The 70679-nt window shown below is 36.3% G+C and overlaps 9 protein-coding genes and 3 non-coding genes across 17 annotated transcripts in view; 3 read left to right on the top strand and 9 right to left on the bottom strand.

Annotated features, from left to right (window-relative positions):
* LOC121786204 (homeobox-leucine zipper protein MERISTEM L1-like) overlaps positions 1-1673 on the bottom strand; it is a 4444-nt gene extending 2771 nt beyond the window's left edge. Inside the window, exons 1-5 of one of the 4 annotated variants that reach the window (XM_042184785.1) lie at positions 1457-1673; positions 1140-1299; positions 516-787; positions 312-429; positions 37-225 (exon numbers count right to left, since the gene is read on the bottom strand). In XM_042184785.1, the coding sequence (XP_042040719.1) occupies positions 37-225; positions 312-429; positions 516-739 (531 nt within the window). In that variant the 5' untranslated portion in view covers positions 740-787; positions 1140-1299; positions 1457-1673. Of the gene's footprint in view, positions 1-36; positions 226-311; positions 430-515; positions 788-1139 lie in introns of all 4 variants that reach the window. The other 3 variants (XM_042184786.1, XM_042184787.1, XM_042184788.1) reach the window with 3 other exon arrangements.
* A 4709-nt stretch (positions 1674-6382) lies between these two features.
* LOC121786270 lies at positions 6383-8037 on the bottom strand. Of its 3 annotated transcripts, none has more exons than XM_042184871.1 (5): positions 7868-8037; positions 7094-7243; positions 6902-6989; positions 6601-6793; positions 6383-6509 (listed from the first exon to the last, which is right to left on the bottom strand). In XM_042184871.1, exons 2-5 carry the CDS (start codon positions 7149-7151, stop codon positions 6507-6509), a joined length of 342 nt encoding a protein of 113 aa, XP_042040805.1. In that variant the 5' UTR covers positions 7152-7243; positions 7868-8037; the 3' UTR covers positions 6383-6506. The 3 variants fall into 3 exon arrangements, 2 of the variants coding, with proteins under 2 accessions (XP_042040805.1, XP_042040804.1); XM_042184870.1 differs by having other exon boundaries at positions 6383-6506; XR_006047134.1 differs by having other exon boundaries at positions 6383-6793; positions 6876-7243.
* An 11101-nt stretch (positions 8038-19138) lies between these two features.
* On the top strand, positions 19139-21352 carry LOC121785845 (cytochrome P450 77A3-like). The gene is made up of 2 exons (XM_042184314.1): positions 19139-20412; positions 20771-21352. Exons 1-2 carry the CDS (start codon positions 19272-19274, stop codon positions 21154-21156), a joined length of 1527 nt encoding a protein of 508 aa, XP_042040248.1. The 5' UTR covers positions 19139-19271; the 3' UTR covers positions 21157-21352.
* Positions 21353-31800: 10448 nt separating this feature from the next.
* Positions 31801-34399, bottom strand: LOC121787356 (probable serine/threonine-protein kinase PBL23). The gene is made up of 5 exons (XM_042186067.1): positions 33393-34399; positions 33019-33197; positions 32760-32949; positions 32301-32674; positions 31801-32209 (listed from the first exon to the last, which is right to left on the bottom strand). The coding sequence occupies exons 1-5, from the start codon at positions 33505-33507 to the stop codon at positions 31982-31984; spliced, it is 1086 nt and encodes a 361-aa protein (XP_042042001.1). The 5' UTR covers positions 33508-34399; the 3' UTR covers positions 31801-31981.
* Positions 34400-34891: 492 nt separating this feature from the next.
* LOC121787355 (pentatricopeptide repeat-containing protein At1g61870, mitochondrial-like) lies at positions 34892-36351 on the bottom strand. The gene has a single exon (XM_042186066.1). It carries the CDS (start codon positions 36302-36304, stop codon positions 35108-35110), a length of 1197 nt encoding a protein of 398 aa, XP_042042000.1. The 5' UTR covers positions 36305-36351; the 3' UTR covers positions 34892-35107.
* A 1661-nt stretch (positions 36352-38012) lies between these two features.
* TRNAW-CCA lies at positions 38013-38084 on the bottom strand. Its single transcript has one exon. It is a non-coding gene; the product is annotated as a tRNA-Trp (tRNA).
* A 302-nt stretch (positions 38085-38386) lies between these two features.
* LOC121787435 (tobamovirus multiplication protein 1-like) lies at positions 38387-43837 on the top strand. The gene is made up of 11 exons (XM_042186153.1): positions 38387-38779; positions 39920-40010; positions 40081-40133; positions 40814-40906; positions 41062-41133; positions 41294-41366; positions 41495-41540; positions 41686-41749; positions 42825-42878; positions 43326-43403; positions 43486-43837. Exons 1-11 carry the CDS (start codon positions 38621-38623, stop codon positions 43576-43578), a joined length of 876 nt encoding a protein of 291 aa, XP_042042087.1. The 5' UTR covers positions 38387-38620; the 3' UTR covers positions 43579-43837.
* Positions 43838-48383: 4546 nt separating this feature from the next.
* LOC121786109 lies at positions 48384-51312 on the bottom strand. The gene is made up of 3 exons (XM_042184645.1): positions 50106-51312; positions 49550-49688; positions 48384-49426 (listed from the first exon to the last, which is right to left on the bottom strand). The coding sequence occupies exons 1-3, from the start codon at positions 51280-51282 to the stop codon at positions 48442-48444; spliced, it is 2301 nt and encodes a 766-aa protein (XP_042040579.1). The 5' UTR covers positions 51283-51312; the 3' UTR covers positions 48384-48441.
* Positions 51313-51389: 77 nt separating this feature from the next.
* Positions 51390-53907, bottom strand: LOC121787916. Its single transcript, XM_042186760.1, has 3 exons — positions 52560-53907; positions 51448-52436; positions 51390-51395 (listed from the first exon to the last, which is right to left on the bottom strand). Exons 1-3 carry the CDS (start codon positions 53905-53907, stop codon positions 51390-51392), a joined length of 2343 nt encoding a protein of 780 aa, XP_042042694.1.
* On the top strand, positions 53414-53520 carry LOC121788119. Its single transcript, XR_006047571.1, has one exon. It is a non-coding gene; the product is annotated as a small nucleolar RNA R71 (small nucleolar RNA).
* A 4246-nt stretch (positions 53908-58153) lies between the features above and the next one.
* On the bottom strand, positions 58154-59158 carry LOC121785716. Its single transcript, XM_042184130.1, has one exon. The coding sequence runs from the start codon at positions 58952-58954 to the stop codon at positions 58334-58336; it is 621 nt and encodes a 206-aa protein (XP_042040064.1). The 5' UTR covers positions 58955-59158; the 3' UTR covers positions 58154-58333.
* Positions 59159-68391: 9233 nt separating this feature from the next.
* On the bottom strand, positions 68392-68464 carry TRNAD-GUC. The gene has a single exon. It is a non-coding gene; the product is annotated as a tRNA-Asp (tRNA).
* Positions 68465-70679: the final 2215 nt, after the last annotated feature.

Genomic DNA, 70679 nt, shown 5'->3' with positions numbered 1-70679 from the left:
CTCCAACGAGAAATGTACTAATTTCCATCAACTCACCTCCTCTCTCAAGCGCACATTCTCGATCCTCAAGTGCTGCTCGTCGAACGACATCTCTCCAACGGATGCGGGCCCCCCACAGCTCGGGCATGCTGCGTTGTGTAGAGCCTCCTTGTACCTAATATTTTCCGCTCTCAGCTTCTCGTTCTCGTTTCTCAGATGCGTGTTCTCGTGCCTCTCGTGCTGTGACTGTGTTTAATAATTCCACACCATTTCAGCCACACACAAACATACACAGAGATAGAGAGAAATAGAGAAATGATAAAGATCATTACCTTCATTTGAGTTCGCTTATTTTGAAACCAAAACTTAACTTGCAATGGCTCTAACCCTAGTCGACGGCCGAGCTCCTTCCGCTGCTTATCATCTGGATGAGGGAACTCCTTGAAAAACCTAGCAACACATCACATACACACAAGAATTAGATACATAAATAAAAAATTTAAAAAAAAAACCTAATTTTTGTAAGAGATACATACGATTCCATTTCCTGGATCTGAAGCTGGGTGTGGCGGTGATAGCGCTTCTTCTTGTTGGGGCGGTCGTTGGGGTCTTCGTCGTCGCCAGAGGCCGCCTCCATGTTGTCGGTGCCGGACTTGCTCTCGTAGCCGTCATCTCGGATGAGGTCCAGCTCATTTTCTGGGGTTCCAATCCCCATTTCCAGTAAATGGTGGTGGCTCTCAAACATATTTGGTTGAAACATCTTTTGCTATATCAAGTTATCAACTAAGCTTACTGAAATTCTTGCTAACTGTGGAAATAATTGAAATTAGAAATTGTATCACAAAAAAGATAGAAATTTTAATTGAAAGATTGATGGAAATGAAATCTGAAGAAATGTTAATAATGTCAGGATCTCAGTATATTTTTTTTCACCGAGGCTAAATTTGCACGATTGTAATTATAATCATATACAACTAGGAAAATAAATGGTTGACCTCTTGAGAGTTTATGGGAGTAAATGATCGGTGAAGTGATGATTTGACAGGGGAATTAATTCGAATTATGGATGCATAAATAAATACTCCCCCATTACTTCGGAATGTGAAGTTGAAGTTTTTTTTTTAACAATGAGAGAAGATGAAGAGAGTTAATTTACCAACCTTGACAACAAATGAAAGGTGTGTTGGTTAATCTTCAACCATGCTCTTCAAAGCTTTAGCAAGGAAAACCCTATGGAGCTTTGTTCCTATCTCTCCCCTCTCTAGATATATAGTGAGATAAGGTCAAATGGGGTTTTGCGTTGAATTAGTAGGATTTTATCTGTCAGTTTCAAGATAACAAAGTGACGGTTGGTTAATTATGTTTGGCTATTGAGATAACATTGACTTTCGTCACTACTCGTTTTTTGGGGTTTCTAACATAACTTTTTGAAGAACAAAAAATTAGAAAAATGGGAAAATTAAGGAGATTGACTTACTGTTTTAAAAGATGTTGATTTTGATAGCAAGAAGTGGTAGCTAGGGTTAAAGGGTGGAGAGAAAAGGAGATGGTTTAAAGGTTTTTGATTGATGGTGGCGCCTTTCTTGTGAATAGAATTTAAGAAGAATAGTTGGGAGAGAGAGAGAGAGAGGTGAAGAGGGAAGGGGACCAAGTGGAGAAGAAATGGCAGCCCAAAGTTATTGCAGAGCGTATAGGCATTAATGGCGGGTAGAGAGATAGATAGAGATATTGAGAGACAATTACATTTTTATTGCTGATGAGAGAGAAGTGAACCGACTTATTATCCCACTCTCTTTAATTCTTTCTTCTCCTGCTGGATAAGTTTTTTTTTCTTACAAAAATGTGAACAAGAAACTCGAGGGTGTGGTCGAGTGGTATGTAACTCGTCCATTCTTAACCAAATGGCCAAGGATCGATTCATGTCTTTGGGTATGGAACAACTTTCCTACATATTAAAATTATAGTCACTGGACCTGCTGATAGATACAATTGATAATTACTATATAAAAAAAAGTGAACAAAGAGATTTCATTAAATTTATACTCTTTTTTCTTGAATTTTTTCCACTAGGGTTTCATACAATACATGTATGCTTTGTTAATTAAACCAGGTTTTTTCCAGTTATCATTCACTGATTTTCTCTGTTTTTACAGCAACATCACAAGAATTATACTAATAATTTGTACTGAAATTGTATGTAAATGATGCATCTCTGTGTGTTCAATGACCAGGTATTACTTAATGGCAACAGGTTTTGTAAATGTCCACAACATGGGGAAATTAAATTTTGGTTATCACCACGTGGGAATACATTAAACCAAAAATTGTAATTCACACACAATAAAGAAACCGGCCATTTGAATGATTCTCATCTGTACATAAATACATGACGAATTATTAATGGTTTTTTAAGGTAATATATCAGTTTATTAATTTAGGCAGAAATGCTTCACAGAGAATGTGATGATCTAAGCACATAGAGCTTCGAATTATTGTATTAAATTGGCATACTAATATCAGCTTAGTATGTTGAAAACCATGGAATTTTTTTTATTCTTAAAGTACTACATTGAAAAGTAAGAATATAATTAATTTAATTTTAGAAATTGATAGCATTTACGTATGAATGATGCAATGAACCATAGGGTCTTGTTAGGTTGAGATTTTTTAGCTTAATTGAGAATTGAGATGCATTTTCAGCCACTCATTTTGAAATGTCAACTACAAGTAGATTATATCAACTAAGGGTATTATCGTCATTTCATTTCAATAGCCAGAATATCAAATGTCAACAACTCGTATTAAAATGTCAACAACTAAAAAAAATTTATTTTTTTATTTTTTTTAAAAAAAATTTAAATTTTTTTTTAATTTTTTTAATTTTCACGCGATGTCAACTACGATGTGTAGCCTGCACATCAAATGTCAATAGCCCTGCACATCAAATGTCAATAGCCCTGCACATCAAATGTCAACAGCTTATAGTTGACATTATATGTGTATAGGTGATATGAATCATATATGTAGTTGACATTATATATGTGCAGTTGACATGAATTGTATATGTAGTTGACATTATATGTGTGTAGTTGACATGAATTGTATATGTAGTTGACAAAAAAAATAAAAATAATAAAAAATAAAAAATTGAAAAAAAAATTTAATTTTTTTTAAAAAAATAAAAAAATATTTATTAAATAAAATGTATGATGAAATTACCATTCTGCCCTTTCACAATTAATTAATGTAAAAATATTTTTCATGTGGTAAATTCTGGACCACTCATTTAATAAAAATGAGTGGCTAATAATGCATCTCAATTCTCAATTAGGCTAAAAAATCTCAATTGATCACAACCCATGAACCATATATAGTATAGGGCTAGACGTTTTAGTAAGACTTGGCGTCTACAAATCATAGTCGTAGATACCCAAATAGGTTTTAATATTTAGGTGAACATACTTACATACCAGTAATTGCACCAATAAGATAGAATATCCAACTAGAAAAAATTAAATCAAGTACTTAAAAATTAATTATATTGTAAAGTTAATAAATTCTTTATAATAAATAATAGTATAAATCTAAAATAACAATCGGAACACATAATTCTCCAAGTCTTTATCTTAATTGCAGTTTTGTACCTCACAATAGTTTTCATATTTAAGGTCCTGGTATAAATTAAATGATAAAACTTCTAACTAAATTTCATACTATATTAAACTCAAATTAATTAAAGGTCGAGATTTTACTAGGCAAGATTAATGATACGAGTAAGACATTTTTAGAAACGAAATCTGATGTTTAAGATGGTCGGTCATTCTTTGCGTAGAAATTAGAATATGATTATCTATCCTCATTAATTATTTAATATTTTATGCAAATACTTTTAGTAGTATGTTTATCAGTTTATACATATGTGAGAATACGAAGGAGTAATATAAGACTGGAATATATCTTATTCTCCCACCTTCTTTTACATCTATTTTGACTTTTGAGTGAATATTTGAAATATTGTTTGATTTTTTGGTACTAGATTTTCAGTCTTGAGGAAGGTATCTTTAACAAATTTGAAAAAATGTTGGTTGATGTAATTTTTCAATCTCAACAACAAACTAAATATTGTTTCAGGTGATGTAGTCATGGACCATGCATTCATTACATACCTAAAATGCTTAATTGGCTGATGTTGACTTTCCCTTTTCTTGTAGGAAAAAATATTAGTTTTGTTTTGAATAGTTAACGGTATATCATTAAATATATGACATTATTTGTTTAATCATATATAGTCAATATTATTAAGGTTAACTTCCTGGTGACCAACACATGTGTGGTCTTGATGACATGTGTGTGGTCTTGCAAACATCATATAATTGTTTTTTCTAATTCCGTAGCATAGCATGAGGCCTTCGATCCTTGTAAAGACGACCAAGTTGATTAGTGCGAAGATATATATGCAACAATATAAATGTGAACTGAATTATCAGTAGATATTAATTTTTGATACATCAGTCTCATTATAAATAAATATATAGGAGACGAAGCGAGAAAAAAAATAGAACATTGGAATCACAAATTCATATGGTCACGTTGGCTATACATGTTTGTTTGATATTATCTGCATGTATTTGTATTTTGGATCATTCTCAAAAAAGTGTCAATGACTCAAAAAGATTCAAATTCATAGAGGATGAGATACACTTATATTGTTTTTAACTTTTCTTGTTTTTGGATATGGTATAAGGTTGCACCCAATTCGTATTTTAAAAGTTATGCAAAATCTTACTATGTGTGTAGTGCTGGTCACACATTATTCTTGATATGTTAAACCAAAATTTATTTAAAAGAAACAACCAAATTTCTTGGATTTCATCGCATGTGGAACTAATTAATTATCATCTAATGGCCTAAACATAAACAATATATGCACTTATTTAAATAAAAATCTCTTTTAAACCACTTCCTCCGACCTTAAATAATGTCTCAAAAAATTGGTACACACAAATTAATCAATTGTTGATTAGGCCATAAATTAAGTAGTGGTATCACACTTATTTAAACTCAATTAAGTAAAGGAAATACATGGGAAAGAAAACAAAAAAAAGGCTTTTACTAATAAATAGTAACTCGCAGATTCATCGATGTACCATTAGGACTCTAATTTTTTTCCTTTTCAGAGAGAGTGTTTTTTTTTTATTGTAGTCGTTATCGTAATGATAAACCTTCAAAAGTACTAAAATAGATTTTTTACGATAACTAGCGAGGTATAAAGTTTGCACAGCACCACATCCCTTTTAATGTGTAACGAACTTAATTAGTAATTCTACTTGGTCAAATCTAGTAAATTAGTATTCCATTTGTCCCAAAAAAATAGGTATATTTGGGACGAAACAAATTTTAATGTACAATTAGTAAGTAAGAAGAGATAGAAAAAAAAATTATAATATTATTAGTGAAGAACGAGGACAACCTTATTAGAGAGAAATAAGTTATCAAAAATAGAAGGGATTACTTTTCTAAGACGGTCCAAAAATAGAACGGGCACCACCTTATAAGAGAGAAATAAAGTTTGCACAACACCACACCCCTTTTAATGTGAAACGAACTTAATTAGTACTTCTACTTGGTCAAATCTCATAATTTAGTACTCCATCCGTCCCCATAAAAATGCATATTTGGGACGAAACATATTTAATGTACAATTAGTAAATAAGATGAGATAGAAATAAAAAGTAATTATAGTATTATTAGTGAAGAACGGGGACCACCTTATTAGAAAGAAATAAGTTATCAAAAATAAAAGGGATTACTTTCATGAGATGATCCAAAAATAGAAAAAAAAATTATATTTTTATGAACAGAGCAGTATGATAATTTCTTACTCATATATTTTTATGTTTTAATGTGCCTTAATTATTTCACTACCTTACTCAATTGTCAATAACTTAATAAGTTCACCATGTCAATATCTAGAGACGTCTAGTACTAATATTTTTAAAGATGGAACGCAGACAATATTAGTGCAATGTTTGAGAACAAAAATATAATTCTCACGAAGAAATAATGCTGCGCACAAAGGATTTCACTGACAGTACGATTTGACTAAATTTCAGTTTTTACTACGATAGAAATTGGTTGAGAAAATATGCACACTTACCAATTTTTCGGAATTTACCCTACTCCACTAGTAAATTTTGTGGCATTGTTATCTCATCGTAACAATGACCTATTTTCACTGCTATTTCATATCTCCATTTCACATTAATATTTTACCCTCGGAAGAATACATTCCCACTTTCCAACTTCTTTACAATTCACAACTATGTAGAACAAAGTTCTTCTAGTAACCAAAAATGGTGGTTTTGTTGAAAGTTATCAATCAAGATACGGATACGAATACGAATACGAATAAAAGAAGGCAATAAATCTACAAGAAAACTTTATGTTTCCCTCTGAAAATCATCTGAATAATGAAGTTTACCATTTGATCTACTGCCATCATTTCCATGAAATGTAGTAACTAGTTCCTACTGAGATCAAATAGATGCAATAACTACATAAGTTTGATATAGTAAATTGGAAATTGAGAAAACAAATTTAAGCACTTATTTGCTCTCTCACCTCAAACCAGCAAGCATGTTCCAGCAATGGGTAATGCTGCCATAAACAGGTTGTAAGAAGACACAAGATCAATGTAATGTTCAACAGTCGAGCGCATTGTTGTTGCTCAGTCAGCTCCTCAGCAACGTCCATTTCCAACGGCAGGGCAATCCACACTCTCATCAATTTGAGCATTTCCCCCTCGAATATTGTTCTGTTTATTGAGAGAATCATATAATTCAGATAACAATGGATGTACTTGATCAACAGCAACAACGTCTGATTCAAAGGAATACGTTAATGTAAAAAATTTGGCGCGCACTCAGCATCTGGAGTAGCCACAGCTTCTCGGTGCTCCATAAATGCACCAATATCCAATGCAACAAGACGTTCAGGGCAGCCGCGGGAGTCTAACAGTTATGTATCAATAAAATGCTCAAAACTCAGCAACATGTCATCTGACTTGAATAGAGTTTGGAAATGTGCTATCAGACTATCGAATTCAGATTCATACTCTGCTCAATAGGATTAACACTCAGTATCCTTTCCCTGTTCTGTAGCTTAGCCTCCATTAACAAATGGAGTAGTATAGATTAAATGTTGAAAATAAACCGGATTGGAGAAGTGAATGGGACACGCGCGAATCGAATCAAAAACCTAATTACTGCAACAAAACCATAATACAGAGTGTCTCAATACAGAAAGTTATAAACATTTGCACCATTAACAAGTCTACCAGAAATAACACACTAAATCAGAAGAAAGGGAATATCATGTTGTCCTTTATAGATGAGAAATCAGCAAATTCCTTGAAAGAGAATCCCCAAACAATAACAATCCTGATTGTTAAAGCTGAAAATATATATAATTATGTGTTTATATTGAACAAATCTGCAATATAACCATGATTCAGAGTTTCTCAGATACAGAAAACAATATATGTATACATTTTCACCATTAATAGTTTACCTAAATGATCATACACTAAATCAGAACAAGAAAGAAGGACAAAATCACACTGTTGCATAGTAATTTATAGATGAAAACTAAATCAGCAAATTCCTTAACAAAATTCCCCCAAAACAATAATAAGCCTAGCGTGAAAGATGCAAATGTGTATTGTATGTATTTTATACACATATGAACAAATTCACTCACAGAGAAAGGGGACAACGCAACAATCGGTAACCTAATTGAATAATTTTAAAATCCGCAGAAAATGACAGTCTGCATTTGCTTTATATATCCATTGTTACAAACATAATTGCAGATGAAGATATGAACGTACCATCGTTTCAGATATTGCAACACAAACAACGGAACTAATAAAGAGCAATTGATTATCAGATTTAGAATGCTGCAAAGAGAGAAACGAAACATGAAGAGAGAAGGATGAAAACCGAGATTTGAAAGAGTGGGAAGAGTGTTGCAGAGGGCGAGGAGCAGTCTGAGTTTGCGTGTGCGTCTTCACATTTTTATTTTATTTTATTTTATTTTAATACTTGTATTTTTCCCCTTTTTATTATTTACTACTCCATATTTTTAAGTGAAATTCGCAAAACTATTGAAAGTAACCCCACCGTTGAAATGTGCATATTAATAAAAATATGATCAATTTTATCCAATATTGTGTTTAAATTAATAATTTCCATGACTGCAGACACTAAATTAAAACTTGAAGATTTAAATTCATGCAAGAGTCCAATTTTTTGGGTGGTAGAACTGTTTATCATTTGGTAGAATAAACGTTTACTATATTTTATAGAGTATTTTGGTGTTGTAGTTGAACAATGTTGAGTTGCAAATTTTGTCATATTTTCAATGCAGAAAGTACATTAGTACAGTATACTATCCATTCATAGTCACAAAATTGATGATTTGTACGATTACAAATTATAGATATTTTATTTCAATGTTATTTGCACATACATGGTCTTCAAATTTAAAAAGTCCGCAACTATCTAAATTTTGATGCAATACTGATATTGCACTATTAGATTTTTTTTAATCGAAATGACCTTCAACTATGAAAGGCTATTTTAGTAAATTTTCTTTACATATCCCTCCTCTCTCCTCTTTAAATTTTTTACTTATTAATATTATTTTTATTTTATTTTTGGTTTAGGGGAATATATGATTATAGGCAGTGGCCGTTTGAACATTTAGTATATATAATATATATATGCGGCATTAATAATATTAGTGGCCAACCTAGTTGGTGTGAATATGAGCCATTTGTTCGCGAGATACCATGGTAGATTCCTGCTGGTGCATTTTATACTCTAGTGCTTATCTTTTGGATGCATATAATGATTTTTTAGATTTTTATAGATAATTATTTAACTCTACAGAGGTATAAGTATAATAAAATTAGTAAAATTGATTTTCAAGGTATGTTGAGTTCATTTGTGGCTTTATTTTTAAATTTCTTAAATTAGTACTGATTCTTATTGATTTTTCTCATATTCATTTAGAGTAATATTGATTTTCTCACATTAGTATTTTTTATTGATTCTCTCTAGTGATTTTTCATAAACTATTTAAATATGTATTCGTAAAGAATCATATTTATAATTTAAGAATAGAAAATATATTATACAATCCTAGTAAAATTAATATCAATGTTATGCTCTTCAAAAAAATATTCATATTTTTCTCATTATCTATTTCTCACGCACGACTTTTTCTATAGCTTATGTAATTATGTTCGAGTTGTTTCCGAACACTGAACACACTCAATAAATTTTAAAACTCTCTCTATTCATGAAAAAAGTTTTGGGATATGCATAAAAATAGTTCCATTCATAAAAATGGAAAATTTCATCCCATACTTTACCTCTTTTTCCTTCATTTGTCTTACTTTACCCATATTTTTATACATTTTCTCTTTTATTTTACCAAGTTCTTATTAAAACTCGTGTCATCTACAAATGAGTGTATTTTATGCGGACGGAGGGAGTAGTTGTTTGGGCCCCCATTTTTAAAAGTCTAGCTTCACCACTGATTATAGGTTTCCAAATTGGGATAATTTTTTTTAGATTTGGAGAATTGGTAAAAACTTGTAGCCTAAACTCATTTTAATAATTGCATAGGCGAAACTCATTTCTAAAAACGCGTACGATTTCGTCTACACGTTTTTAAAAAACAAATTTTGCCTTGTACGTTTTACAGTCCACTTAAGCAAAACTTGAGCATAAAAATCATATGGACATGGCCGGTTTTTTTTTTTTTGGACATGGCTGTTTAATTGGTCAAGGAAGGTGCATGTGTACGACTCGACTATCTTTAAGAAATTAATGTTCAAAGTGAAAAATAAAATTAAAGAGTAAAATGTTTAAGAGTCAAAGTGAATATAGAATTACAGGATTGATGCTTGTGTCTAGTAGATGATGGATTTCTTCTCCAACACCAAAACATGACCAAAAACAAAGTAAAGCCCAATCAATAATTATTAGCCATCTTTGTTATTTTACTGTGACCAAATATTATGTACCAAAAGAGGAAAATACGTTACACATCTTGTTAACTAAAATGAACAGTAAGCTAACTACTTATTAATCAGCAAATAGTGATAATAATTAGATTAAACACATGACATGATCGTTGATGCAAGCAATCTATAGGGATACAAAGATTGATGCGATCCATGTTTCTCCAAAACAAGGTTCAAGAAGAGAAGAGATCGAATGGAATGGGCCGAAGTTTTGAGTGGGCTAAAACGAGCAGAAGAAATATATTTTGTGTGAAGCCTTGGGCCGAGGCCTGGTTGGGGAAGAGAGACTGTGGCAATAGAGCCCATTGGGCTGTTTCTCATTCGGGTGGTTTTGGAAGAGAAGGTTAATGCTTAAATATTATCTTTATTATTCCCTTGTTTCACAAGAATACACACTATTTCCTTAGTCCGTCCTACAGGAATATGCACTTTTTAATTCGTGTGGGCTGGAATACAAATCGGACTTACACACAGGAAATAGGCCACTCACCCCAAGAAGGCCTTATATGTGGTCATTATCCAAGAATATTTGTGGGGTATTTTTTTCCCCCAATTTTCGGTTTATGAGATTTTAAAGCCAATAATCATCCATTCATTCCAATTTGGATAACATATAGGACCACTGTTGTGTATGTAAACCCTTGATTCATCAATGAAATATTTGGTTTCCAAATTGAATGAGAGTTCAAAGCGGTTGATGTGAGTGACAGTAGGAATAAATGCACCTTCCTTAATTATAAAACATTGTTTCCACGAAGCACAAAACCACAAACAGATTCACAAATACCACCATAAATTATTTACTGGAGGATAACAGCAAATATAAGGCTTTCAAAAATAAGTACTACAAAAGTATGTTGAAATCATTATAGCACCAAACGATCCAATGTAAGACGATTTTATTTGAGTAAATTTATCGTGAAAAAGGTAGCCGTTTGGTTTTGTTGAGATCAAATACAATTTAAAAAATACTATATAGACTTGATCAGACTTCCCATATCAACAAAATCATATTGCTGTTTTTAACTACAAAAATATATTTTAATAAAGAGTAAAAATAGTCATTTTGTGACTTACAATATTGTTTAACCATCAATCCAATTTAAAAATATATTTTAATTCGTGGAGTATCAGTTTAATCTCGAATAATCGAACACCACCAATTGTGGCTATAATCCATCACTACTAGTAGTATTTTAAAATGGCAATTTACCTCAAACTTTAATTAAATAAATGCTTTCACTGTTTATTTATATTGTGGAATTTTATTCAATTAATGATTTAATTGTTTATTGATATTTTGGTATTTAAGTGGAGTAGTTGCTTTGCAGGCCGTCCAACCAACAACAACAGTGATAGCGTTTTAATGCTCTGGCAGGATTTCTAGTACATATTTCATACTCAATTACTCATATTCAGATACACATAAATGTTATGTTGCTCCATATTCATATCAAGATCCAAATAAAGTTTTTGAACATAAAATACATAATAAAAAAAATTAGTCTGCCAATTTTGCTGATGGACATGTGCTGTGCTGCAGGAATCAGATCTTTCTATAAATAAATCTACCTCTGTTGGCCATCGTTTTCTCGAGAAAATAATTAATGATTCAACGAAAAAGAGCATGTTAGTATGAAATAGAAACTGATATTGTATATGAGTATAAATTTTCACTTAATTTTGATATTTCCCACACAGTTATTAATTTGAATGTTATTATGTGCTCATGGCTAGGGATGTCAATTGGGCTAAACCACTCGGATTCGAGCCAATCCACTCGGGTTTTTGGGGTTATATGGATGTGGGTTATTCGGATTGTGAATTTTTCGGGTTATAAATTTTCGACCCTAACCCTAAATCTTCGGGTTTCGAGCTAACCCACGGGCTATTCGGGTCAAAAGTGATCTTATGTGTTACTTTCTATCCAATCCAATAATCTAACTTATAAAAAAATAGATTGTCACAAATAGCGAAGTATTACCAAAGTGAACAAGAGAAAAATAATAATAACAATTGAAAATTGAAACACAATATATCAACATATCACTTAATTACTAGCACACTTGAATCTGACTACAATTAAATGAAATCCATGCATTTCAAATTAAAGGAGTTGAAATAACATTCTTAATTGTATACCCGAAAAATAAATTTTAAGCAGTTAAAAAAATAGTATAGATAGTAGTATGTCAAAAAATAGTATTCCGTACCAACCATATTCCATATAACCCTAACTTTCAATTTGAGAGAGAAGACATAATTATCATATATACTTCATTTCAATGTTGTTGTTAATATTAATATTACAATATATACTTCATATAGATATATAACCCAAAAATTTAATTATATTTTTATTTTAAATGCTCAACCCATGGGCTAACCTGCAACCCACTCAGGCTAGCTCGCATAACCCGCTGACCCGAACGGGTAAGCCCATGTAGCCCTATTCTACATTTTGGGTTCTGATTTTCAGGCCCTAACCCTATGATTTTACCGGGTTATTCGGATCGACCCGCGGATTCCGGGCTAGATTGACATCCCTACTCATGGCTAGTTAAAATGGTAAACTAATATTTCCACCGTCCGGTCCACCAATAATTGTTTCATTTTGATTTTCATCCGTTCACTAATAATGTCTCATGTGTTTTTATACTATTTTTTTCTTAATGGACCCCACATTCCACTAATTTTATTCTACTCATATTTCACCCTAAAACTACTCATTCAACTAACATTTCCATCAACTTTTCTATTACACTTCTTAAATCGCATCTCCAATCAAACTTGGTCTTGTAATAGTGGATGGAGGGAGTGTCGTAAAAGTGATGCAAACTAACTCAGTATTAGTGGAGACAAATGACATAATTGAAGTATCCAAAACAATTAAGACTAGTTCACATATTTGGAGATAATTTTAACCCTATATTATTGGAGAAAATGATATCAAGAAATATCCAAAACAATTGAGCGTTTACATATTTGGATTCATTTGCGAGTTTTAAATTTTATGAAAAATTTATGTACTTAAGCAAAATTACGTAAGAAAATGAGTGTCCTTCGTTGTGGGAAAAAAACTGCTCGTCTCTAAGGTGCATACTAATTATTGACTTATTGTACGTTGATGTATATAAGTTCCAAATTGTTTTAATTTTAACACCCAATCATAAAATACATGCAAAATCTTGAAGTAGCAGAGTTGATGAAATTAATCCCGCGAATGCGAAAGTTTTTTTACTTCTGAATTTAGGTAAGACGCGAGTTGGTTTAGCATCTTTAATGAGAGTATGAGGCGCATATAAGAAACATGTCTCTCCATACGACACGAAAGCAACTCGCGTCTTTCCTTTTATATCGCAATATTGCAGGTGATGGGTTAAAAGATAAAATGCGTCGTAATGGTAAAATGGGGATATACGGATTTAAATGGCGAATTTTAAAGACACTATTCTGAATGACCTAAATATGATAGAGAATAAAATAAGACAGAACTAGAAAGATTCAATTAGTAAAAATTAAAGTTTTGCCTATAGGGGAAATAGAGCCAAAAAATTAAAATCTACTTCTCCAATCGCATAAACGAAAACATTTTGTTTTGGAAATGACACGCTATTGACATTCGTCTTTAATTTCTTAAATTATAATCCTTTTCATATTTCATCAAGTTTGAGATTTTTCCTGAACAACAAGACCAAACATGAAAACGAAAATCTATTTATAAAAGGTGAGTTTTGGCCTTCTTTTGAAATATATATATGTTATGTCCTCGTTCTGAAATATTTATAAGTTATGGATCAATTTTGAATATTTAAGAAATAAATTTGAATATTTATAAGTAACTCTCATGAATATTTATTTAGATATTTTAGTGAGCACTTTGACCAATTCTTAAAGCACTACAATGAGCACGGTTACAAATTTTGTAACCTCTATTGTCTTCATTTTATAATTTATGATGTTTTAATTCCATGAACTCCATGTCCTAATTTTGTGCCTATAAAAGGCATAGAGTTGTGGATGAATTACACTAACAAAAGCATTCTCCATTCTCTCTCAAGCTCTCAACATTTTATACACATTTTAGGAATATTGCTTTGCTCGATTTTTGGAGCCCATCAAGTTCATAGGTGCCTAGCGGATTTGAGATGTTATATATGTTAGGAGGAAGTCTTTTCATCTTTGAGGATAATACGTCAATCTGAGAGCACTAACTGTAATGCAATTTGTCTTGCGCAAAGAGGTTTTTTCTTGACTAATTTTCATTGTAATTTCCGTTCATTTATTGTTGTTATTTTTCTTTGATTACAATAGTTAGAGTACAGCGTGTATATGGTTCGAGAATTATATCCCAATATTTCTTACAATTCTTAGAGAGGGAAGAATTGTAACATCCTTAGCTCGAAACATGCATAATATTTATCTTCATCTTTACACAATTTATTATTTTTGTATATTTAGTTATTCAAATAAAATAAAATAAAATAGTATGTTACTAAATTTTGGTTTACTAATAATACTATTGTTGAAATTAGGATCTAGCACTTAATTTTTATGGGATACAATTGATTTTATATGGAGATACTCCATATTAGGTATTCCATATTTTTTACAAAAAGAAAATTTGTAGTATTGAGAATTGTAAAGTACTAGCATAAAAAATAGTATAGATGTTTCATGTTCCAACAAGCCACGTTTAAAGTGCAATAAATAAATATAAACGCTCCAACATTCAAAAGGCAATCAATATTCATTAATGTAATAATGTTAATTCAACCTATTAATGTAATTTTTTAGTGTAGTTTATCATTTGAATTTTTTTATGGTCATAATTTTGACGTTTTCAATATTATGAGTTACGATTCATTATTTTGTTAAAAATGTTATTTACATTATTTTTAGTAGAGAAATATGAAGGATTGTTTTAAACATATTTTTCCAAAATGTCAACACTTGATATAGTCTCTTCATCATTATCCAAATAATTTTGTTTGTCTTGATTTCATTTTAAATATGTTTAATTTAATGTCTTTGGGTGTAAAATAAATTGAGGAGTATACATTTATTGAATTTTTATTATATAGTATATTTATCTATTTTAAATCTTATATATAGTTATATTGTTTCTCATTTTAATTAATCAATTGATAATTTAAAATTGTATGACGAAAAAATATTCTGTCGTGCATCGCATGTGGGTTAACACTAGTTTATATAAGGCACAACAAAATATATCATTGATAAGGCTCGTTTCATGCATCTATTTTATATATAAATTCTGTGTTTTCTATGGTGCTAACATGCATTTATAAGTCCAGGTGCGTGAATTACCTGCCAGACCCAAGAACAAGAACAGTTACCAGGGCAGAGGAATAGAAGAGAAAAAGTGAAGAAAAAGGAGCGAAATCCTCGAGGGCACAATCGTCAAATCAAGAAGATTATTGCCCTAGGGATCCGAGCCACGCCTATAAATACCAGGAAGATTGCGTAAAAATGGAGCACTTAGTTAGAAATTTTCCTTGGTTATTTCGGTTCACTCTCGAAATTCACTCACTTAGCTCACGCACTTGGTTCAATGGGAGATCTGGGGTAGTTAGTTGGTGTTTTTGTTTTGTTTATTTGGAAGGTGTAACACCACTCCGAGAAGGAGCGAAGAAACAATTTATTTTCTGCACGTGCTCTTATCTCGCCGATTTCTTTGCCGGAAATTTGGCGATTGTTTGTGACTCGTTTAAAGTTTATGGTTAATCTAGTTTCGTTTTCAGTTTTCTTTGATTCTGATGCTTACTGCTCTGATTTACTGTGTTGGATGCTTTTCGCAATTGATTTGTTGATCGGAGTTGAGATCGGTGTTGATCGGAGTTGATCTACTGAATTGAGATTGAATCGGAGTTGGAATGATGTTGAAAGTTGTGGATCTAGTTTGTTGGGTGATGATTCTGGTGGATCTAGCTTAGATTTCTGTTAATTGTTCGAATCTGAAGTACGTGAGTTTGGATCTGCATGGAAAACTATGTTACTGCTTATTTACTTAGTCTAGTAGATTAGATCTGATAGCTGGTTGTTTAATTGAAGTGTTTATCGTTCAATCTGAAATATGCTCTGTTTTGATGTTCTGTTCTGTTTATTTTCGTGCTTGCTTGTTGGAGAAGATGAAGTTGATCGGTAGTTATAGTCGAGACGCTTTAGTTTGTTAATTGCAGCTTTCTGTGAGTAGCTAAATAGAGAAATCTGATCTTGTCGTTTACTTTGCATGCTGTATGTCTAACTGTTTTAGGAAACTCTTTTACTTGACCCAGGAATTTGGTGAATACTCTTGAGTTGCTTTTGGATACGAAACATGCATGCATTTATGTTTTGCGTACTTTCAGTTCTCCAGATCTGGTAGTTAGAATAGACTAGATTTCAATTCCCTAGCCTAGTAGTTAAAACTCAATCCTCGTGTTGCGTGGCAGCAGCCAACCATCCAAAAGTTCTCTCAATGCATTTCAACGCTTCATCCTCGTGGATTCGATCCCAACTTCCCTATACTAGCCAATAGTGTAGAGGGTTGAGGTTTTGAAGCCGGATTTGTTGTGACAACGACTGCATTCTGAAAGTTCACGATCTTCTAGACCCTGTGCTCTAGCGAATCCTCTGAACTTAAGAATTTGCATTAAAGAAAGAGCTCTTAAAACACACATCCAAATCCCAGCCGCTTCAATCATATTCTAAGACCTAGCTAAAAAGTTTAATTGAAAGTGTGACTGCACAAATATCAGAAATTCAAACTGCCGACAAGTTTGAGAATATCTTACTATTAAGGAACGTATAAGTAAAATCTAATGTTATTTTTGAAAAAACATATTTATTTCAGAAATGTATAGTAGAATTTTTTTCCCAAAGTATTGATGGACCCAGGAATTAAATATAGGAAACTTGCAAAATCATAATAGTAATTAGTAGGATATTGGAATCTAACAGACTAGCAGTTATAATAAGTGACGCATGAAGATAATACTTAATTTAAAATTAAAAAGGTTAATTTAACTATTTAAACAATACAAAAAAAGGCTATTTACCGAGCACCAAAGTGCTCGGTATAAAGGGTGAAAGTGCTCGGTAAACGGGAAATACCGAGCACATTCCGAGTACTACAGGTGGTCGGTATTTGCTTCGTCGGAATATTTCTCCGAGCAATTGTAGGTGCTCGGCAAACCGGTCAACCATGCCTTAGGATGGGCGAGCACCTCTATGTCCTCGGCAATTGCGAGCACCTCTATATGCTCGGAAATTCTGTAAGATTTTAGGAAATAAGGCGAGCACCTTCCATGTCAATATTTTTTATTAGTACTCATAAATATCTCGAAAAAATTGCATATAAATAAATTTATGGATTATTCACAATAAATATAAGTAAATTTTATTTTGAAGATATAATATAAATACCTTTAAACAAATAATGCCGAGCACCGTACAAGTGCTTGGCAAATGCCGAGTACTGCTCGGAAATTATATAAAAATAGAATTAATAATTATTTAACAATAATAATGATTTCGAACATGTCAATATTTTTTATTAGTACACAGAAATATCTCGAAAAAATTGCATGTAAATAAATTTGTGGATCATTCACCATAAATATTGTAAACTTATTTTGAAGATATACTATAAATACTTTTAAGCAATCCCGAGCACCATATACGTGCTTGGAAAATGCCGAGTACCATATAAGTGCTCGGAAATTATATAAAAATTCTGAGTACCGTATAAGTACAATAATAATGATTTCAAACATGTCAATATTTTTTTATCGATCATACATTGAATAATTATGCAAGTCTTTTTTTACATACATTGAATAAGTATACAAGTCTATTATTGGCGAGCACATTTGTGATGGTAGGGATTCTCCGAGCACGTCATAAGTGCTCGCTATGTTTGAAAACTATTTATCCGCATTTCGCATGACATACATTAAATAACTAACAAGTCTATTTTTGACATACATTGAATAATTATACAAGTCTATGTGTGACGAGCACATTTGTGGTGGTAGGGATTTTCCGAGCACATTATAGGTGGTCGCTATTTTTGAAAAATATTCACACAACATACATTGAATGCCGAGCAATTTTCGGTGCTTCATAGGTCCCTGACTTAAATTGCTAAATCGAGCACGTTGACCGTGCTCGGTATTGCTCGCAAGTTAACACCCTGGTCCATGATATTGCCGAGCACCATCAATTGTGCTAGGAATGTTGCCGAGCAAAGTTTGAGGTGCTCGCCAGTTTCCGAGCACAATTAGATGTGGTCGCTATTGGTGCTCGGTAAACAGTGTTTTTTTGTAGTTATGGCAATTCCTTATTTTTAGCATTGACATTGCATAAGTTATGATATCTTAAATTTTTATCCTATTTTAGAGTTAACAACAGTTTTTTTAGAAGACCAACATATACAAAACTTCATTTTTATCATATTTTGATCACAATATGTTTTACTTATTACCATAGCTTTAGATCAATATCATCGTAGATAAAATTCTTTTCCGTAGCTCAAATTCAGTTTTTTCATTAAACTTTATTTGCTACAAATGAAATTTTTCTTAAAATAAATAAGAATTTTAACGTATAAAATTGTCTCGGTAGCGGACGATATGGTATTTAATGCAAAATTGATAAAATAACATAGTGGTAGAAAAAAAATGTTGAAGGGTTTTAGTGAAAAATGAAACTCACTTCATTAAAAAATGAAAGATTTACTGTAAATATATAGAAACAAGTATTTGTAAAAAACCCAAAATGAAAAAGCGTGACTACAATTTATGTATGGAACTAGGTGGTACTAAAATAATTCTTATTTGATTTTATGAAGATCAGTCTGATTTATATACGAAGGGCTCGCAAACACCAATATACACTATACATACTAAGTCATACCAAAAAATATTATCAAAGATCCCATTGCTAGTTGAATCTATCCTACCTTAGGAAAATCCTTAAATATCAATATATATCTTGCCGTACTTAACGTGTAATAAATATTTCAGGTCAGGTTATTTAATACCACCTACAGCCGGTAGAATAGAGATTAAAATACATTCACCCACCTCCTCTCTTCTCTTCTTTATAACCCCAACTCTCCTTAACCCCCCTTACTTCACTCCTCATACAACACCAAGACTAAAACAAAAAAAACAAAAAAATAAAAAAAATAACAATGGACTTGATAGACATCCTTCTACTTTGCTTCTCCGCCCTATTCCTCTGCCTCTGGTGGCGGTACTGGTCCGCCACCACAAGCGGAAAACCCAAAAATTTACCACCAGGGCCACCAGGGTGGCCCCTGGTGGGAAACCTATTCCAGGTCGTCCTCCACCGCCGCCCCTTCATCTTCATGGTGCGCGACTTACGCGCCAAATACGGCCCCATCTTCACCATGAAGATGGGCCAGAGAACCCTAGTCATCGTGACAAACTCCGACCTCATCCACGAGGCCCTTGTTAAAAAGGGGGAGCTCTTCGCGAGCCGCCCTCCCGACTCCCCCATCCGCCTCATCTTCAGCATGGGGAAATGCGCCATCAACTCGGCCGAGTACGGCCCGCTCTGGCGCTCCCTCCGCCGCAACTTTGTGACGGAGCTGATCAACCCGGCCCGGGTGAAGCAGTGCAGCTGGATCCGGAACTGGGCGGTGGAGGCCCACATGAAGCGGCTGGAGGAGGAGTCCGCCCGGGCCGGCCACGTGGAGGTGATGAGCCACTGCCGGCTGACCATGTGCAGCATCCTCATCTGCCTCTGCTTCGGCGTCAAGGTCTCCGCCCGCCGCATCGGCCTCATCGAGGCCGTGCTGAAGGACGTCATGATGATGACGACGCCGAAGCTCCCGGACTTCCTCCCTCTGCTCACGCCGCTTTTCCGGCGCCAGGTGAGGGCCGCGCGGGAGCTACGGCGAAAGCAGCTGGAGAGCCTGGTCCCGCTCATTCGGGACCGGAGGGATTTTGTGGAGGGCGGCGGGAAGGAGGCGGAGATGGCGAGCCCCAAGGGGGCTGCGTATATCGACTCGCTGTTCGGGTTACAGGTGCCCGGGCGGGGGAGGCTCGGGGAGGAGGAGATGGTGACGCTGTGCTCGGAGGCGATTAACGCCGGCACCGACACCAGCGCCACTACTCTGGAGTGGGCTCTCCTGCATTTGGTTCAGAATCAGGAAATCCAGGAGAGGCTGTATAAGGAGATTGTGGGCTGCGTTGGGAAAAATGGAGTAGTGACTGAAGCTGATGCTGAGAAAATGCCTTATCTTGGAGCGATTGTGAAGGAAACGTTTCGGCGCCACCCGCCTAGCCATTTTCTGCTTTCTCATGCAGGTGAAATATTTGTATTTTTTTTTATTGTTAATATTTAAGAAGACACAAGGGTTGTGTGTTTGATACCTAAACCGTTTTATGGGGTGCAAGTTGCTAACCAGATTAATTTTGTGGAATTATAATTAATGCATGAGCATGGGGTGTAGGCAGTATGTCCCTCAATTGGAATTGTTGTTGCACCAAATAAATAGATATAGGTGATGTGACAATAAAGACTTTGTGTTTCTCAAATATTTTTTGGTACTTATATTTACTAAGAATTAGTGTTCGGACTAAAAATTTAGTGATTGTTACATTTAGGTATGTTTATCTTCTCATATTAATATTATTGAAAAAATTGCAACATTTGTGAGAGCAGTGACGAAGGAAATGGAGCTGGGCGGGTACACGATCCCGGCAGACGTGAACGTGGAGATCTACACGGCGTGGCTGACGGAGGACCCGGAGATGTGGGAGAACCCAAGCGAGTTCCGGCCAGAGAGGTTTCTAACGGGGGAGGGCGTGGAGGTGGACATAACGGGGATGCGGGGGGTGAAGATGCTGCCATTCGGGGCGGGGCGGAGGATCTGCCCCGCATGGAGCCTGGGGACGCTCCATATCAACCTGCTGCTGGCGCGGATGGTCCATGCCTTCAAGTGGATCCCCATTCCGGACAACCCGCCTGACCCGGCGGAGACTTTCGCATTTACTGTGGTCATGAAGGATCCGCTCAAAGCAATAATTCTGGCTCGGACAAAGATTTGAATTCGTGGCGCCACGTCATCCGGATCTCCATATCTTTGATTGCTACTCTACTTGCTTTTAATTTGTTTTTTTTTTTGCTCTATCAATGTTTGCTAGCTAGGCCGTGAACCGTTGGGTGTATGATTTTGTGTAGGAAAATGTTTAGAATCTCCTCTCCTCTATGTTAACTTAATATTAGTATAATATTTCCGGTCTATATGTCTACATTAATGTTAAAGTTATAAATTTTAGGGACATTTTTACATATTCCACTAAACATGCATGACCCAACCTTCACAAATTATACATGTACAAATACATAAAGTTTACATGGGGTTTGCAGTGGAAATTATTATTGTAGAGTTTGTATGTTTAGTAAGGATTATAAACTTTTTTATTAAATCAAAAACTATTTTATAACTAGTTTGTTGTATTATATTGATTATATTATTTGCATATAAGTCAAGTCTCTACATTGGAAATTTTGTGATGTATCCCAGATCACATAATCACTCAATTAGTACTAATATTTTTTAAGAATATGAACATCATAACTCATGTAAATCGGGACAGTATATCGTGAAAAACCGCAATATCACTCGCATGTTACACTTATCATAGCTCAATAATGTGATACTTGTGTGACTATAGCACTTAAATGTAATTAACATTGAGATACGTTATTTATTGTTGAATATGGAAGTACACAGATAACATAAAGTACTACTCCCTCCGTCCATCATTCAAAGAATCGTTTTGTCATTTTGGTTTGTCTACGATTTATAAAACCATTTACTGTATTCCACTTTTAGTATATGGATCCCACATCCCACCATATGGATCCCACATCCCACCAACTTTTTATACTCACAATCTAATACTCCATAAAACTAATACTTTAAAGGAGTCTCACATTCCACTCACGTTCTCCCTTTACTTTTCTTCATCAAGTCAAATAATTTCTTAAAACTCGTGCCGAGTCAAAAGGGTTCTTTAAATGATGGACTGAAGGAGTATATGTGATTATTAGCCATTTTTTGTGTATTAAAATTTGAGTTTTCCATAATCAATGTCATGGTGCGTTGGGTGGTGGTAATTGGTCTGCGATTTTCTTCTTTTCTACCGAGGTCGTCGGTTTATTTGTCACACAATTATAGGTCTGAATCCAAATAGTACCGGCTGTGAAATTGAAAGGAACATGTGTAAAAGTTGAATCCCCACTGAGAGTATCTGCAGCGGTGAGTGTACACCCGTCCGTTCGTCCGTGCCAGCGGCGCTGCACCGCCTGCTGCCGCTGCGCTCTTGCCGCTGGCGCGGCGCTGCTCGATGCATCGAGCACGTCCCTGCCAGCGAGCAACTGACGTGGCGCGTTCTGATTGACCAACGGCATTTCCATTGGATTTTTTTAATTTGAAAATAATACCAAAAATTAAAAAAAAAATTCAGATTCCCAAAAATATGGCCGCTTTTTTACCGTTTTTCAGGAATTTTTTAAAATTATTTTTATTCCCAAAATTATCTATAAATACACACATTTATTATCCATTTTTCACATCAAATCATCTCCCATTCATCTCTCATTCATATTTTTCATACAACTTATCTACATCTTCCTCTCTCACTCAAACCCTCTCAAATGGATTTCACCAATCTCATTGCGGAAGCGGAGCGCGAAGAACAAGAATACTATGAGCAATATCGTGCCGCCTATGAAGCTATATCACCGCGAATACCCCTACCCCTCCTCCTCGACCAACTAGATCAACTCGCCGCTATATCCATAGTGACCGGGGGGAGCCAACGAAAGGCTCGTTGCCGACTATTTTTCTGACCAGCCGCGGTTTCCGTAAGATTACTTTCGGCGCCGTTTTCGCATGTCAAAACGCTTGTTTATGCTTATTGTCAACACATTATCCGCCCGTGTTGAAGCCGGAAGCTCAACCGCAAGGTCTCCCCCACGCCGAGGTGTGCATACGACGGTGGGCGAGAGGATCGAAACAATGAACACAATGCGCGATACCCGAGCCCACATTGAGCTACAAGAAGACCTAATCAAACACATTAGGGCGAAATTCGGCCACGAGTAGTGGTTTTTTTAATTTTATGAATTTAATTATGTAATTTTTATTTTTTAGGATTTTAATTATGTACTTTTTAATTTTTAGGATTTTAATTAAATAATTTTTAATTTTTTTTGTAATTTGTAATTGTATTCCGGATATTTTTAATGCATTTTAATTTTGTGGAAATGTTTTTATTTAAATTGAATAATAGAATGGTGGGACCCTTGAGCTTGTCTTTGTGGAAGAGCACAGATGTAGGTGTTGTGCTCTTGCCTAAGAGCAGGGAGTAAAAATGGGTCCGGGTCCACATCCGTGCTCGTTGGCAAGAGCACGGATGGGGATGCTCTAACCATAAATAGAATAGACATTCTATTTACCCAGTGCAATTTAATCTTCCCATACCTAACTTCCCCAACTGCAGGATTCTTATCATCTACTACTATCATGTTTACTTCTTTTTTGTAAAGCAATTATATCATTTATTTGGTTTTAATTATTACAAAGGAAATTTGTTCATATCATAATTCTAAGCATTCATGTTTTGCCATATGTTGTGGACCGCGTACGGACTTTGTGTACGTGTCATGCATTTGATGATTCGCAAATGTTGGATACCAAGATTCCAAGAAGAAAAGATAAAATTGAGTGGCTAATTATGTAAAGAGTTAGAAATATTTAATTATGTAATATGCAATCAAGATTCAAGTAAATGTACAAAGTTTGGGGCAAACACGAATAATGAATGGTTTTTACATGCTAATGCGCTTATCGTCAAGCAAAATTAATTATGTATATATGGTTGTTACATGCAAACGCGTTTATAGTCAAGTGAAAATTTATTATTCTTCAGATGAAATGATATATTCAGGAATTTTTATTACGGATATGAATTTTATGGCAAATAATTGCATACTTAATATATAAAAAATACTAACATTAGTGTTAAAACATTTTTATCAAATTTCTTGTTATTCAAAACCCCAAGCTCCCCAATGGAGGTATAAGGACCTAGGGTTCAGTTTCTACAAGCACGATATTATATTTTATAGTACATCATGCATACATTATTCTGAGAGTTTTGCAGAGTTGATAAAGGAAAGCTAGATAGTGATTTAAGGAAGACAGAAGTCAACATAATTCTCTACAAAGACTTTTTATTTTATTTTATGTTGAAGATGTATCTCGTGTAATGATTTTGGTTTATTTGTCCATAAATAGCTAAAAGCTTTAGAATTCTAGAGTGTGTGAATAGTTGGCTCTAATGTACTTCTACTTATTTATCCAATATCCAGATCATGTTTTCCAATTTCTAAACCCTCTTTGCAACAATGCTTGGACCTAGCCATCGAGGGTCGGGTCTTTGGTCGGCGGCGCTGCGGCTTGTGGCTCGGACGCCTTTGCCTTCCCCTTCCTCTTGGCCGCTTTAACACCAATTGGACCACTCTCTGTTGGCACTTCTGTGCCAAAGCTCTTCTCCATACAGGAGGTCAAGTCCACCGCATCGAACCTGCTCGTGTAGTTGCCTCCGGCATTGATCTTCGTCCTCTTCGGGTCAATGGTAGAGCCGTGCGTTCCCGGGGTACCCTCATCTTGGGTGTCCATGCATGGCCACTTCGTCGCCATAGTTTGGATCAATACACTAGCTTTGACAAAATTTGTAGAAGGCGGCTTGTAGAGCCGGAGTCATGGGTCTACCACCAGACAACATTAGAGGACCGCCGGAGTAGGACAACCAGGGGCGGAACCGCCAGGGAACTCGGAGTTCCGTCATAATTGCTTGGGTTTGGGAAATCATCGTGATTCATTTTTTGCTTTCTAGAGAAACATAAATGAGATGAGAAGAGATTAGAGTGAAAGGGTGGTGAATTGGAGTGAAAAAAAGTGCATCTATAGAGAAAAATAGTGGGAAAAATGACAAAATCTGCCGCACGCCCTATCCCAAGGGTGAGGTTGTCGGTGGTTTTATCATCCAGTGACGTAATAGCTCCAATAAATCTGCCGATCGCATAGGGTGGATTTATCGATGCTATTGGCGTATTGCGAGTGCCCTTATACTAACTCAATTTAAATCAAAATTAATTTAATTTTCAAGTTATTGTAGAATTGGGTAATATTTTCTTATTATTCACAAACGTATATTGTACATCATATATAGGCTAGGTAATCCACCATACATGGTAAGATATTATTACAATCAAATCTCCCTAATTATGTGGTGAAGATACTATGTAATCTTCTCATTAACTCTGTGATCTTCTCCTTGATTTTGCAGGATACTCCGGGTCTTCTTTCTAACACTCCCCCCAAGTTAAGTGACGGGATCTCCAAAACTTAACTTACCCAACACTTCCTGGAAGTTCTTTGCGGAGACGGCCTTAGTCAAGATGTCTGCGAGTTGGTCTTCAGATTTTACATACGGGATCTCCACTATTTTCTCATCAAGATTCTCCTTTATGAAATGTCGATCAATTTCGACGTGTTTCGTTCTGTCATGTTGCACCGGATTTTCTAAAATACTGATTGCAGCTTTGTTATCGCATAACAACTTGCAAGTATTCTGTGACTCCAAGTCTAACTCTCTCATCAATCTTCTAAGCCACAGTATTTCGGTTAAGCCACTCCTGATGCCTCGGAACTCGGCCTCGGCACTTGAGAGTGCCACTACCTTTTGCTTCTTACTTCTCCAAGTTACCAAGTTTCCCCCAACAAAGGTGAAATATCCTCCGGTGGATCGCCTGTCCATCAAGTTTTCTGCCCAGTCTGGATCGGTGTATCCGTGAATGTCTAGGTGCCCATTCTTTCGAAATAGTACTCCATGTCCAGCGGTTCCTTTCAAGTACCGTACCACTCTAAGAGTTGTTTCCCAATGTTCTTCTTGGGGACTGTGCATAAATTGACTGAGGACTCCTACAACATAGGCAATGTCTGGCCTAGTGTGGGATAGGTAGATGAGTTTCCCAACGAGTCTTTGGTATCTTCCCCGATCAGTAGGGCTTGCTCCTTTTATGAGTTGGAGTCCATGATTCTGAACGATTGGAGTGTCTGCTGGCTTACAATCCAACATTTCTATCTCTGCCAAGAGATCCAGCACATACTTGCGTTGGTTGATGAAAATCCCTTTTTCCAGATCTAAGTACTTCAATCCCGAGGAAGTATTTGAGGTCACCCAGATTCTTCATCTCAAATTCCGCAGCTAAATGGCCCTTTAGTCGCTCTATCTCAGCGTCATTATCTCCGGTAATAATCATATCATCCACATAAATTATCAAGCAAGTAATTTTCTCACCTTCTCGTTTGATGAAGAGGGTGTGATCAGAACTACTTTGTTGATACCCATATTTCTTCATCACCTCTGTGAATCTGCCAAACCATGCCCTTGGAGATTGTTTTAACCCGTATAGGGTTTTCTTCAACTTACATACCTTCCCTCGCCCAAACTCTTCTGAGAATCCTGGTGGAGCTTCCATGTAAATCGGTTCTTTCAATTCTCCATGAAGGAAGGCGTTAGTGACATCATACTGATGGAGAGGTCAGTCTTTATTTGCCGCTATAGATAGGAGTACTCTTACAGTATTCATCTTGGCGACTGGAGAGAAAGTTTCAAAATAGTCGATACCTTGAGTTTGAGTGTACCCTTTTGCCACCAGTCGAGCCTTATATCGTTCAATACTTCCATCTGGTCTCCGTTTAATAGTGAAGACCCATCTGCAACCTACTGTATGCTTTCCTTCGGGTAGTGAGCTAATCTCCCAGGTGCGATTCTTCTGCAAGGCCTTCATTTCCACTAGCATTGCTTCCCTCCACTGTTTGATTTTTATGGCCTCTTCGAATGTCCGAGGTATTTCTTCCTCGTATAGCGCAGTTTGGAATGCCCTTGCCATTTTAGAGATATTGGCCTCAGCAAAGCTTGCTATTGAGTACCTACTTCTTCTTCCTATCCTCTCAGGTGAATATTTCTTGGGAGGAACTCCTCTTGTACTACGCGACGGAAGTACGTATTGTCCTATGTCTTGATCAATAGTGGTGTCTTCCTCTGTATCAGGGGGGTTAGATGTAATAATCGTATCCTCAGAATGTGTGCCAGAGATTACCTCGGATTCCGGTACGGTTGGATCAGAGGATGGCGGCGGAAGTGCTGAAGGGCTCGTTTCTGTAGACGAAGTTGACTCATGGATGGTACCAACTTGCTCTGGTGGTCCCGTATCGAAGTAACTTGGCACATGCCACCGAAGGGAGTCATTTTCTTGGGTCTCCCCCTGTCTCTCACTCTCCCCCTGAGTCCCAAGGTGGTAATAGAATTCTATTTCGAGGAAGTTGCAATTCATGGTTATGATGATCCTCTTAGTTTTAGGGTCATAACATCTATAACCCTTTTGATTGATCCCATATCCCATAAATACACACTTAATTGCACACGGAGAAAATTTAGTTCTTTCTTGTTTTGGGACGTGTACATAGACCGTGCAACCGAAGATTTTGGGAGGAAGCGATAAAGCTGCAGGGACTTGTGTTAAGGTGGCCAGATGGTCCAAAGGGGTTTTTCGATGTAGTGTTTTTGTGGGAAGACGGTTGAGAAGGTAAATAGAAGTAGCAATGGCTTCGGGCCAAAAAGCTGGTGGGACTTTGGAATCAAAAAGAAGTGCTCTAGTCATTTCAAGGATGATCCTATTTTTTCTCTCTGCTACCCCATTTTGTTCTGGTGTGTGAGGGCATGAAGTTTGGTGGATTAACCCGTTATCCCTAAAAAACTGAGACATATAATTATTCACGAATTCCCCCCCGTTGTCTGACCGCAGGATTCTAATGTTTGTTTGGAATTGGGTTTGGACCATTTTATAAAACAAAATAAATTTTTCAACAACCTATGACTTATGTTTCATAAAATATACCCATGTAGCCCTACTGCAATCATCAACAAATATCACAAAGTATTTAAAAACTGAACTAGTACCAATAGGTGCCGGACCCCACACATCAGAATGTATTAAAGAGAAAACAGTCTCAATACGTGTATCATTGGGTTTAAAAGAGTTACGGTGGCTGATGTGTAATTTTCGAGCTTTTATATTAATGGATTAATAACACACAAGTTCAATAAAATAGCTCTAATATTACAATCTATCTGCAAGAGTACAAAGTCAACTGTAGTACTTCGAGTGTCGAACCACAGGGAGGCGTAGATTATTTAATTCGAAAATAAACAAAAGACAAATTAAAAGGACTTTGTTTTGAAGGTTTTGATATCTATAAGCTAAAGATAAAAATAAGCTGCAAGTTAACTAAGAAAAGACTAATCAGATGGGAGAAACATGTCACTCCAAGTTGCTCATTAGACTTGAATCATTACACACCTATATCGAAAGCACATATTTGGGATTAATTAATCAACCTAATCGCGTGCACTGAACATGTTTGCGACGTATAATTCACAGTCAGTTGAACACTTGTTCCATGAATTAACTTTCAACGATATTAAATTCCTGCGAAAGCGCGGGAATAAAATATCATCTACTATAAGAACTTACCTAATCCATTGTCAAATTATCCTCTGAACAATTCAAATTCAACAACACATCAATTGATTAGTCCATCCAAGTTCATGTTAAAGAGACGATAAACAAGGATTAAAAATCTATAACGATAGAGGCCTCTAAAGTGATAGAATCTAACATTAAACACATCAACGGTGTCAAAACGTGAATTCAAAGGTGCAGATACGTTCATACAAGTCTAAATCATAACTTGGAGCAACATAAAGAGCTTAGCCTAAGCACATGGTAATAATAACAATTAAAACCGTAGGAAGCTTGCTCTTGTTGAGTGGAATGGAGATATGGAGATGGATCGTCGGAATGTTGGTCGGAATTTCTTCCTTCTCTTCTTCCTCCTCTCTTCCTCTCCTTTCTTCTCTGACCCAGTTCCCCCTTGAATTCGTCCAGCAACTCCCATTTTTCTTCCAGCCAAACTACCGAAAACTGCCACTTTGCAGTTAGGAGTGAACCACCCGGCCGGGTGGAATATTAACTCCACAAATTCACCCGGCCGGGTGACAGAAATTCTCCCCCGTCTGGACTTCGTACGCGTAATGACAAGCACCCGACCGGGCGTTTTTTTGAATCTTGGAATCGCCCGACCGGGCGATAAATCTGAACTCCGAGTTCCCTTCAAATATGACCCGGCCGGGTGGATTTTCAACCCCACAAATTCACCCGGCCGGGTGACTCATTTTCCGAGCTTTCTGGATTCACGACGCCATTTGCACAACCTTTTTACCATCCGAGCTTCATTCCTACACCATAAACATACTTTTGCAAGCCTCAAACTATATAAATTATGTAAAATTAGGGGAATAAAAATGAATAATTTGATTCGCATCAGTGGCTCTTGGCCAAAACACACGATTCACAAGAAAAATCTTAGGGAACAAAAAGTTTGGGAAATAAAGATTTCAGATAACCCAGAGAAGTATGACCCATTCTTCGGTGCCAGAGCCAAGTCTCCTGATTGGTGGGTCCGTGAGCAAGCATCGTCGTACCATCGTGTCGAGCGATCTCATCTACAAAATAAAGTCAACGGCGTTCAGTGCCACGTCCAATAATCTTCCTCGTCCGGATATCCTGTAAGAGACAAAAGTTTGGTTGCATCAGCAGGGTACAGTTCAATTCCTTAGTCACGTGACTAATGGACATCAATTTCTGAGATAAGTTCGGCACATATAGACAGTTCGTAATCTGCACATTCGGGAAAATTTCTATAGTCCCTGCCCCCTCAACTGGAGTCAACCCCTCATTGGCTGTTTGAATGTGTGATTTATGGGTTTCATAAAATTTCACAAAATCCCTTTTATCAAAGGTCATGGTATCAGTGGCACCACAGTAAAAAATCCATCTGATATCATCAAATTCATCACAAACTCGGGTTTCAAACGCATATGACAAATTTTCTAGGGGAGCAAATGAATTTTTACACATAATGGGGTCAAAATCGAGGATTCTCTTAGTCTGGGGGTCAAAATCAAAGGCTTTCTTAGTCTGGGGTTTAATTTCGTGAACAGGCATAATCGGGGAACTAAATTGCAATTTCGGAAACAAATGGGGATTTAATTGCAAGGTTTAGATTTAGGGCTAGGGTTAATTTCCCCCAACCCTTTACCTCCTTCCTCCACGCCGCTTTCCATTTTCAGCGAGGCCACCATTGCCTCAGCCGTTCTCCCTCCACCGTCGTCGCCACGCCGGCCTCTGCCGGTCTGGAGGCCACCGGCTTCAGGCTTTCGTTCCTGGAGTTGCATCGTTTCTCGGTTTCCTTATATAGTGGATTAAGCTCTTTGTGTACACCGATGTGGGATATTATTATATTCATTTTTATGTTTCAATTGTCAACACCCTCCCCCAAACCCTTCAAGGTGAATCTTGGAGGGGTTGGACTTTTTTATGATCGATTGGACAATCGGCCCAATTTTTTTTCGATCGGTTGGACCACTGGCCTAAATTTTCAGCCCAGTTATACTGCTGGGTCAGTCATTTTTTTCGGTTTCAGCCCAGATATACTGTTGGGTCAGTTAAATATGACCCACAGTCGGCGACCCGCTCTGATACCATGTAGAATTGGATAATATTTTTTTATTATTCACAAAGGTATATTGTACATCATATATAGGCTAGGTAATCCACCATACATGGTAAGATATTATTACAATCAAATCTCCCTAATTATGTGGTGAAGATACTATGTAATCTTCTCATTAACTCCGTGATCTTCTCCTTGATTTTGCAGGATACTCCGGGTCTTCTTTCTAATAGTTACCACATCAATTAATTTACATTATTATAACTTGAACAAAATACAACAAAAGTAACATCCATGATTTGGTCATATTACCGTTCTTGACCAATTCTTAGAGTTAAGAGTATGTACCCAATTCAATTGAAGATTGTGACAGTTATATTAAGAATATTTATATCATTTGTCGTGCTTCATTCGTTACTAGTGAAAGGTCATATATACAACGTGTAAATTAAGCAAATAACCTGCCAATGCTATAAAAGCGTATGTCAAGTACCTCACCTCAAGTGGTGTTTGTGGACCTGTGGTGCCAATCGAAGACACAAATTTTCAAAAGTTGGATCAATATTCATTCTCCAATTTTTGTTTATAGTTACTTAGAAAAAAAAACATTATATCAATTGAGTTGTACTTCGGTCCTATTTAACTTGTACTATTTCTTATATACAACTCATGACAGCCAATATATTTTGTACACTCTATATGGAATGTATATATGAGTTTTAATAAATTGTTGTATACTAAGTTACCATATTTCAAAGTTTTGTGAATTTACATTTATAAGTCATGGACGATTTCCGGATGTTTAATATTTGTAATTCTAGAGTGTAACCCATATTGAATTGCGATGGACTCAAGGAATCAACTGACATTAGTGTGTATTAGTATATACAAAAAAATAGCAAGGAAGAAACTCCACTAAAGATAGTTTACTAAATCAAATTATGAATAAATTAAAGATAGTTTACTAAATGTATTTGTGAAGCTCCACTAATTTAGTGATCATCAAACATTATTTCACCACTTTTAACAGGAGATGTAATATCAAATTACAATATGCACACATATTTCAGCACTTGTAGTTGAGTATCAGAGTAGAATATTTACACATAAATCAGCACGTTATATCGTACAGAACGACATACTACCACGACACCAAGTCACACACACAACAATGATCGTCCTCGCCTTTTTAATCGAAATTACTTGTTGCATTTACTTTACATGTCTGCATTTTTTTCACAGGCAACTTGCTCATCTGTCGTTAAGGCCAAATATTCGAGGGCTGTGACAACATCTTCGATCAGGGGTCGAGTGTCGGCTTCATCTTGCAGACACATCACCACCACGGCAAGAGCTTGATGCAGCCCCTTCACGGGGAACTCCCCTTGTAGCAACGGATCAACTAGCAACGAGAACTTGTTCCTGTCCTTTAGTAGTGGTTTAGCCTAAAATTTTCACATTCAACCACATTAGATGAGTTTGTCTTTGTCCCTTTCTAAGTTTTTAATCAACTGATAGGAAAGAATTTTGACTAACCCAAGCAACTAGAATCTCCTCCTCAGGTGGCTTTTTGCTATCAATAGCTCTTCTTCCCGAAATGATCTCGAGAAGCACTACCCCGAAGCTATAGACGTCTGACTTGGTTGTGAGCTTGCCTGTCTGGGCATACTCCGGGGCAGAATAGCCATATGTCCCCATCACCCTTGTCGAGACCTCCTCTCTTTCCTCCGGCCCGAAACCCGACAGTTTAGGGTCGAATTCCCCATCTAATAGTATGTTGGACGCCTTGAAGTCCCGGAATATTATAGGCGGGCATGCTGTATCGTGTAAGTACTCCAGCCCCCGAGCTGCGCCCTGAGCTACCTTCATCCTAGTGAACCAATCTAATGCCTTCTTGTCCGGAGGTAAATCTGCATGCGAGAATGAATCATCACGAGACATACTCCATTTTTGGAAACAAAAAAATCCATTGACGGTGAGTTATATGATAGCTACCAAGAAGATGATCTACTAAGGATCCATTTTGCATATACTCGTACACCAAAATCCTCTGTCGGCCATCAGCGCAGTATCCAATCAGGCTCACGAGGTTGGGGTGTTCAATGAGGCTCAATGCCAAGACCTCCGCGAGGAATTCTGTGTTATCTTGATCCTTGTTTCGATCAAGCTGCTTCACGGCCACTACCTGGGAGACGAAGCAGCAATCTATCATTTAATGTGAGGATTTTGCTGAAAGAGAAGATAAGGGGCCTACCTGCTTAGTTTTCTTAAGGCGGCCCTTGTAGACCCTCCCAAATCCTCCTTCGCCAACTAGCAGATCAGGATTGAAGTTCTCTGTCGCGGCCGCCAGTTCTTGGAAGGTGAATACCCTACCAGGAGCTACCATGCCAGGCTTGGGCGTATCCTCCGCCATTTTCCTCAGCTTGCTAGCATCTGTTCAGTTTCATCAAAAGCTTCAAATGACGAGAAATTGAGGTTCTCATAACAAACAAAACATAAATTTTAGCTGTGACGCTGGTCCAAGAATCCATATCACAATCAGCATTGATTCGGCATAACTTCTTTCCATATGAAAAATCATGACAAAAGTATGAGAATTTGCATCTACGATAGATACATGAATCTAACCAGCATTTAGCGAAACGGTTCTGGAAACAGCAGATGACAACACATCCACGGCATTGTATTTGGTTGACTTGATCTGTTGGAGAGAACTTTTCGAAGCTTTAAGAACACTCCTCATCCTCTGTTACTTCTTATCGTGTTATAAAACAGAATCGGTTTTCAGAATCAGCTCCTGATAATATCTAAAATGAACCCTTCTTGAAGGATTCAACGATCATCACTAACAATGAAGATTGGTCTTCTTTTTTGACCTTTTGCTTATGAATTATGATGATCAAAAGATCAACACTTAAAAAGGGAAAGCTATTTTTAGCAAGTGACATGTAGCAGGCCTTAAAAATAGGGACAGTTGAGAAAAAGATTGATTGGATATTAAAAGGGGGAAAATATAACCTCATGTTAGAACTTAATACATACCACTTTAAATTAGGTCGAGGGAGATGAAGTTGGATTCTCCATATCCAATTTCAAAAAATAGTCATATATTTGGATAAATATAATTTTAAACCCTAAACCATAGCCATTTGATCAAAAATATCCTGAACAATACAAAGTTAAATTAAACACCAAATTATCGACTTCGTATAAAAATTATACTATACATCCATTTTCAATCCCAAGAATCTTGACATAGCTCGTAGGATGGAATTGTGTATTTTTTTCTATTTTTAAATAACATGCACAAAAGCAATGTCGTTTTGTACTCTAATACATTGAAAATAACGAGCTACATCAAGATTCTGGTTCCTAAAAGATGAACACAGAATATATTGGGGTAATTACACTAATAGTAAAAAATGTTTCCCCCTTATTTCTTATTAGTACAAAAAGTTTCATACATGTTTTAATTTAATGTACATTCTGTCATCAATACCAAACCACTCCTAAACCTTAAACGCCGAACAACATCATTATATGATAACCTGAAGTTCATTATAATGAACTAATAACAAACTTATAATGAACTTCGGATTTCTAAATTATGCATGATGATGTCATTGTTTTTAATCTCAGAATTCCCTATAATTAACTACAAATAAAGTTGTAATGAACTCCGCGTTATTATATAATGATGTGTTTGGCGTTTAGTGTTTTAAACTAGTTTGGTATATAATACAACCCTATATATATATATATATATATATATGTGTGGAAGGGGGCAAAATTATGTGCGGAGAAAATTTGGGAGTTCGAGAAGGGGCAAATTTAGGGAAATTCAGAAAATTTTGCAGAATTGGAAAATAAAACAATGGATATCAACATATTTGAGACGTAGAGCATTAGTTTCCAAACATCCCACAGTGCTGGATTATACATTTTAGTTTGTGTTTTGGTGTTATATACATTTGCAATGACATTCTAAGTTCCATTGTTAACATAGACATAATTACACACATCAACTTAAGACTGAAAATGCAGATAACCATAGCCAAGTAAATGCAGCTTCCAATCTTTTATAATTTGAACAAACAAGAAACAGAGATGCAAAATGAAACATCCTATGAAAATATAAAGTCCATAAACTAACACAAGCAAATTTATTAAAAAAACAGTAGGAACGGCAAAATATCAAGTCAGATTCAATAGAAAAAGGTTGTTGCAGAACTTGCATAGAACAATCATCTTAGACAACTAAAAATCATCTAATTAAGCTTATTGCTGAGATCAAATGATACGAGTTAACAGAAAAACGTATCTGCAACCATGCTTCTTGCTCTCTACTTAGCTAACCCTTCCTCAACCTCAGTCCACTTATCAGCATGCCTCGAGAACTTCTCCTTCATCGTCCCAATGATCTCCTTCGCCTCCTCAACCTTCCCAATGCTGATCAAACCATTCACAAGCAACTCTGTCGTTGCAATGCGAGGAACCCACCCTTTAGCAATGCATTCCTTAAAAATGTCCAATGCCGCCTCAAAATCCTTCCCTTTGCATAAATACTGTGCCAAATAGAAGTAAGTCTCTGACCCCGGTTTCAATTTCCGATCAACCATCTCCTTGAACAAAGCCTTGGCCTCCTCCAATTTCTCCTCTTTGCAAAATCCGTAGATTAAATGGCCATATGTCATAGAGTTTGGTTTAATCTTCTTTTCCACGAGCTCCTCCAACAATTCCTTCGCCTCATCCGACCTTTTGAGCTTGCACAAGCTCTGAATCTTAGCATTGTAGACGCCGAGCCCGTGCTTAACCCCAAACTTCTTCATCACCTCCGTAAGCTTCTCCAGGTCGCTCAGCTTCTCCTCCTTGTAGAAACCAGCAACCACAACGGAAAATGTGGTGGCGTTAGGCTGAATCCCCTTCCTCTCCATCTCCGCCAGAACAGAGTAAGCTGAATTCGAGCTGCCAGACTCGCAGAAGCCTTTCAAAACAGTGTTAAACGTGTCCAAATCCGGCTCAACCGAATACTTAGCAGGAAATTCCGAGAAAATCCTCTTCATCTCGCCATATTCTCCGGCCATGATACACGACATCAGCAGCGCGTTCAGCGATTTCACGTTATGCTCGACGCCGTACTTAGGGATTTCGTCGAACAGCTTGATTGCGTCCTTGACGAGGCCAGATTGTCCGTAGAGAACGATGAAATGAGAAACAGAGCGCTCCGATTTGAGATCGGGGCGGGCTAGGGAATCGTTGATGAAGGAGCGGATACCTTCGTAGTAGTGCGATTTTTTGAGCTTGTTGATGGCCAGGGAGTAGGCGACGCGGTCGAGGTGCGTGTCGGGGGTGAGGGCAGCGGAGCGGCAGATGTCGAGGACACGCTCTGGATTGCTCTCAAAGCGGATGAGGGAGAGAGCGGCGCGCGATTTCTCTTTGCTGGTGAGGGGGTTTTTGGAGTCCGGGCTCAGGATCGAGGTGGAGAAGCGACGGGCGTGGTGGAGAAGCGGCGATGATCGGAGCTTGCTGCGTAACGCCATTGATGATTTGGTGTGGTTGAAGCCGAGAGAGTGTTAGGGTTTTTAGGGTTTAGAGAGCGATGAAAAGGAATTTTCCGCCTGTTATTTCAATTTAAGTAAAAGACAAAATTGGTCCGGAACATATTCTCATTTTATCATTTTGATCATAAACTTTATCTTTTGAATTTGTTGGTCTTGTCCATTTCAAATTGGATCACAATTGGTCCTGCATTAACAATTCCGTTAATATTTAACAGTCAACGATTTTAATCACAATTTTGACCAACTTAATCATGTTAATTGTGATTACTAACTCCCTAATTAAAACCTTAATTTATTTTAATGATATATCATTTAAAATATCAAATAAATAATATTAAAAAACAAAAGAAAGAGTAAGAAATAGGTTCAGGCAATAATTCGAAAGTTCATTCTCTCACTTCGACGGCGCTGTTCTCCCTCTCTCACTTCGACGGCGCCGTTCTCCGAGCGGCGATCGGCGGAACGAGAGCTAAGCTTGTTGTCGTCTAACCCTAGTTTATTAGCTGAACGAAGAAACCCTAGATGGAGAAGGGGAACGAGAAGGGGAAAGGGAAGGGGAAGAGCACCTGCCTCTCAAAATCGAATCCAACTGAGAATCGACCTCAAGCACCGCCTCCTACTGAGAATTGACTGAAACCACCATCTCTGACTCAAATTCCACCACCTGCCTCTCAAAATCTACCACAACAACCACCTCCGACTGAAATTCTATCGCTTCCAAGACGTAATGTGTAGGCCCCGACCGCTTATTGTGAAGGTGGAATTTTAATTAAAAGTGCTTTTAAAATGTATCTCATTTCATATAGATGATTAGGGTTGTTTTAGTTTCAAAGTGATTAGGGTTTCACTTGTTGGGGAAAATTTTGATTTTGGATTCTGGGGCTTTACATAGATTTATGAGTATGAATATTTTGGGGAAAATTTAGATTTGAGATTCTGGGGATATATATAGATGCATGAGTATGAATATTTTTTTTGGGGAATGTGGATTGTGGTGGACTAGTGAATTCGAATTTGTTATTGTGTGTGTATGGCTTGTCATGTGGAGTTTAATTTTTAGGTGGTGAGGAAAAATGTGGGGTTTATTCTTTTGTTTTTAATGTGCATTGTATGCTGCTGGGTTTACTAAGACAACACATTTGGATTTAGATTTATGGGGCATTTTATAGATGCAAGAGAATGAATATTTTTATTGGGGAATGTGGAATTGTGGTTTGACAGTTAACCCAACTTTGTATTTAGGATTTTCTATTTATCATAAATAATTTATGATATTATTTACAAAAAAATAATTTGATTATTAAATAATTAAAAATTGCTTAAGTTGGTCAAAATTGTGATTAAAATCGTTGACTATTAAATATTAACGGAATTGTTAACGAAAGACCAATTGTGATCCAATTTGAAATGTACATGACTAAAAAATTCAAAAGATAAAATTTATGACCAAAATCGTAAAATCAGCAAATGTTCAGAACCAATTTTGACCTTTACTCTTTCAATTTCAAAGAGAAAAGTTGAAAAATGGAAATAAAATGTCGAAAAAAATGCAAAATGGGTTTTTAGGGTTTAGAGATTGATGAAATGGAATTTTCCGACTGTTATTTCAATTTCAAAGAGAAAAGTTGAAAAATGGAAATAAAATGTCGAAAAAAATGAAAAATGAAAAGAATTGGATCTTGGGATTTGAACCCGACGTGAATCGAACACGCAACCTTCTGATCTGGAGTCAGACGCGCTACCATTGCGCCACGGATCCTTGGTGAATTTTTTCTACTCTTATGCATATATAAACACTTGTAAAGTTGTTCAAAATAAAATATTGAAACCAGAAATGTTTTGTGCATCTTTTGATTTAATTTATCTGAAGAACAAATCATAAATCCTAAACCAATAATTTAACAGGTTAATGAATGAGATTAGATATTCCCCATTAGACTTTATTCACAATTACATCACACATTAATACATTATCCATCTAAATTTTTTGTATAGATATATATCATCTTAACCGACCACTAGAGATGTGACACTAATTTTATTTAGAAACTTTTGTAATTGTATGGCGAAAGCTCTGGATAAGGACCACGTAGATATTCTGTAGAACTATAGAGATTGATCATTCTCTCTCTCATCTAAATTCATACACATTTCTCTGTATTGAGTTATGCATTTCCCTTCCTCTCTCGCAATTCGATTTGATCGCCTTTTCTGATTGAAGAACTGACAGTGAATCAGTGACACTGTACGCTCTTTACACCCATCGATTTCCGTTAATTTTCTTCCGGCGGTGAGATGGCGCGGATGCTACTGAGCTCTGCGGCGATCGACGCCGGAGGAGTCGGAGAACTGTCCGCCTCCTGGTGGAACGACATCAACGCCTCCGTACAATGGCAAGACGGAATATTCTTCACGCTTTGCGCTGTTTATGCCCTCCTTTCCTCCGTCGCCCTTGTGAGTCGATTGCATATACTGTTTCGGCAACCTTTTTGCAATATTGTGTTCGTGTAGACAGCTGTTTTATTTTTTGTTTGAATTCGGTTTATCCATTATCATGAGCTTCGGTAGCAGATGAATTCTAGTGTTTTTGGAGCAACTGAGCTCAGCTCATTTCATCCTTTTGTAATGTTGCTTGTAGTTATAATTATTTAGTTGTATTCAGCTTTGATACACATTAAGATGTTATATATGACTAATTTTGAGGGGCGTAGGTAAGAAATTCGTTGAAGGGGGCCGTGTTTTCCATATTTAGAGTTCGAGATTTTTAAAAGTCATTTTTCATGTGATATATAGTTTTGTGGAAAGGACTTATGCTCTGCGGCCGCTGATTGCGTAAAATACCAATAGTTTGAGGGTGTTATAAGAAGAAAATAGAAAAAAGATGATTAGATGTTGGTCATTGTAGTAGAGTGGATTAGGCAAGATAATTGTGATTATAATTATGCTCTTATTATAGTTCAATCATGCACGTGGTGGAGGCTTATGCTCTTTTTTAACTTGGTTTAGACTTGTCGAAGTAGTTTTCTGTCCCATGTATGTTCATGTTGTTCTCGACACCCCTCCCAAACCCGCCCATCTTCAACTCATCATCTTGACGTTTTCAAGCAACTCTGTCATCATACCTTTAACCGTTGTATAAGAACGGATCACTATTCGGTGAAAGTGTATAAATCTTTCAACATAAATACACTACGAAACGGTGATTACGGCTAGATGTTGTAATGGAACTTGGAATTTGTATCATGTTGCTTGCAAAAGTCACAACATGAATTTATCTGTCAGAGGTTGTGATGGTCAGTCAATACCCTCTAGACGAAGGGTTAGTGAAAAGTGCTATGTGAAACCACAATGGAAACAAGTAGAGGTGATTGAGTTACGACGTTGAAATGAGGTATACCGTAGTGTCAAGATTCAGCAAGAAACTATGAGATATGGTGGTAAGTTAGTGTTTAAACTGTAAGGAATGCTGTAAAAATTGACAGTTGACAGTTGAAACTCTTACATATTTTTTTGGAGAAAGAAAGTCTACTTTTGTGAGAATAACTTGTTGCATGTAATGAAAGTCTCTTACTGGGGGTGCATTTACATTTTCAGATTCAATTGATAAGAATCGAACTAAGGGTGCCTGAATATGGATGGACTACTCAAAAGGTTTTCCACCTGATGAATTTTGTTGTGAATGGAGGTATTGGAAAATAATCTCCGAGTCATTCTATCTATCGATCTGCATTAATCGTTAAGCTACTCAATTGCAGTGCGTGCTGTTGTGTTTGGATTTCATAAGCAAGTATTTTTTCTGAATATCAAGGTAAAATGGACTTCTTTATCTGTTTATCTTATTTTGTAGTCCTAGATAAGGATCTCTTTTGCCAAATCTGAATCTTATTTTTGATTTTGTGTCCTTGCTAATAACTTACAGTGTTTTCAGCTACATTTTTATAGGTTCCAAGGTAGGAGGAACCTTCATATTAAGAATATAAGTCCTCAGGAACCTTTTTTAATAATGGAAATGCAAGCAGAAAAAAATGATATTTATTTAATGTGTTGTTATGATATTTCAGTTACCTTGTTCGTATATATTTTTAAGAATCTGTTCCGCATGTATGTTTAGCTTTGTATTTATGTTTGTTGTCTTTCCTTGCACATGGTGTGATGTGCAGTTCTATTTAGTTAAGGATTAGTACATAGTATGGGAATGTCAAAAATCAGAGTTTATTTCCTCCTGGACTGCATTTGAGAAAGGTTTATTAGTCCCGCACTAGATAAGTTGTTGATGGACACTTTGTTTCCACTTAGTTGAAAGTATAAGGTGGTCAATTACGTGTATTCCTCCAGTGGGCATAGTGTACCTTTGCCTTGTGCACAGTTACTACTGTTTTGCATTTGCTAATAAAGAGCATTATTGTGCAGACAGTTTCCTTAATAGTACATTTTTAATTTTCTTTTGTTTTTATTTCTTATTTTCTCTCTTTGTTCATTATGAATCAGGCCCTAACTTTGGTACTCCTAGATCTTCCTTACATGCTGTTCTTTTCTACATATACACTTCTTGTCCTTTTCTGGGCTGAAATATATCATCAGGTACACAAGCAGTGAAGTTATTTGAAATATCGTTCAACTGTTTTGGGCTGCTATAGTTTGTAAGAATTGTTGTTTACTTTAGATGCTTGAGAGATCTGAATTGTGTTATGTGAGGTAAAGAATCAATGAAACCTTTGTCTCTGTAAATTGGTCAGGCTAGAAGCATGCCAACAGAGAAATTGAGAATCTTCTACATTTCTATTAATGGTGCAATCTACGTAATACAGGTTAGTCCAAATTCACTGGCTAATATCTTACCTGCTGGTTGTATATTTCCGTGGTGTAAATACTGTCAAGAAAAACCAGCAGCTTCTGTGTTTTGCATACAGTGTCTTTCCAGCCATCAACTGACTAAAACTTGAACTATCTTCCTCCTTTCGTCATCAGTTTGGTATCTGGTTGTACCTTGGATTAGATGAGAACGTCATTATACAATTCATCGGAAAGATATATATAGCAGGTTAATCTCCCTCCAGGTTTTTTGTTCAGTTGAAGGGTACCTTAACTAAAAAGGTTGAAGCCTTTGATTTATTAGGTTGCTTAAGACTGACTTTTGATTCTAGTGGTAATTTCTTCTGATGTTTGCAGTGGTATCAGTCATAGCTGCTTTGGGCTTTGTAATATATGGAGGAAGGTGAACTTAAAGTCTTCTTGCTCGCTGCTTATTGTATATAGCAAAATTAATTTCTTCCAAATGATTTCCCCGAAGTCTAATAACCGAACCTAATTTCACTTTTGCGCTAACTATTAACTACATTCTTTCTTTTATCTTCTTCCAGGCTATTTTTCATGCTGAGACGCTTCCCCATTGAATCCAAAGGGAGGAGAAAGAAACTTCATGAGGTTTGTCCCTTTCTGTTGTACCTAACTGGAATACATTGTATAGTTGATCTAGTTAGTCCATTGTAGGATATTCCGCTATCTAGCAAGATTGGATTCAACGGTACTTAAGGTTGTTGTGTCTTCTGGATCATATGATCTTTCCCCTCAAACATTGTTAGTTACCTCTTGAAGTAACCAATCTTAAAACTTAATAACACTTTAAGTTATGTAGGCATATATAGTAGGGATCAAGGGGAAACTTTTTCTTCTGCAGCAAGTGAATTTATCTGAACAATTATGATCCTTTCAGATGAGCAAATATGAAGTGCACTTGTCAATGACTCAATAGAATGTATTAGGTTTAACATCTGATTATTAAGTTTGATAATAATCCAAATATAGGTCGGTCATTAGTTAGTGGTAACCCTCCTGCTTGAAATCCTCTTTTTTTTGTTATGAAATGATCACGAAAATGAACCATTCAAAAGTGTTCCTAATATCTTCATCAAGATGTTATTACATAACAAGGGATTAGTCTCAGTTTTAGTTTATGCCATTATAATCACTGGGAAGTATGATGTACCCGATTTAATTCATCTTATCATCTTCGTTGAGTAAATGAGTCAGCCTTCTCATTATTACCCATACTATGTTATCTTTGCGCGGCAAAGATGTGAAGGATTCTGAAGGGCTTTCTACTAATTTGGAATGTTATGTCTATATTCCTTCATATATAAGAGTTACAGGTTCTATTCACTTGCACTTCATCTTGACTATGGAATATGGTTGAAATGTAGGATCTGAAATATTTTGGTGACCCTTCATTGGTGAAAGCAGTTACTCATTTCAGATTTTGTTACATACAAATTTTGCTTGGTTCTAAAATAGAACTGTACTTTATGTCCTTATAATTTCATCACATTGTAGTCTTAAATAGCTTAATTAATTTTACTCATTTAAACAGAAGCACAGATCATGAATTTTTAGTTGTTATTCTTTAGAAACTAAAAATTGAGGATTGATCAACATGTCCAAGCTAATCATGTTTATCCTTGATTTCAACTTTTGCTTTGCAATAACTTGAATTCATTTTCAGGTTGGATCTGTGACAGCTATATGCTTCACTTGTTTTGTTATAAGGTGCTTCGTGGTAAGTTATCAAATCGAACTCGGTTTTCCTTTCCATGTAAAACTAAGAGCCTAATGCGTGTCTGTGTATCTACTAAGGGGTGTCTCCATGAAACAAAATATATTTGTACAACCACTTAATTTTCTCCATCCGCTTAGTCTTTGTACTTTTCGTGTAAAATAACTCTCATCATATATAAATGCATCCACGTCTGATATTGCATGGTTATTGTGGTGTGTTACCTACTTCTACTCTGGCCTTGGTATTGACTACTTAGTCTTAATTACTTTCATGAAATGTGTTCTTGCTGCCAAAAGATTTTTCTTTCTCTAGTGTATATGAATGCTTCGAAATGTCTAACTAATATCAGATGATCTAAGAATTCACCCGCTAGTTAATGTGGTGATAACTTCTCTTAACAGCTGCATAACTTGATTTTCTATTGGAATGTTATCTCTTTCACTGCAGGTATTGCTGTCGGCTTTCGATTCAGATGCATCATTGGACGTCATGTACCATCCAGTTCTGAATCTGATCTACTACATGGTACCCAATTTTCTCTAAGATGGCTTCATGTTGGCATTAGATGTATTCAAAGTTGTTCTAATGTAATTTATCGCGCCAACAGCTCGCCGAGATCCTTCCTTCAGCTCTTGTCTTGTTCATTTTGCGCAAGCTACCGCCTAAAAGAATATCTGCTCAGTACCATGCCATCCACTGAAGGCCTGAGTCGCTCACAACATTCATGTCGTTGGTGGTGACATCTGACTGAATCTGGTGCTACTGAAGATGAAGATGAAAATGAAAATCAACGCCTTGAACGAGAAAAAGATGAATGTCTGTCAAATATATTGGTTAAATTTTTTAATCTCTAGTTTAGGTTATTAGTTGTCTAGTAGGAAATTATAGAAATAAGTTGAATGCTAGTGTATTGTTCTCGTAGTTCTCCAATAAAAGCAAAACACAGAGCATCACATAAAGGCTTGTTAGTGGTAAAACCTTGCTCGAATTCAGTTTCGAATCACTCCTCGATTTCGTTCTCTCTCACAAGTAGAGTTCGAAATTCCGTCCATTCAAGAGCCCTGATTCTTAGGTCTCCCACTCGGGTTTTGATATACTTGAACTATATCTCGAGCCTTGTATGCAATATCCTCAAGTACTTGAAGACTACCGTGACGCGAATTAGATCTTCGATTTGATAAATTCATCTTCGACAGAGGTGTGTACATGTTCACTGTGGGGATGTACTATTTCGTGGAAGTCAATAAAACAGACGTGACGTGTATATTCTGATACATCATGAAATCTCAGTTTCTCTTTGAATGAAGTAGGGGAAGAAGCTTAGAGGCTTAGAAACAAGTGATGTTATCTTAATTGTCTACGTAGAGTTAATAAATAATTTGACAGATTCATTAAAAAAAATGGTTCAATCATGATCAAAGCGCTTAAGTAGCTACAAACTGATGTTGTGTCAGCCAGTGAAAGCGATCGATAAACTCAAATGCATTCAATCGGAATCGATCTGGTAAAGAATCTGAAATAATTGTAGAGCAGTGAAATCTGAGGGAGAGAGTGGAGTGGAGGTCCCATGAAAAAAAAAATGGAGGCTTTTCTTGAAAAAAGAAAAGAAACGATTGTCCACCCATCAAATATGCTCATGATTTCTATCTTTGAATGGTTGGAATCATTCCACTTGCTCACTCTCACCCCACTTTCGATTGAAATTTGGTGTCTCACTCTATATATCATTTTCATTATACTAATTTGTTGTTGCTTTTTTAGATAAGAAGCTATTATTATAGATGATAAATTCTAAAATATGATCATTTTTAAATGCATTAACTAGGGATGTCAATGCAGCCCGCAACCCGTGGGCTGACCCGAATAACCCGCCAAATTTATAGGGTTAGGGTTGAAATTTTCTAGCCCGATAAAATTACAACCCGATTAGCCCGCACCCGATTAACCCGCAACCCATTAGGGTCAGACCCGAAAACCCGATGGGCTGGCCCGAAAACCCGATAAAATTTCTATTGTTCTATTTGTTTGACTCCGAATTGGACAATTTCATTGATTATTTTTATAATATAGATAACTAAAAAAATAACATTCAATTTTATATTAAACATATAAATTATATATTAAATTTTTATTAATATAATAATAAATAAATAAATTAGAAACTTCTAATTCATTAATAAATATTTAAATTTATAAACATGTTTTAAAACATGCTTTAAAATATTTAAATTTATGTTTTATTTTACACAAATCTCAAATATTAGTATTTGATCATGTTTGTGTTTGAGTTTAAGTATAAATCTCAAATTTATCATAACTAAATATTTATATTTTATAAATATAACTAATTTTCGTCATTATTGGATTAATCGTATGTTAATTTTATCGGTAGCAACCCGATTAACCCGCTGGGCCAGCCCGAAACCCGAGCGTTTAGGGTTAGGGTTGAACTTTTATAACCCGAAAAAATCTCAACCCGATTAGCCCGCACCCGATTGACCCGCTGATGTGTAATTTTCGAGTTCAAATATTGTATGCAAGATCACTCAAGTTTACTAAAATAACTCTAATATTACAACGACACTGCAAGAATACAGGGTCGACTGTAGTACTTTGAGTGTCGATCCACAGGGAAGGTAAAGATTAATTAACTCCTAAACACAGAAAACACATGCCAATGAGGTATTTTGATTTGAAGATTTTGATTAAAAGATTATGCAAAAACAATTACAAAAGATTAAACAAGCAAGACGAAATAAGAGAAGATCGTGTTACTCCAAACATTCACGGATAAAACGATGATTTATTCTAATATCCAACTCTATCTTATGAATTACGGGACTTCAAAATCAGTTCACAATGCTAGCACTAAACATGCTTGACATACGAAAGCTTAAGAATAGTTGAACACATATTCTAAAAACTTATTCTCGTTAATCTAAGAATCCTACGGGTGCGCGAGAATCAGAGATCAACTACTATTAGCACATGAAATCCATTATCAAATTATCATTTGAACAAATCTAATTGATAATTAATTACCACAATGTTACAACTTATTCAAAGTTAAAGAGACATTCAAATAAGCCTAAAGATCTACTACAAAAGGTGCACCAAAAGTAATAGATTCAAACACTAAAATTGTGATAAAAACGATCATAAGATAGAGAAGAACATAGCATAAATCACATGAACAAATTATCCAATTACATGTTTGGAGCAACACAAGATTTTTAGCCAAGCATAATTAAACTAGGAGCAATTGACAATGGAAGAAGAACCCTATGATTCATGAAGTAAGCTTGAAGAATATTGTTGATAAATTGTTTTAATAATTCCCCCAGCACAAATCGGCACTTCTCCTTTTTCTTAATTCTAACAATTTGTTGAATAATCAATGCTCCCTCACACGTCCCTTTCTTCTCAGCTTTTTTCTTCTCTCCTCTACCTTTTCTTTTTCGTCCCTGACACCTTTTTTCTCTCCCTCACGTCACTTCTCCGCCTTTTTCCCCTCGAAAAAACGAAACTGCAGTATAAACTGCTAATTTGCAGTTCGCTCATCAGCCCGGCCGGGTTGAATTTTTGGGCATAAAATTAACCCGGCCGGGTGACATAAATTCGACCCCTCCTGGATTTCTCATGCCTCGCGAAAATCACCCGGCCGGGTTGAATTATTAGGCATTAAATTGACCCGGCCGGGTGGCCACTTTTGAGAGCTTTCTGCACAGATTTTCACCCTCCGAGCTTCCTTCTTTGTCTCACCATTTACTCCTCTTCCTACACCATAAAACACACTTTTGCAAGCATCAAACTATATAAATCATGTAAAGTTATGAGAATAACAATGTAAATTTGATTCACATCAAATACCCCCAAACTTATTTACTTGCTCGTCCTCGGGCAAGATCATATAAAACACAACACTTTGAAGCTCAACTCACAAAAGTTTTTTTTTTTTTTTTTTTCAAAAGTTTTCAAAAGAATGAATCACGTAGAGACATGAATGACAAAGTCTAAACCCCCAACAATTTCAATCAAGATTTCCCACTCCCATGAACCATCACTTATCAACTTAGAACTTCAAGTCAAGGTACACATCAAAGTAAGTCCAAGCATAGGATCATACAACTCAAACCGTCATCATTGACTCATCAAGCATTACTTACCACATAGACTCGCGGATTTCAAACCAAACTTCTTTAACTCTACCAAGCTATTTACGTACATCCACAAGCATCAACGATTAGGTCCAAGGTCTTCGTTCAAGGTTGTAATGGGGCTAGGGACAAGGTAGGATAAATATGGATGATGAGCTCAAAGGCTACACATTTGAGTGCCAAAATCTTCCCTCCTACACCATCCTTCCAAAGATAGAACAATAACAATTTTACAACCCAACTCACACTCCCCCAAACTTGAGATCTATTCTAGACAAGATTACATCAAACAAATGTCGAAGCTCTATCTTTATTTCATCAACTTATTCTTTCTTTTTCTTTTTCTTTTCTTTTGTAAAGACCTCGACTTTTGCGAATTTAGAGGTCGTCTTTTTCTTTTTTTTTTTTCTTTTCTTTTTCTAAGAACTTCATTCTTTTCACATTACATCGAGTCTAGAGATATCTATACTTTACAATTCACCACCCCACACTCAAACTCAAACCACAAAGCTCAACTTGTATTTAGCACCCAAATAGTAGCAAGGTCAATCGATGAGGCTAAAATTAGGCTTATTTCAGTGGCTAAGTGTTTGGCTAAGTGTTTACACAAAGAATAGGGAATTAAGCTCAAAGTGGCTTCTAGGGGATCATGTGATGGACTAGGCATGTGATCATTTGGCCATAGAGTTTATCCTAGTGCCTTATCCTCCCAAATCGTTAACACAAACGAACGCAAGCACTTCACTCGATAAAGCAAATCAATCCAACATAATTTCCACAAGTCATGCGATTTTCACACTCTCCTCAACTCAAGAAATCGGATGTAATCACGACATGCTTTTTCAAATAGATTCATGCACCCATTCCATTCATCCTAGGCTTCAAAGATCAAGTAAAATCAAGCACGAATTCCCAACCAGAAAGCCGAAGATAAAGCATGCACCCGTCAAATACATTGATTCAAAACACCTTTATCAAATAATACACCCAAAAAATATGCATCAAGCATAAAAATCATTGACAACCCCCCCCCCCCCCCAAACTTGAATGCGTCATTGTCCTCAATGCATGCATAGAAGAACAATTATAAAGTAAAGGGAAAGATAACTCCCCCAAACTTGGCATGAAGTCCATAGTGCATTCGGGTGGGAGGGTGGGTATATATCTCTTTGTGGGTGTGCTTCCTCTTAAGCTCCGACAAAAGTCACATCTCCATGTTGCTCCTACAAAAAGAAACAAAACCTACAAAAAGAAACACTCAATTCAAAATAAATGTTAGAGGAAAGAATTGAGCAAACAAAACCTCCAACAAAAGAAAACAAAAATAAAAGAAAAATAAAACTTGGGTTGCCTCCCAATCAGCGCCTTTGTTTATAGTCGTTGGCTCGACTTTCTTCATCCTTGATCTACACTTTTGGCTCCACCAGAGAAGCCACTTCTCTTGCCTCCATGCCACTTTCAACTCCAACATAAGCCTTCAAGCGTTGGCCATTCACCTTCCAAATAGAATCACTCTTCTGATCTCGAATGTCCACAGCACCATAGGGGTACACCTTGTGCACCACATAAGGACCCCACCATCTTGACTTGAGCTTGCCCGGAAACAGTTTGAGCCGAGAATTGTATAAAAGGACCAGTTGTCCTTCATGGAAATGACGAGGCTTAATGGCTGCATCATGTATCTTCTTAGCCCGCTCCTTGTAGAGATCAACGCTCTCATAAGCATGAAGCCTAAACTCGTCCATTTCATTCATGTCAAACATTCTCTTCTCGGCTGCAGCATCATAGTCCAAGTTGAGCTTTTGCAAAGCCCAATAAGCTTTATGCTCAAGCTCTACCGGCAAATGACAAGCTTTTCCAAAAACCAATTTGTATGGTGAAGTTCCAATCGGGGTCTTATATGCCGTTCGATATGCCCACAAAGCATCATCTAACTTTTGAGCCCAATCCTTTCGAGACGGCTTCACCACTTTCTCAAGCACCCGCTTTATCTCTCGATTAGAGACTTCAACTTGACCACTCGTTTGGGGATGATAAGGGGTAGCAACCTTGTGTTGGACACCATACTTCCCTAGGAGGTTTTCAAACAACTTGTTGCAAAAATGAGTTCCTCCATCACTGATAATGGCTCGAGGTGTCCCAAAGCGGTTAAAGATGTGATTCTTGATAAACTTCAACACCACTTTGGCATCATTGGTTGACGAGGCCACTGCCTCTACCCATTTGGACACATAATCAACAGCTACGAGAATGTACTGTTGCCCATTAGACTTGGGAAACGGTCCCATGAAGTCTATTCCCCAAACATCAAAGAGTTCTACCTCGTGAATGTTGTTCATTGGCATTTCATTTCTCCACGAGATATTGCCGGTTCTTTGGCAACTGTCACATCTCTCTACATAGGCTTTTGCGTCCTTGAAGATCGATGGCCAATAGAATCCGGACTGAAGCACCTTAAATGCTGTTCGACGAGCTCCAAAGTGGCCGCCATATACAGAATCATGACAAGCAGACAAAATCTGAAGGTGCTCATGCTCTCCAACACACCTTCGAATCACTCCATCACTACAAATACGGAAGAGAAATGGATCTTCCCAAACATATGTGCGGGTGTCACTCAAAAACTTCTTCTTTTGGTTAGAAGACAACCCTTCTGGTATAATACCCGTGACAAGGTAGTTCGCCAGATTGGCAAACCACGGCACATATGCTTCCCGAGCTTCCACTTGCAACACTTGTTCGTCGGGAAATTTCTCATTGATCCTTTTTTTTCTCTCATCTTCCGTCTCTTCCAATCCCTCTAGTCTAGACAGGTGATCAGCTACCAAATTCTCGGTCCCCTTTTTGTCTTTAATCTCCACGTCAAACTCTTGTAGTAAGAGAATCCATCTCACCAACCGAGGCTTTGCATCTTTCTTATTCATCAAATATTTGATAGCTGAATGGTCCGTGAACACTACCACCTTCGTGCCAAGTAAATATGCCCGAAACTTCTCAAAGGCATACACTATTGCTAACATTTCCTTCTCCGTCGTGGTGTAATTCAATTGAGCTTCATTGAGTACTTTGCTAGCATAGTAAACGGCATGTAGGACCTTGTCTTTCCTTTGGCCTAAAACGGCCCCCACAGCATAGTCCGAAGCATCACACATTAATTCAAATGGCTTCGACCAATCCGGTGTGATAATAATAGGTGCTTCGACTAGCTTTTTCTTCAACAATTCAAATGCCTCAAGGCATTTCTCATCAAAGACGAACTTGACATCCTTCTCAAGTAAGTTGCAAAGTGGCTTTGCAATCTTTGAAAAATCTTTTATAAACCGTCGGTAGAATCCCGCATGTCCAAGGAAACTACGGATGCCCTTCACATTTGTTGGGGGAGGTAACTTCGAGATCACATCAATCTTAGCCTTATCCATCTCTAACCCCAACTCCGACACCTTGTGTCCCAACACTATACCTTCATTGACCATGAATTGACATTTTTCCCAATTGAGCACGAGATTCGATTCTTCACATCTTTGTAAGACCCGTCTCAAATTTTCTAAGCAAAGATCAAATGAGGATCCAAAGACGGAGAAATCATCCATGAAGATCTCCATAATGTCTTCATTCATATCGGAAAAAATTGCCATCATGCAACGTTGGAATGTAGCCGGTGCATTGCATAACCCAAAAGGCATCCGGCGGAAGGCATACGTACCAATAGGACATGTGAATGTCGTCTTTTCTTGATCTTCCGGGGCAATTGCAATCTGATTATACCCCGAGTATCCATCCAAGAAGCAATAATGAGAATAACCCGCAATTCTATCTAGCAACTGATCGAGAAATGGCAGCGGAAAGTGATCTTTTCTTGTCGCCTTGTTCAATCTTCTATAGTCCATGCAAACTCTCCATGAGTTTACCAATCGAGTTGCTAAGACTTCATTCTTTTCATTGACGGTCACGGTTATTCCTCCTTTCTTCGGTACACATTGCACTGGGCTGACCCACTCACTATCGGAAATGGGATAGATCATCCCAAATTTCAACAATTTTTTCACCTCTTTTTCCACCACTTCTTGCATAAGTGGGTTCAACCTTCTTTGTCTTTCTCTTACCGGTTTAGCTCCATCTTCCATCAAAATTTTATGCATACAAATTGCAGGGCTAATCCCTTTGATGTCAGCAATGGACCATCCTAGAGCCTTCTTGTGTGACTTCAGTAGCTCTATCAACTTCAATTCTTCTTCATCATTCAACATCGCCGATATCACAACCGGTAAAGATTCACCCTCACCAAGGAATGCGTATTTCAGATTTGTCGAGAGTGGCTTCAATTCTAGCTTTGGTGGTACTTCGATTGAAGGTTTCACATCTGCCGTGAAAGTATCCACCACACATTCATTCTCGAGACTTGGTTCATCAACTTGAGAATCTTCTATTTCATCAAAATCGACTTTAAGTGTCGCACCATAGTCTCTCTCCAAACTTCCTTTATCATACACGCTTCCTTCTATTCTTGCCGAGCAACACATCTTGTCAAAAATGCACTTGTCGAGGACATCAACTCTAAAACACGCTTTTGCATCACTAGGATGCTTCATCGCTTTCTCAACATTAATGGTCACTTGCTCACCATTAATTCTGAACGTGACTGAGTTGTCCTTTGCTCCAAGCAACACATCTCCCGTGGCGAGAAATGGTCTACCAAACAGAATTGGTACCTCTTTGTCCTCGGGCATGTCCAAGACTATGAAGTCAACGGGGATGATAAATTTGTCGACTTTGACCAAGACATCCTCTACTATTCCAGTGGGCTTCACGATGGAATGATCAGCCAACTGTAGAGCAATGTCGATGGGCTCCATTCTGTTCTCCAATCCAATGGCACGTGCAGTTTTCAATGCCATCAGTGAGATCCCCGATCCTTGATCTAATAAGCATTTCGTGAAGATTGTGTTACCGATCTCACAAGGAATCACACAACTTCCCGGATCCCTCTTCTTCATTGGCATCATTCCCGAAATCAGTTGTGAGCAATTCATGCTCAAGGCCACTATCCCCTCATCTTGAAGTTTCTCCTTATTTGCCATCATGTCCTTGAAAAACTTGGAGAACTTGGGGAAATTAGTGAAGAGGTCCACCAATGATACATCCACATTCACTTTCCGGATCACGTTCATCATCCACTCAAAGCTTTTCTCTTTTGGAGCCCTCTTCTTCCTCTTTGGTGGATATGGTGGAGGAGGAATGTGATCGGGGAAGTTGAACTTGCTTTTCGGATCTAGTGCTGGACTTGTCGTCATCTGTCTCTTTGATTCCATCTCTATTCTTTCCTTTCCTTTCTCTTCTGCTAAAAACCTCTCACTTACCTCGGATTCTACACCATGTTCCTTGCTGCCGGATGCAGCCTGTTCTTGACCATGTTGGGCACCATGCACCAACGCGGGACTTCCCTTACATGCCTCATCCGCCCCTGCGTGCGAGGAATGCAAGCCTAACATCTCATCCGCCCCTGCGTGTGAGATGCCGGAAGTACCTTGGCCGTCCATTAATGGTGTAGAATCCAACTCACGACCACTTCTCAACGTCACTACCTTACACTGTTCATTGCCTCTCGGGTTGGGTACAGTATTACTTGGGATAGTGTTAGGAATCCTCGTATGTGATGCCGTAGCCAGCTGTCCAATCTGAGTCTCGAGATTTCTCATAGTAGCCTCCATCTGCCCAAACTTTTCCACTGTCTTGTCCTTGAAATTTTCGTTCTCCTTTTGACTCTTAGACATAAAAGAGAGAATCTGTCCCAACTGATCTTCGACTGATGGCTTCTTCTCATAACCCGGGGGTTGAGTATTGTTCCTCCATTGATTACCCGAGTTGTTGCTAGGACCAGCTTGATTCCATCCCGTTTGTTGAGGCCTCCAATTTTGCTGATTGTTATATTGGTTGCCTTGATTGAACCCTTGGCGATTGTTGCCAATATAGTTCACATCCTCCACGGGAGGTCCTTGAAGACTTGGGCACTGATCAGTATGATGCCCGCCTTGGCACAACCCGCATCTCATCACCGTCACAGCTTGGGGTTGAGGAGTCAGTTGAAGAGATTTAACTGCCTTTGTCATCGACGACATTTGAGTGCTAATGTCCGCCAGTTGAGCCTCAATTGCGGTCACTCTTTCCGCATCCTTTGTAGCACCAAATGTATCTCCTGCTCTATCAGCCCCTCGCCTTGGATTGTGCCAATTCCGTTGATTGTTGGCCAGCCTTTGAAACAAAGCCCTCACCTCATCGTGAGTTAGATCATCTAGGTTCCCATTCGAACCTGCAGTCACCAATCCTGTGCCTTCACTGTTGAGTCCCTTGTAGAATTTCAAAAGGTCATGCCCCGGAGCTAGTCCGTGACTTGGGCATTTCCTTATCAATTCCGTGAATCTCTTCCATGCTTCCGCGAAGGACTCGTCATACTTCTGTCGGAAAGAGGTGATCTCCTCTCTCAACTTCTCAATCTTCATAGGAGAATTGTATTCCAAGAGGAACAACGTCTTCAACTCTTGGAACGTTGCTATGTTGTAGCCCGGGAGTGAGTCATACCACGCTCTTGCGTTCTCCCTCAACGAGAACGGAAATAGGGCCCTCTTGATTCGATGATGCTCCACATTTGGAGGTCTATGAGAATTTGTCAGCTCATAAAAGGCATTGAGATGGCTCACCGGATCTTCCTCATCTCGTCCATGGAAAAGATTTCCTCCATTCACCAAACTAATGTAGTGAGGTGGAATGTTGACATTGTCATTTGCGTAGGCAAACTCCCCCGGGTGCTCAATTCCCGACCTAAGAGTGTCGCCAAACCTCACCACGGGTGGTGGAATCTCATTGTTCTCAGCCATTGATTCACCGTCTGAATCCTGATCCCTTTCTTCACCAAAAAGTCGATTACTCCTGAATGGACTCGAATAGTCCGGGAAGATCTCAAACTCTGACCCTCTAACCTTACTTCTTCTTTGATAACAAAGTAGTCCAAACGGTGGTGTACCTTGTGACCGTGTGTGCATTCACTGTTTTTTTTTTTTTTTTTTTTTTTAAAAACCTGCGCAACAGAAAATACACCAAGCACAAACACACTATATTTCCTATTACCGAAAGCGAGACCTCTCGACAACTTCGGGGTAAGTCCTATAAAAAGTGTGTGCTTAAGTGAAACTAACTACCTAACTAGAATTAAGAAAATGTCACCTAGAAAATATACTCCTTCGTCTTCAAGTCCAGACGTGGTAGATAGCTATCACCTCCAAAGAAAACGAAATGAGTACCTACAAAATAAAAAGAAAGATCAAATAAAACACAGAACACAAACTAGAAATTAAACAATCTATTGCCTTCCCCGGCAACGGCGCCAAAACTTGATGTGTAATTTTCGAGTTCAAATATTGTATGCAAGATCACTCAAGTTTACTAAAATAACTCTAATATTACAACGACACTGCAAGAATACAGGGTCGACTGTAGTACTTTGAGTGTCGATCCACAGGGAAGGTAAAGATTAATTAACTCCTAAACACAGAAAACACATGCCAATGAGGTATTTTGATTTGAAGATTTTGATTAAAAGATTATGCAAAAACAATTACAAAAGATTAAACAAGCAAGACGAAATAAGAGAAGATCGTGTTACTCCAAACATTCACGGATAAAACGATGATTTATTCTAATATCCAACTCTATCTTATGAATTACGGGACTTCAAAATCAGTTCACAATGCTAGCACTAAACATGCTTGACATACGAAAGCTTAAGAATAGTTGAACACATATTCTAAAAACTTATTCTCGTTAATCTAAGAATCCTACGGGTGCGCGAGAATCAGAGATCAACTACTATTAGCACATGAAATCCATTATCAAATTATCATTTGAACAAATCTAATTGATAATTAATTACCACAATGTTACAACTTATTCAAAGTTAAAGAGACATTCAAATAAGCCTAAAGATCTACTACAAAAGGTGCACCAAAAGTAATAGATTCAAACACTAAAATTGTGATAAAAACGATCATAAGATAGAGAAGAACATAGCATAAATCACATGAACAAATTATCCAATTACATGTTTGGAGCAACACAAGATTTTTAGCCAAGCATAATTAAACTAGGAGCAATTGACAATGGAAGAAGAACCCTATGATTCATGAAGTAAGCTTGAAGAATATTGTTGATAAATTGTTTTAATAATTCCCCCAGCACAAATCGGCACTTCTCCTTTTTCTTAATTCTAACAATTTGTTGAATAATCAATGCTCCCTCACACGTCCCTTTCTTCTCAGCTTTTTTCTTCTCTCCTCTACCTTTTCTTTTTCGTCCCTGACACCTTTTTTCTCTCCCTCACGTCACTTCTCCGCCTTTTTCCCCTCGAAAAAACGAAACTGCAGTATAAACTGCTAATTTGCAGTTCGCTCATCAGCCCGGCCGGGTTGAATTTTTGGGCATAAAATTAACCCGGCCGGGTGACATAAATTCGACCCCTCCTGGATTTCTCATGCCTCGCGAAAATCACCCGGCCGGGTTGAATTATTAGGCATTAAATTGACCCGGCCGGGTGGCCACTTTTGAGAGCTTTCTGCACAGATTTTCACCCTCCGAGCTTCCTTCTTTGTCTCACCATTTACTCCTCTTCCTACACCATAAAACACACTTTTGCAAGCATCAAACTATATAAATCATGTAAAGTTATGAGAATAACAATGTAAATTTGATTCACATCACCCGCAACCCGAGTAGGGTTGACCTGAAACCCGGTGGGCCGGCCCGATTGACATCCCTAGCATTAACGTTGAATGCACTATTATATTTTATTACTACATTTTAATATTTTATTGTTCTATAATAATACAATTAGCATTAATTAATATAGAGGTGTAAGTGTGTAACCGTGATACATTGTGAAATGAGTAAAAAAAAAATTACTCACTCCGTCCCATAAAAATATGTGCACTTTCCATTTTCATTTGTCCCACGAAAATATGTGCATTTCATTTTTGAAAAGTTATATCAATTTAATAATATAGGACCCACTATCCACTAACACTACTTTAACTATCATTCTCTTCATCTCTCTTACTTTACCATACTATTCTCCTCCTCTATCTTACTTTACCAATTTTGTCTTAATTCTCATATCATACCCACTGCCCATATTTTTATGGGACGAAAGAAGTATTAGCTAGGAGTTTATATGTTTCCTTGTTTTTAACAACAATTACTTTCCTCGATTCCTAATATAAGTACTCTTTACATCCCTTAAAACTATTTTTATCTAAGTTTATCTTTTAAAATTATGAAATTTCTATTTTAGATTTTTTTTCTCTTATAAGAATGCTCCTAATATTAAGAATACTTTAATATACTACTTTTTTTTTTCTTATTTTACCAATTGTGCATTAAAACTTATATCTTCTTCAAAAATTTATATTTATAAGAACAGATGGGTATAAGTTATAGAAATAAAATAGAAATAAGATAAATATACCATATACTTAGTAAATACCTATATTAAGTAATGATTCTTACATCCGTATGGTTTTTCAATAAAATAAATCAAATTGCAAATAGTTGGAAATTAAATATAATAAATTTAATAAAATTTGGTTTGTTCCATAATTTTTTTTGTTATAAAATAGAGGGAACAACATTTTTGGTCCACAAACTTTGCCAAAGTATCATTTTAGGTCCGTGAACTTTGAGTTAGTATCATTTGAGGTACTTTTTACTATTTTCGAGTTTTTTTGGACGAAAATACCCTCAATACCTTAAAGTGTATATATTTTTAATAAATTTATCATATATTCATATTTTTTATAAATATTTTTACAATATATTTTTCACAAATTTTCTAAATATAATTTGACCTTAAATATTATCACTTAATTTTGTGACATGCAAATAAAATTGCTTCTTCAATTTTTTTTATATATATTTTTTTTAAATTGAATAAAGAACTTTCTTTAATAATAAAAAATTGAATAAAGATCTTTTTATAAATATATTTACAATATATTTTTGACAAATTTTCTAAATATAATTTGACCTTCAATATTATCATTTAATTTTGTGACGAAAAGATCTTTATTCAAATTTTTATTATTAAAGAAAAGTTCTTTATTCAATTAAAAAAAATAATATAAAAATTTGAAGAAGCAATTTTACTTGCATGTCACAAAATTAAGTGATAATATTTAAGGTCAAATTATATTTAGAAAATTTGTCAAAAATATATTGTAAAGATATTTATAAAAAATTATGAGTATATGCTAAATTTATTAAAAATATATACACTTTAAAGTATTGAGGGTATTTTCGTCAAAAAAAACTTGGAAATAGTAAAAAGTACCTCAAATGATACTAACTCAAAGTTCACGGACCTAAAATGATATTTTCAAAGTTCACGGACCTAAAATGATACTTTCGCAAAGTTCGTGGACCAAAAAATGATGTTCCATCTATAAAATAATTGCAAATAAATTTAAACTTCATAATCTTTCTAGCAAATTTTTAAAATTACAAAACAAAACACAATTTAGGCAAAGTTCACGACTTTTCCTGTTAATTTACACTAAATAAACTTTTGCGTTTGCCCATCATGATATCCTTTTATAATCTATTTTTGTTAATTCAGTCCGTGACACACACGTGCACGAATTTAGACCCTTTTGTCATTGCAATCAAGATTTCACACCCAAGATTTCACACGTTATATTTATAAAGGCCCAAATATACTTGAGTTCGGTTGGCAAGATTAAATCTCATGATTAAATATGTATCATGTTTGGTTAATAAGATTGAATCCTTCAACTTAATCCTAGATGGATAGTCTCATGATAATTAGTCATAGCCTCCCCCTCCAACTAAAATAATCTCATAACTTAATCCTAGATGGATAGTCTCATGATATTAGTCATGGCAACCGAACGCCACCTTAGTAGTAGTAATATATATGTTACATTCACCTACTTAAAGTTTAGAGAAAATTTGCCCAAAACTTTGCTTTTGTATTTCTTAACTGAACTTTTAAATAAGTCAATTATAGCTCTGGAAATTTGTTTAATTATCTATACCAACAATATAAACATGGTTTTGTAAAGCTAATATGTAGTTATTCTACAATAAGATCCATTTGATTGAGCTTTCTGAGACATGACAAGATGAATAATTTGGCGTAATACTCGACTATTTTTGTTGAGCAATGAGAACAAATTTATCAGAAAAAAAAGTGTTGAATATTAAAAACTCACTGAAACTATAGTAAATCCTTACTAATTAACCATCGAACCCAGTTTGACTCCACACTGCATCTCGAACCCGGCTCAGGTCCCGCCCCTTGAGCGTTCTGCCCACGCCCTCGAACACCGAGTTGGCTGCCGTTTTCCGGCTACTCGCATACTGCCGAGCAAGATACTCATGTGGCGGGACAACTTCCGAGTCATCAATCAACCCATCGTCCGAGTCATGCAGCGACTCGACCGACTCGACCCGGTATATCTTCGACCAATCCGGCACATTGACCGGGGCCGACGCCGCTACGTGGCGCCCACGTGGAGATTCCCCCATGCTCTCCCGCGCCCTGATTTGGTGCACAATGCTCGGTGAAGATCCGTTGCTCGCTCCGTCAAAGGCCAACGACAAGCCCCCGACCTTGCGTGGCGGCACGTGGCGGCGCGTGTAGCTGCCGTAGCCTCCACCACCGCCACCGCCGGCGCGTGAACCCCACTCGCCGCCGGCGGAGTGATTTTCCGAGCTGATCGCGTCGTCGATCATTGACCAAACCTCGTCTTCGTCTAGCTCCGATTCACCGTTGACGGCTGCACCGCCCTGATCGTAGCAGAAGCTTCCGAGAAACATCTCGCTGCGACTGCTAGTCAATTTTCTGCCCTTTGCCATTAATCAAAATAACTAAACAAATATCAAATCTTGATGCTTTTTTTTTTGCCTAATTGAGATTGCCTATCGATAGAATTGCTGATTGAGCTCGTCGGAATCTTTTTTTCCGGCGACTCAGAAAGCAAATCAGTGAGGTTATATATCACTAAATGTCTATATGAATGTGTGATTTTCTTCTATATACAGAGACTTGAGGGTGGAGGCTGCAATTGTATATATAACGTTTGATTGAATGAGGAGAAAGGGCCCAGCGGCATTTCATTTGAATTTGGATTTCATTTTGTCCGAATTTAATCAATGCCATAACCATAATAAGGACAAATCATGCATGGTAAGAAATTAAGAATGAGTAGAAGATCATAAAACTGTAAAATTATGAATAAATTAATCTAAACAAAAAGAGAAAAAGAAAAGATAAACTTGCCACTGGAAGCGATTGGAGCCCATCCATCGGTCACACGTGTATGAATGTCAAAATTTGATCTATGTCTTAATTTAATTAATCATAAATTATAGTATTAGTAATTTTGATGATACACCTCTCACACAATCATACTCACGCACATTATATAATTTGAAATTCCAATTTACTCGCTGAAGGAAAGTATGTCTTACTAACTTAATCGTTTTATCAAGGATAAAGCACAACTTAATTGGTAAGACATTTCTCATTCATTTAATAAATCAGGAGGTTCGACTAATCTCAGGATATATAAAAACACATTATTAATTATATGAAAAGGATTTAATCGGTTGTCATCAAAATTATGTAATTTTACCTTAAAATTAAAATTAATTAGAGTGTAATTATTAATTTAACTATTAACCATTATAACCGTCAGCACATAAGTTTTTGTCTATAATTATGTAAGAATTATATCACATCACCTCTACATAAATATTTTAAAAGGGCAGTGCTCGAAGTAAATAAACCTTCATTGCTATAATGACTTGGAGAAGGATGGAAATATTATAAGCAAGAAAATTGATAAAATCCCCTTTTGAGAGGAATATCCTATAAAAAAAGGTACTGTAATAGATTTGAATACCACTAAAAAATCTTTTTAAAACTAATGGAGCTACTGTTATAAAAATTTTCATCAAAGCAAATTGAAATTGATGTTGCGTAGACAGTTAGTGGAGTTTAAGATGTGGTGAGTTGAAAAAGATATGAATCTTTTGACTTGATCTACATTTTAAAATAAATTTTTTCAAGGTTAATGCTGTAAGTACCAAGTATACAAAACACTGAATTTTGAGTATTACAAATAATATTTTATCTGTATTAATTCTTCCTATTTAAAATAGGGAAATGCTATGTGGTCATATTATGACTGGCCATAAAATGACATTTAAGTAAATATAAATATTGTGAATAGAAATCATTTAATTACCTTATTTAATGCTCAAAGAATGTATACATTATTACCCTTTTACTTAATTGCATTAGTAAATTTCAATTCCACCATCCGTTATTTATATTTCTTTTGTTTTCAAGTTCTTTCAATTTTTATTTTTATCAATAATTTTTATATATGATGTATTATTTATTTAAATATAACGTGTATAACATTAACAATAGGATTGATGCCGATAACAAAAGAAGGCAATAATAACCATTTAAGAATAAAACGTGATAAACGTACATATGCAAATATAATAAAATAAATAAGCATTATTTGTTACAGGCCTATAATCAAGCATAGCTAGTAATCGGCCTATAATCAAGCATAGCTAGTAATCAAGTTTAAATAAAGGATTTTTCTCATTTTCGACTAATTAAATTTTTTAATATATTAAACTGATTATAAACTATATGAGTCTTTGTCATAACTTAGCTTTATAAATTATCTAAGATTTTAATTTATTTAATGGATTTCAATTAAGTAATTTCCAATTGTCTAATTTATGTTTCTAGAATAAGATATTTTCTATGTATACTTTTAATATTGAAACATTGTCCCTCTAAAAAACTGAATTACTTTTTTCATAAATGCATTATATACGAAGTATAATATTTACATATATTTTGTTATAATTATTTAGATACTAGTTATTAATAATTGACTTATTTTATATAAAGGAGAACAAAAATTATTAGTAACAATTGAATTATAATATCATTAGATATTTATATTCTAACTTTAAAATTAATTTCACACAAAATTTAAATAATAATACAAAATAATAAATAAATGTATAAAAAGTGATATGAAATCAACATAAAAGAATTGAAAAGAGGGTTACATTTCTCTTTGTTGTGTTAGTGTTCAAGGATAATATAGTCAAAAATAGATTGTTGCTTTCTAGATGAAATAAATTAAAGTGAATCAACAATAAATGTACAACTTTTTATTAATATTTTAAGTTTATGGCTGACCATAATATGGTCATTTAGCACTACTCTTTAAAATAAGCAATATCTAAAAAAAACTTCCACTTCAATCCCTGATATCACTTAGTTCTCTCTTCCTAAGTCCTTTTGGAGGAGAAATTTAGACACTAGCTTCTAATTCTAATCCATGATATGAGTCTCAAATTCAGACTCAAATAATTTGAACATTATTTCAAATCGACAACGAGGTGATATAACATATAGAGATTCACACCATTTTATAAAATTTGGGAAAATGGATGTCCAATGGAGATAGGAAGGATGTCACTCACACTCTTTTACATGATGGTGAGTGCTGGCCAAACCAAAATAGATTGTTCTAGATGAATAATTATCATGATTGAGAAATTGGATGGCCCTGAAAACAACCCTTCTTCAATGAAATAATCGAAAGAGCTTATCATGTCAACCTAAGGAGCAGCTACCTATCAAATCCAGAGGCCCCATCATCATTCATCACTACACTCCTAAAACAAAATCCATATCATTTTAGTTTTTGACACGATTTATGAACGTCTACATTCATTTTGATTTGTAACACCATTTATTAAAGGCTTAAATATTATCGGTGACAAGAAAACTGTTTCCTCTAAATGTCACATCATCATAGAAAAAAGAACAACCCTAGACACGGAGTTTTAGGAGGTTTTGTTTTGTGTTTGAAGTGAAAAGAGAAATTATAAATTTTATATTAAGGCAAAAGGAAATTTTTTAAAAAAAAATTAGAAATGTGACATCTTTAACGAGACAATCTAAAAATGAAACTGTAACATCTTTTATGGATGGACGGATGAGTATTAAACTTGAGTAGTCATGCAATGGACCCTACGCTCAACTCATCCTCTCGGATTAAAAAAAGAAGCTAAACACTGAATTTACATTAATCAAATATAAAGAATATAAAATATGGAGTGTATATAATTTCAAAAAAATACTAAGATAAATAACAAACCCAAAACATAAAACCTACATCCACTAACAAAATACTAATAGAAGTACAAAAATCCTACAAAAAGTAGATAATTTCTCCTCTTATTTTGGCGACTTTCTCAAATCATATGCATAGGTTTCATGAATTGAGAAATCTCTCATCGTGGTTGGGTTTTTTTTCAAAATATTGGAAGTCTGTCCAACTCCAACATCTATTTTTTTAATTATTAACACCATTTTCACTTCGCATATCCCTTTGTCCCTTAAAAAAAGATGTTATTTTATTTATAAATAAATTACATAATTTAACTGTGCAAATGCGCCAACTAATGCTAATGATTTCTGAGTCAACTATTGCTTGTTTTGATCGAATATAATTGCAGTAAAATACACATTATAAAATTTTGATCTCATGACTCATGAGTTTAAAATGTGATGGTTTTATTGGTTTCTATCTTTGGCTAAACTGGTATCAGTTGGTTGCATGTATATGTTTCTATCAATTTGGCATAAATTGTAATCATGTGAAAATTACATAGATGTATACAGTTAATATATTAGTCTCATTTTTCCAATTTTATGATCAAAGTATTTGTATAAAATTAAAAAAAGGACCAAAATCAATTACCATGTCTGTATTACTTTATTAAGAAATGAAACGTGTGAAATTGCCGAAGATGTAAAACTTTTTTAATTGTTGTCAGTGTGTCATATTTATAAGATTGTGAACAAAACTTACGACACAATATTAAGTACGTATTTAACGATAAGTATGGCTTTTTACATGATATAAGATCAAAATTTTGTCTCACTTTATCATGTTATTATTGCTTTTAACACACAAGTTGAGTTTAGTTTAGTAATAGTCTCTATCAAAGTTCTTAGAGACTTTATTAAAGCAATATTAATCACACGCATTAAAATTGCATTTCACCTACAGTTAATTAACAAATCTCACATTTTTTTTCACCCATAACTTATAATAGCACTAAAATGGCATTTCACTTAAAAACTTTTCATGAAGACATATTACTCCTTCCGTCTCACAAGAATATGTATTTTTTCCTTTTTAGTCCATCGACTCCATCCCACAAAAACATACAATTTCTAAATTTGGAAACTATTTTCTCGGTAATGAGGTGAGACTTATTTAATACTTTAACTTATTCTTTCGAATTCTCTCTTACTTTACCAATTATGCATTGTGTCAAGCCAAAAGTGCATATTCTTATGAGACGGAGAGAGTATTTCTTAATTTTAAAACTATTATTTTTTATTTCATAGTATAATTTGCAATTATACATATTTATATACTACTATTATGCAAATTATTAGAAAAATCACCGAATTTTGTCAATTTATGGTCAATTCATTAACTTCAAAAAATAACGAATCATACATATTTTATAAAAAATTATAAATTAAAATATGAAACCATCAAAGAGAAGTGGAATCTAATGTCTAATTCCATGCATGGGCCCTACCATTCGTGCCCCACACACGAGAAACATTACAGCCTAAACAGCCGCTTGTTGAAAATAAATGACCATTTATAGTAATATTTCCATGTCCTATTTTAGTTTGTTTTTATTTTATTTTTATCTTTGCATGAAATTTGATTCTTGTACTAGAATCAGGATCAGAATCAGAATCTTACCTGCTGTGCATCGATTGATTCCCATGTGATCTCATTTTTAAAAGACGACATACTAATTAGTTTTCTGTCTTTGCACAACTGGTTTGGCGATCCAACTTTCTAATCAAGGTTTTTAATATTTTACTCATAATTAATTAATTAATGATATTTGCAATTTGCGTTTCTTGTTTATAAACATTAAACTACGTCGTGGTGTAAGTTTACATCTCTTCCGGTATTTTGCTTTTGTATAAATTGTAGCCTCCTTATGTCATGAGGCTGAGTTTTTAAGAAAAATGAGTTTTTAAGAAAAAGATAATTGAGAAAGAATTTAAGATTAGACGTTATTTTTAGTCACAAGTAAATTTGGCAATCCAATGTCTCCGTTAACAATTGAGACCAGATGTGAGATACTGTCATGCTATCATGAAAGTTTTGTTGTTCTTTAATTTATTAATATTTTATATTTTTATATTCGTTCTTTAAAAATAGAAACTTTTGAAATAATATGAGTTTTAACACATAATTGGTAAAGTATGATAGAGATAGAAAATAAAGTAATTAGAATATTATTAGTGGAGAAAGAATCTCACTATATTAAAGAGAAAAAAAAATAATTTTAAGGAACCTATCAAAATGAAAATAACTTCTATTTTTAAAGAATAGAGATAATAGTGGAGTAGTATTTAATACTCGTGTAATTATGCTACACGAAGAAATAAAATAAAATCTAAGAGCATCCACTACGAGTCCCGCGCGCGGCTCGTGTTCCGTCCCGGAGGGACGGTTCTGCCGCGGGACGCGTTGCAACGTATCGCCCGTCCCCTGCCCGTCCCGTATCCCGTCGCTGCGCAACGTCGCGCCACGCGCCCGGCCGACGTTTCGCTCGCCCGACGCATGCGTGAAGCCCACTCGCTGGCCCGCGAGTGGGCGTCGTCACGGATGACACAATAATCCAATTTTTTTTAAATTCGAATTTTAATTAAAAAAAATTCAAACGGTAATGTTACCGTTTTGTTTTTTTTTATTTTCAATTTTTTTAATTTTTTTTATTTCTTTACTCTATAAATACTCCTATTTCATACTCATTTCACACACAAACACACATCTATTCCTCTCAAATCCTCTCTATATCCACTCCAATTTCCATCTCAATTCAATTAAACTAATAGATCCTTTTGAGCAAATGCGTCAAATAATGGAACAATCACTTGAAGAAGATCGACGCCGAGAGGCGGAGGAAGCCGCGTCGCCCCCACGACGCTCCCGGATGTACATCCATCGCAACCGGGAGGAAGCCGCCGCAAGGTTAGTACGCGACTACTTCTGCGATAACCCGATTTGGGGAGAAACCTACTTCCGTCGCCGTTTCCGCATGAGTAAACCGTTATTTCTCCGCATCGCGAATACTCGGTCGGTCGTCCCAGCCACACGACACTGCAGAAATGTGCTGCAGCAATCTGTCAGCTTGCGACTGGACTAACGGCCGACATGTTCGACGAATACCTCCACATCGGAGACACCACTGGGCGCATGTGCTTGCTCAAATTCTGCAAAGGCGTCCGAGTAGCCTTTACCGGCGAATTTCTCTGGAGGGCAAGCACGACCGATTGTCAGTTCCTCCTCGACCTGCACGAACAAGTGCACGGATTCCTCGGGATGCTTGGCAGTGTCGATTGCATGCACTGGCAATGGAAGAATTGCCTGGTGGCTTGGAGGGGGTCCTACACGAGCGGCCACAAAGGCACCCACCCAACCGTTGTACTCGAGGCCGTTGCCGACTACCGGCTTTGGATCTGGCACGCGTACTTCGGGGTCCCTGGCTCGAACAACGACATAAACGTGTTCCACCAGTCCAACCTCTTTACCGAAGTTTTGGATGGTAAAGCGCCGGCCATCAACTTCGTCGCCAACAACCGGATGTATAAAATGGGGTACTATCTCGCCGACGGCATCTACCCGAAGTGGCCGACCTTCGTGAAGACGTGCAGCAGGCCTGCGAACCCAAAGCAGGCTCTTTTTGCGCAGAAGCAGGACGCTGCTCGTAAGGATGTGGAGAGGGCGTTCGGGGTTCTCCAAGCGCGCTTCAACGTCATCAAAGCCCCGGCTCGTTCGTGGTTCATGGAGAGCATGGTCAACATCATGTATACGTGCATAATCTTGCACAACATGATTGTCCAAGACGAAGGACCCGAGGCGGGAAATTGGTTCGACCCCGAATCCCCCAGAAGCTCAACCGCAAGTAGTCCGCCCCGAAGTGGAGCGCATTCGTCAATACAAGAACGGTTGTCTATTCGGGCAAGGACACGCGACTCTAGCGCCCACGCCCAACTCCAAGAGGATCTAATTGAGCACATTTGAGAAAACTTTGGCGGAGAAAATTAAATTATGTCATTTTTATTTTTTTAGGATTTTAATTATGTTTTTTTTCTATTTTTTTGAATTTTAATGTTGTTTTAATTTTAATGAAGTTTGTTTTTTTAATTGAATTAGTTGGAAAAAAAATAAAAAACTGAAATTGAATTAAGGAATGGATGAATAAAGTACAGTGAGGCCCTCAAATAGTAGTTTAAGGGATGGTGGGGGACAGCTTATTGGATACTCTAATTCACTATATGAGAATGAGGTTGAGAATATTCCACACACTTTTATATAGTACTGTGTGTGTGTGAGCATCTAAAATGAGCCGACAGATCCAGGCGTTTTAATTCGATCCGCCGCCGGCTTTTGATAAATAAATAACCGTAAAATGTTGTCTAAGAAATTAGTTATTTTGTAGATACCAATCAAATTTTAAAATTGAGATAGTAATTACAGCCTGGGTGCTTATATATCATTGTAATATTTTATGACCAAAATCATCATCTTTTGTCCCACCTTGTGAATCATGATTCAATTTTTAACAAGCATGTCGTACGATTTTCATGTTGATTTTATTAAATCTATTAATGCCAGAACCAACATAATAAGTTTGTTGTTATATCTAGGCTTGATTTTTTAAATATATTTATAAATTCCGCAAACTTTCTCACTACTTTCTGGCTAAACTTTTTTGCCAGCTATTTTTTAACCTATACATCTCAAATGGAATGTGAACTTAATAGTATAATTTTATTTTTTATAAGATATTAGACTCATTTATTTTAGTACAAGAATTTAGAAGGTGTTGTTTAGTGATGTAAGTTGGGTTGGTAATAAAGTAAATTTTTACCATAAATAAAAATGGCTCAAATATGTTGGAGCATTCCAAAGTGGTATACGAATCAAATATCTTGGGACGGAGGGAGTATCAAAGTCCTTTATTTTTTTGTACAAGGCAAATTTGACTTAGGATTCTTTTTATGTAACTTTTATTTCCTGAATGTCTCCGTAATTTCGTTCCATTCTTTGTATAATTTCAACGTAATTTAATCAATATGTCGTTTTTTAACTACTAGGCAGTAGGCACTTTACATAGAGTATATATAGATGATAGAATATTCCCTTTTTCTAGATTTCTATTATTCAGAAAAATACTTGTGAATTTCATGATTTTTTAGTGTCACTTACAACATCCACATACCTACGCGGAGTTGGTGGTGACCGCCACGGGACCCCGATCGCGACCCAGACCCCGACTTCGGCTACGGGACATGCCTACGCGGAGTTGGTGGTGGCCGCCAACCGGAGGACGTTGTTGGACACGAACCATGCCCTCATGCAGTGCGAGGACCCGGGCAAAGCCGAATACCTCAAGTGGATGATCGATGATCCACATCACAAACTGGGAATGATGTAGAGTATGCTCTTCCTATTATCTGTAGTGAATTTGTTTTTTATTTCTAACTCTTGTAACTTTTTTTTAATTAGTAATGTAGGATTTGCCTTTCATCGTTGTGCTTTTTTTATAATTTTGTATGACATATTTGAAAACATAAAAAATTAGTTAACAAAATAGTAATTAAAACTATATGACGTCCCACTGCAGATGGAAGGGTAAGAGGATAGAATGATGATGTGGCGGAGCATAGGGCGCCAACATGTTCTATATATTTATATTTTAAATATAAATATTATACTACTACGACAACATTTTCTATATATTTATATTTTAAATATCATTAGAGTACTAGATAGTCGTAGATCATACAAAACTTTAATTAAGATTAATTTCTTATCAATGAAGACAAAATATACTGTATTTGTTTTTTTCAATAGAGAGGAGGGTGAAGAATAATTAGGTGAATTAGTTAGCAAGCAAGCAATTTCGATGGAGGAGCTTAAAAGTTTAGTAGATTTATGGTCAAACAGTCCTTTTTATGTTTTGAAAGGCCAAGATTCTTACAAGTGGTTATCATTATTGATTTTGTTACAATTTATAATTATATTATTGTAAGTGGAAACTACCATTATTGAGTGATTTGTAATAATTACACCCTAATCTGTGTCATGTCCGGAATTAAAAATGTTGAAAAAGGAAAAAATAAAAATATTAAACGCCGTTGTCGGGGATCGAACCCGGGTTCACCCGCGTGACAGGCGGGAATACTTACCACTATACTACAACGACTTGATGTTAATTCGGATTACACTATTTAATATAACTGAACTTGTTTGTTACTTTTTCTTTCTCCATTATTCATCAAAATGAATCCATGGATTTCATATGACAAAGAGGAGATTTTTTCCGGTCTAAGGAGAATTCTCCACAAGTTAAATGCAAAAATCTAAAGTTTTTTTTACTATTAAAATGCAAATTTTAAGTAGACTTATTTAAAGTTTTGTTTTGGGCTACTAGGGTGTGTTTGTAACGACGGAAATGGTCCAATAAATTGAAAAAGCGTCCTGCTTTTTGGGCCGAAAAGTAATCTATTATAAGCCCACATAAAATATTTCCGATCTCTCATCATGCCAATAAAAATTCGAATCATGATGCCTCGAATAATATAAACATTTGTTGCTTAATTGTCGTAATTCCATATATAGCTGAATCATGACCTTTTCTTAATTTTACTAAATATTGTAAAATATTACTCTTATAATAAAAAATAATTAATTTTATTTAATAAAATTTTCATTAAAAATCTATGTACGCTAACGTTGGATTAATTAGCTCCAACAAATAACCACTAATTCAGAAATTAGAATATAAATATAAAAATCAAATCCTAGTAATTAATCTACGCTGTCTTGGTGTAGTTGGTGTGCGTAAGTTATTGTGTTTTAATTATTTATGTTTTGAAACTTTGAGGTGTTGTAGATGTGGATGCTCCACAATTAGATTATTTATTGTCCTTTTAGCTTAGGTTTTGGTTTTTGTTTGAATTTTGTTTCTTCTTTCTCTTAGAATACATGTATCTTTTATGAGATAACATCGTATTAGTGTAGCAGACGATGAAGTAAGTTAATAAGACGTTGAGGCTTCGAGTCGAGTAAAAATTTATAGTGGTCCGAACATATTACCACATGGTGTGTCCAACTAATCGTTATTGTGAAAATATTATCTTTCTTCCTTCTTTTCTCTCTTTATTCGATTGTGATTGACTTGACACATCACGAGACAATATGTCCAGACTACTGAATTTTTATTCGCTCGAATCATTATGGGATAAATGAAGAACCATTATTAATCACATTAAAAAAGATTTTATAATGGAGTGTATGATTCGGTAGCAATTGGTTCAAAATTTCAAGAATCGAAAATTGATTTCCTACAACAAATTATCAGCCAATTCAAGTAGTACTGTTAGGGTATAAATAAGAGAAATCCATGAGATTCATTGATGGAGTACGTACTAAACAAGCCCATCAGCCTAAAGCGTACTAAACAAGCCCATCAGCCTAAAGCCCAAGAAAGAGTATCAGTTCGGCATGACTAAAGAGTATCAGTCCGGCATGACTAAAGAGTTCAGTTCGGCACAACCAAAGAGTTCGGCCCCAGCCTACAGCTCGGTAAAAGCCAACCAATCAAACTCTGCTCTCAGGTCGGCATCAAGCTCTACTCTCAGATCGGCAAAAGCTACTCGGCAGTAATTCAGCAGTTCGGTCTCAGTATTCGACCGAACTGGGAGATAGCGGACTCATGCATGACCTCCACGACATCCACGACATAATTACTGATGATGTAAGCCACTGCCTAGTTAGTGGCCACGCAGGATCTCATGACCTCCACGACATCCACGACATAATTACTGATGATGTAAGCCACTGCCTATTCAGTGGCCATGCAGGATCTCATGACCTCCATGACCTCCACGACTTAGGGTGGTGATGCAAGCCACAATCTCAGTTCAATATATAAATAGAACTTAGATCTGACAGAAGAGGACTCTCACTCTTTCGTTCTCTAGAGACAGAATAGATTATATAGCAAGTGTGTATTGTAAGCTGTAATCCCAGATCAAGCAATACAACTCTGCCCTCTTTTCTTCCCGTGGACGTAGATTTACTTCAGTAAATCGAACCACGTAAATTCATTGTGTCGTGATCTTTATTCTCTACCAGCATTTACAAACATCAGAAATTCGCGGATTCATCACTGGCGCCGTCTGTGGGAAACAGAGAACCAAATCTGTGATAAAGCGAATTTTTGACCCTTTTTCCACCACAAAAAAAAAATGCATGCCAGATCACATAACTCCCGTGCCTCCGTCCGTGATGACCATGAGGAAGCTAATCCAGCAGCCCATAGGCCTGGAAAGCAGCCTCGTGAGAAGTCTGTCTCCAGTTCTCACGGTGAAGGAACAAGCCACTCCAGAAGTCGTCGCACCGAGTCTTCCCAGCAG

Source organism: Salvia splendens, chromosome 22 (genome assembly GCF_004379255.2).
Source record: "Salvia splendens isolate huo1 chromosome 22, SspV2, whole genome shotgun sequence".
In the NCBI taxonomy this organism is placed as follows: domain Eukaryota; kingdom Viridiplantae; phylum Streptophyta; class Magnoliopsida; order Lamiales; family Lamiaceae; genus Salvia; species Salvia splendens.
The sequence above is the reverse complement of the archived record's forward strand: the minus strand, read 5'-3'. Positions and strand labels throughout refer to the sequence as shown.

Coding starts and splice junctions, on each gene's coding strand:
- LOC121786270 (XM_042184870.1), bottom strand. CDS start 7,151: ATGGAGGCTAAGCTACAGAACAGGGAAAGGATACTGAGTGTTAATCCT. Junction 6,990..7,093: donor TGTTAATCCTATTGAGCAGA/GTATGAATCTGA, acceptor CATAACTGTTAG/ACTCCCGCGGCTGCCCTGAA. Junction 6,507..6,600: donor AACATGCTTGCTGGTTTGAG/GTGAGAGAGCAA, acceptor TGATCTCAGTAG/GAACTAGTTACTACATTTCA.
- LOC121785845 (XM_042184314.1), top strand. CDS start 19,272: ATGGACTTGATAGACATCCTTCTACTTTGCTTCTCCGCCCTATTCCTC. Junction 20,413..20,770: donor TTTTCTGCTTTCTCATGCAG/GTGAAATATTTG, acceptor TTGTGAGAGCAG/TGACGAAGGAAATGGAGCTG.
- LOC121787356 (XM_042186067.1), bottom strand. CDS start 33,507: ATGAGGAGTGTTCTTAAAGCTTCGAAAAGTTCTCTCCAACAGATCAAG. Junction 32,950..33,018: donor GCCTTAAGAAAACTAAGCAG/GTAGGCCCCTTA, acceptor TTCGTCTCCCAG/GTAGTGGCCGTGAAGCAGCT. Junction 32,675..32,759: donor CTTAGTAGATCATCTTCTTG/GTAGCTATCATA, acceptor TCTCGCATGCAG/ATTTACCTCCGGACAAGAAG.
- LOC121787355 (XM_042186066.1), bottom strand. CDS start 36,304: ATGGCGTTACGCAGCAAGCTCCGATCATCGCCGCTTCTCCACCACGCC.
- LOC121787435 (XM_042186153.1), top strand. CDS start 38,621: ATGGCGCGGATGCTACTGAGCTCTGCGGCGATCGACGCCGGAGGAGTC. Junction 38,780..39,919: donor TCCTTTCCTCCGTCGCCCTT/GTGAGTCGATTG, acceptor TTACATTTTCAG/ATTCAATTGATAAGAATCGA. Junction 42,879..43,325: donor TTGTTATAAGGTGCTTCGTG/GTAAGTTATCAA, acceptor CTTTCACTGCAG/GTATTGCTGTCGGCTTTCGA.
- LOC121786109 (XM_042184645.1), bottom strand. CDS start 51,282: ATGTTGAATGATGAAGAAGAATTGAAGTTGATAGAGCTACTGAAGTCA. Junction 49,689..50,105: donor ACATGCCGTTTACTATGCTA/GCAAAGTACTCA, acceptor GTATTATACCAG/AAGGGTTGTCTTCTAACCAA. Junction 49,427..49,549: donor CATGAGCACCTTCAGATTTT/GTCTGCTTGTCA, acceptor CTATGTAGAGAG/ATGTGACAGTTGCCAAAGAA.
- LOC121787916 (XM_042186760.1), bottom strand. CDS start 53,907: ATGGCTGAGAACAATGAGATTCCACCACCCGTGGTGAGGTTTGGCGAC. Junction 52,437..52,559: donor ACCATTAATGGACGGCCAAG/GTACTTCCGGCA, acceptor AACATGGTCAAG/AACAGGCTGCATCCGGCAGC.
- LOC121785716 (XM_042184130.1), bottom strand. CDS start 58,954: ATGGCAAAGGGCAGAAAATTGACTAGCAGTCGCAGCGAGATGTTTCTC.